This window comes from Trachurus trachurus, assembly GCF_905171665.1.
Source record: "Trachurus trachurus genome assembly, chromosome: 6".
NCBI classification, from domain to species: Eukaryota; Metazoa; Chordata; class Actinopteri; order Carangiformes; family Carangidae; genus Trachurus; species Trachurus trachurus.
This window is the reverse complement of record NC_139897.1, coordinates 21,479,790-21,534,412: the sequence shown is the minus strand read 5'-3', so window position 1 is coordinate 21,534,412 and position 54,623 is coordinate 21,479,790. Positions and strand designations below refer to the sequence as shown.

The 54,623-nt window shown below is 40.1% G+C and overlaps 1 protein-coding gene across 1 annotated transcript; it reads left to right on the top strand.

The window, feature by feature from the left end:
* The first annotated feature begins 25,084 nt into the window (after window positions 1–25,084).
* Window positions 25,085–54,021, top strand: sf3b3 (splicing factor 3b, subunit 3). Its single transcript, XM_083973735.1, has 27 exons — window positions 25,085–25,201; window positions 25,880–26,010; window positions 26,271–26,426; window positions 26,610–26,780; window positions 27,040–27,212; window positions 27,603–27,744; window positions 28,233–28,345; window positions 29,094–29,231; window positions 29,618–29,721; window positions 29,899–30,064; window positions 30,190–30,285; window positions 30,824–30,896; window positions 31,873–32,024; window positions 32,228–32,383; window positions 32,933–33,088; window positions 33,841–33,984; window positions 34,694–34,816; window positions 35,120–35,274; window positions 36,071–36,245; window positions 37,735–37,940; window positions 38,521–38,677; window positions 42,416–42,541; window positions 45,557–45,769; window positions 46,510–46,608; window positions 51,303–51,446; window positions 52,341–52,445; window positions 52,569–54,021. Exons 2-27 carry the CDS (start codon window positions 25,941–25,943, stop codon window positions 52,707–52,709), a joined length of 3,654 nt encoding a protein of 1,217 aa, XP_083829861.1. The 5' UTR covers window positions 25,085–25,201; window positions 25,880–25,940; the 3' UTR covers window positions 52,710–54,021.
* Window positions 54,022–54,623: the final 602 nt, after the last annotated feature.

The following is a 54,623-nucleotide window of genomic DNA, read 5'->3' as shown; positions in this document are numbered from 1 at the left end:
AGTGAGTGCAATGCAGCAGTGTAAAGGTGCCAACACAAGGGGCTCTGGTTAAAAGTTGATCCAGGCTCAACTTTTGCAATGTCATCTGGCGAGGCAGGCACATGAGCTGCTGGCTAATCAAATATGTAAAATTACACATTCCTGGTGGATTACTCTGTAATGTGAAAAGCGTGCCTCACAGTCACAACTGACACTAGGGGAAAATAAAAAATGTTGCTGTGACAACTCGATTTACATTGTCATTCACAATAACAGGGTTTGTAGAAGAAAACCTTAGCCAGGTTGGGGGATGTCATAAAATATTGATGGAATATGCACAATATACTTTTCATGCACACAGTGTACCCACTACAACACTGTGATTTTGCTACCAGGTTTAATTACACCCTTCAATAACTTTAATCACTCACTTTAACTGCTGCTTTTACTAAGCACATTGTTGCTAACCTGCCATTAAGCTGCCTGGATGAGTCAAACCTTGTCAGTCGAACTGCATCTTTTTTTTTTTTTCCTCTCATCATCAATTTTAAATTCACCATCAGCAAAACGCCGCTGTAGAAACATCTGTTAATCGCAGCTGTTATCACAGCACTGACCATGTTTAATGATATTTTTCAATTACCTCCCATAACCTCCTCCTCCTCCTCCTCCTCCACCACCACCACCACCACCCACCTTTTACACTTTCTGCTTTTCTGACACAAGCTGTCTGAGATCCACATCTGAGCTGGATTCAAGACTATGAAACATTGTTGACGTTATTACAGGTGCATAACACGTCACATCCCCCATCGTGCAACATTCTTGACCCCGTTTCCCCCTTTTCTGTGTCATTCACAGCAGAAGCAACAGTCAATAGCAGCTCATACATTGACCATTCAAGGTTCAAACAGGCCACTTCTCTTTGCTCTCTTCAAATGTATTCCCTAAACCTGTCGCACATTCCTGTCACCACATCCCATCCGCTTCTCCCTTTCTTTTGTTCTTTCCACTGTGGACTGTGCACTGTGCAAGTAAGAAACAAATATCTGCAGCCGTTTTGGTCGTTCCAGGTGCCTCATGCACTGCTGCTCTCTACGTCTCTCTCTCTCTCGCTGCCTATTTCCTTCACCTTCTTCTTGTGGCAACAGAAAGGCTTCAGTGAAATCTCATAAGAGAGGCCACAGACAAAGGTTTCAATGGACAGCGTTAGTTTAATGATCTATTTTTCTGTTATACAATCCACCAATCTTCTCCCTGCCTGCACTTATGCAAACCACTTTCTCCCCATTAGTTTCCCTTTTATCTGCACATTTCTGTCTTGAGAACATTAACTGTCGTCTCTCTCTCCCCTCTGTCAGTCATTATTGATTACAGTTGTGATCATAATGCACATAATTGCTTTGCAAGTCCAGCTCTGAACAGGTAAAGTTACACCATTTGAAATATTGCTGTCTGGTCTGGTTTTCTTTACCCCCACTGGGGCGTAACACCCAATTAATCACAAAGTTTACTACAAAACAAAACTTGCAATAAAATGCAAAAACGTTCATGTGTATATCAGAGATTAAGCAAAGGCTTGTAAAGACAAATGGATATGTTTGACCTCTGGAAAACTAAAAAGTATCAACACTTTACTTGCACATGCTGATGATTTCAAAGTTTTAAGGTGTCCTGCTGATATTTCAAAAGGAAGCGGATCACCGTCACCATTACCTCCTTCTAAAAGCCTCCTTTTCTGTCTTCCAGAAAACCACTCAAGGAAAATACTTCCGCAACAATTCGGTTCTTATGCCTGTGTCTCAATATATTTAAGGGAAACATCCTTGACTTTGATGGCACTCGCTGTGCTGAAACACGGAGAGAAAGCCTGGAGCGACACAGTAAAAGGGAGAAAATATGAAAATGAAATTAGAAAATAATCCCACACACAAAGAGGACCCAGTTTGAAAAAAGAAGATAATGGCTTATTTATCACCAGATTCACCAAACGAGTCTCCATTTTTATAAACTGCGAGCAGAAAGCCTCACTCTGCAACTGGGCTGTAGCCATGGAAACCCTCTATCTGTATCTTATAGAACCAGAATATCCTTTCTTTCTTTTCTGCTTTCTCTTAATTGTGTCATACAGCTGCTCTGATCACACAAATTTGCTGTAAAAATAGTTGTCACATTTTATCTTACTGTTTCCAACTAAAGCCGCTTTCCTACTAAAATTAGCGGGTTGCTGTTTCCAACTAAGCGTTGTGACCTCCTTTGGTGTTTTCACTATACTAACTGATGAGACCTGACCTGAAATTTCTTCCGTGTTGTAAACAACAATGAACTGAAATAATCATCTGAGAGCTCAAACCTGTGACACAACATGCAGTGTCTAAGAAAAAAAAAAAAAAATCTCTCTGCAATTTTCAGATTTCTGTCCTTTTCACTTCATCTAACTAAAAATAATCTGGCACTGTGAAGCTGCTGTGTGTGTTAATATAGAGGGCGAGATTTTTTTTAAACTTGTATTTATTCTAATATTAATCTTGTGGTTAAGGACAATTTATTGAAATGGTTTCAAAACAGAGAAGCTTGAGATCCTCTCTGATCTTGCACAGAAGATTGTCTAAAATTACAGATCAAAGTTTATGTTTTTGGCTTCTTTTCTTTTCTTTCTTTTTTTTTGAACGGCCACTATGAATAACCTAAAACACCTAAATATCACAAGTAAGATTTTGTTCAATTGCATATGACAGGATATGAATATAACAAATGTATCCATTCAAAGCTTTACTGGTAATTCAAAGCGCTTTCACATATATTAAAGCTGACAAAATAAGCCAGTGTAGGTTAAATAGGGTGTGTGTTGTTCGGCCTTTGCCAAGACCCCGGCAGCAGCATTTTAAATAATTCGAGGAAGCTCTGCGAGTTCCTGGTTTAGTACTGTCAGCATGACTATAATTAGAAGAGCCTGAGTCCTATGGCAAAAGATCACTTCAGAATAAAGTGTCCTGACCTGAAAAAATGTACATGGCACGGCTGAGACATGCAGAATCCTTTGAGAATAATGAGGGTTTCTATATGTCATATGTTCTTTCTGTGTTTGTATAGCTGTACATGTTAATGCAATCCAATGCAACAAATATCCCGTAAGCATGCCTTTAATGTTTATTTTACACATTCAACCAAACAAGAATCATTACAAGCTTCATGAGGACAGGCACATGCTGTAGCAGGGCTGTTGTATTAGACTGCATTAGCTTGGAGATGTTTACCTAATTAAGTGTTCACTGGCTGTATTTATCATATGCTGCATGTCCTGTAGCTACAGTCTTGTTGAGTTTAAATGCTAAATGGCCAAGAAACCATGATAATATCACATATTTATTACTGAAACACTAGATACTTGCTTCTTTGTAGCTGTGGGTAATCATATTTAATCTAATGATTATTCTTGGATAGTTTCTATAATTAGAATCTATAATTACGTTATTAATTTTAAAATGTAGAGTTTAATGGACTCTCGGGTTTTTAAAAGTTAACAAGGTAAGTGGAAACTTTTTTGTAGCAGAGATGAAAGCACCACCACCACCATCAGTTTTCCCAGAGGCCTCACAAACTGACAAAGAGTCATAGATTATCACAACAGATGGGAATTTGCATACAGGGGGAACAACTTGCAAGGTTCACAGGAGCAGTACGTTCCCTGCATGGGAAATTAAAAAGCGGAGAGGACGTACGGTAATGGTCTTATCAATGACATCCTCTCAGAGAGGTCAGGGCCACATTCAGCGGTTTTTAGTTGGCTAAAGTAGCACGGCTGCTGCTGCTGCTGAGTGCTGACATTAATACTTAAATTACTAGTGTTCCTTGGCTGAAGGGTATTATTTTCTTATTATGTGATTATCATCCATAAGGGCTCTGAAAGCATCTTAGCATCACCAACAGGGCATGTGGTTAGTGGTTGTTTTTGTTCTTTGCAGTGTTGTTGAGCAAAGCAGCAAAGTTAAATCCCTTTTCTAACATGAGTTAATGTTACAACAATAGCAGCCTATTCTGTTTATATGCAAATTGATGTCAAGTCTGGCACAGCTGGGACAACAACACTGATCTGCAGATAAAAGATGCCAGTGGTGAAAGGGGCATGTTTGAATACGAATCTGCACCCTGGAAATTAGTTTGAGGTGTCATGATAGTTTTTGAATTAGGTGACTGAAAACCATTTTTCCCCCCACTGAGCTGTACATAAAAGTATTTTCACAGGTGAATCTGCACACGCAATCTCTCAAGTCTAGACTTTAATCAGCAGTCAAGCAGTGGGGGGGAAAGGGGACGGAAGGAAGAGTGACTGTACGGGGGAAACTCAGAGAGACAGAAACACACACACACACACACACAGAAGGAGAGAGAGAGAGATCCATCCAATAGATCCCCAGTGGCCAATTAAACACGTCAGACATCTTTCTGCTGGTGGAATTCGAAAGCATAAAGCTTGACTCTGTTTGTGTGTACACGAGTGTCTAATACTGTGTGAGGGTGTTTGTGTGTCATATAAGCATGCGTTTGCTGTAATTCTGCCAGACGGAAACAGACGAGACAGAGACAAGCATGTGAGGATGAAATGTGTGATCCAACTACTGAAGAGCGATAAACACTCAGCCCCCCCCACCCCCCCTCCCCACCCCACACTGTGCTGCTGGGAGGTGGCAGAGAGGTCACAAACATGGCTTCTCTATATGGCAACAGCTCCCTGAATCCAACTCTGACCTGCTCTGAGCATCTTTACTGCGACGACACTCAGCTTTCTCCTGTGAGTCTTTTATTATAATCTGTTACATTAATGGTGGGGAGATGTTATCACCCCCTCAAGCTAAGGTGTGTGCCTGGATGTGTGTGGGTGGATATGGATTACAGCCAGGCTGTGCAATAATGAAATAAATCATTAACACGTTTAATATAAATTTATTAAAAAAGACCACAGAGTGCTAAAAAGTACAGTATATTCTCAAAAGTACTGCTGAACAGTGCACTATGAGAACGAGTTGGATTTTGTCTTGCAGACTCAGCAGCACCAGGACTCACAATAAGAGATGTCATGAGAACCAACACAGATCTACAACTAATACAAACAGTGTCTTAGAAATTCAAACACAAACTTTCCCAAGCACATCATCCAGATGTGTGCACAGAACTCCAGATGTGAATTTCAACTGTGAACTTTTACATCGAACTCAATAATGCCTGTGTTTGGGATAATGTGGCTTTTGAAGCCAACTAATAACAATTCCTGTCTTTGTCCATTGAAAAACATAGAAATATACTATAAAACCAGACTTCTATGTTAAACACAGTTTGTTTAAAGCTCACACACAAATCTATATTTTCTGTATAATGGGTCAAGTGGCTTTGTGTATCATTATTACGGTAACCCTGCAGTTCTGTCAGCTCTGCACAACATTTTAGCATCTTTCGGCTTCGGTTTATTGTCAATATTTTCAATCATTCTTATTTCCAGCAGCAGCAGGCAGCTCTTTCCAGAGAAATATACTGAACATTACCTGTCCACAAACACCTGAAAAAGCAAGACATAGCTGGTGAACATTGTGGAGGAGTTATCAGCCAATTAGTCGGCCCAGTTAGTCTTGGTAGAGACCAAAACAGAGGTATGATAACAGTAAATATTGAACTTACACTATGCATATTCATGTAATGGTGGCCGAAGCACAACTTCACAGGAATGGTATAGTGTTAATAATATAATTTAAGTGTTTTGTTTGCTTCTTATGGTGCCCCCAAGTAGCCAAAAAATAAAAGAATGAGAACTAATGTCTTATGCAGCTGCAACATTGTTTTCGACAAAAAATGTGTTAGCTGGTAGCTGTCTTCTTGAAACCAGACACACTAACACACAATAACCCACATTTCACACTTAAAAAAGACTTGAAAAACATAGGCCTTTAACTCTCTAAGCTATAATTTTGGCCACGACAGACAATGCCTCATGCTGACGAGGAGATGTTTAGTCTGAAGCAACGTCTCGTTTGCTGCACAATAATTTACACCTTGACGCCAGAACAGCGAGCTCTGAATGAATCATTATACCAGGGTAGCACATCAGAGGACACACTTTGCACACATCAATGTTTTGCTTGAAGCCTGATCTCTCTCCAATATTATACGACAAACCACTACATTATACTGCAATTACTGGACTTCCTATGTTATAGAGACACAGCAGAATCCTCCAACGTAGCATTGTGTGGGTCCTACAGCACCTACATATGCCTTTTGCAATTTTTATTCAATTAAATCCAGCTTTAATTGTATACTACTGATTAAAGACCCGTAATACAAATGCTGTACAAAGTGAAATTGTAATGATTTGTTGTCGGGGTATTATACATGGTTACATCATGACTCATCAAAGGTAACAGCACAACAAACAGTAAATGAACCTAACAAGAACCAAACAGTGCTATGCTAATGACCTTTCCTTGTACTTGCAATGCATTACCTCCTATTACTCAGGCAATAATGCAGTTTAATTACACTGTTATTAAAATGATAGCGAGCAGCTACAAGCAAGAATACTGTGAAGCTAATGTGGCGTCACAAGTTTTAGATCACGCGCCCACTGTACCAGTTGAAGTTGTGCAGCTGTCTCACAAATTCAGTTTGCTTATGTCCCAAATTATGACCTTCATTACAAAGGAACACGTATGTCCACAGTAGCCTATGTGTCGATTTGCACATGCACAACAAAATATATATATTCTGCTAAGTTCTGCTTCTGTACTGTTATTGAGTTATTGCATCAGTTTCCTTTTACTTAAGCCAATTAGCTCATTAGCGAGCAATGGTTTCCATAACATATCACATGATTAACTTTACTGCCCCCTTTGTCAACATGCAGTAAATTATCACACTTTAAGCAAGGATGCTGCAGGTCACTTAATCCACGCCCTCCTGCTGCTAATGCTAATGTATCTTCTATTCATTTATTGATTATTGATGCTGAACAGTGATGTTAGAATGCAAGATGTCCATATAGAAATTAAACCAAGCCGTGATGCATTGAATCTATAATCAAATATGAAACTATGGAAAGATTTGTTGCAGCATGTTTGTGCACTAAGTGCTTATAAAGGCTGCGGTCGGCTCTCTGACCACAGCATAGGCTACTGCTCTGCAACCTTACTTCAACTTTTAGTAATGAGCAGCGTCCGCAAGTTGACTGGCTAATGAAAGCCTGTGTGCTTTCATTGTAGAACTACTCCAGCCTCTGAATAGTGGGAGTGTTAAGGCAGAGGAGGTTGTAATGAAATAAAATGAAGAGAAGCAGAGAAACGTGGCAGCCAGAAAAACAGAGTGCAGCTCCAGCCAAATGAATGAAAATCCTATTATTTGTTAAATCCTTTGAGAGATAATAGTTAAGCATTTTAATCAATTATCATCCTGTGTTTGTCCTTTAATTCATTTCCAGCTTTCTCTGCTCACTCTCAATGCTTCACTGCTGTCTGATTGTGCAGATATACGTTTACCCACCAAGTCATTACTCTCAAATGAAAGCACATGCCTTTCTCTTTTCAGCTGTTAACTTTTTTTTTCCCCTTTTGGATTTATGAGTCGTTACAGCCTCTATCTGAACAGGATAGCATCGCATTTGTCCAATCACTGGAAAAAATGGGTGCACTTACAGAGCACTTTTAATATTTCTTCCTTGACAGCAGAATAAAAGGCACCAATGAAGTGGTCTGGGTTATTTTTGTAAAGCACACTAGGCAGCATAAATTATCATAAAAAAATCTATACTTCCCTTATCTACCTTTTCTTCTCTTCTGTTTTCTCTCCCATGCTAGCACCTCTTTCATGTTTCAAGTCTCTTCAGATTAAGTTGTTGCAGCATTGCTCACTATTGACACACTTCTGTCACACGTCCATCTCACACCATGTTTTTCTCTCCATACTGCTCTTCATGTAAGCCTTGATTACTTCCTGCATTTCAGAACCTCCACCTCTATCCTCACCTCTGTTATTTCCTTATCCGCACCACACACACACTCTCTTTCACACCCGCTCCCCGGCTGCTTTTTAATCTTCTCTCCGTGCTGAATTTCTCTCTTTAATATGCATTTAGGTGAGAGCTGCGTGACCTATATGCACCTTACAACAACACTGATCCTTTCTATTGCTTTGACACTGACCTGTTTACAGCTTTTTCACACCGTCAAGGACCGGTTCTGCTACACTGGCACAAAGTACAAATCAGTGAGTGTGAAATCCCTGAGGTAATATGATGTGATTGGTAAGCAACTGGTACATTTAGTGCTCAACAACCCTGATGTCCATCAAGAAAGATAAAAAACACCCTCATACACATGCTGTAAGTGAAACTGTGTAGGTGATGTAACAAAACGTAACCCATGGAGATGGACTGCTTCTGGTCAGTGTGTGAAATAGAGGATGTAGTTGTTGTCTGATCGCTCAAGGGAAATGGTAAAATTATAACAAAATTTGTATTTTTCTTTAACAATATTCACAAGGAGTGGGAATCACAAGAGGCCTATATACATTTGTATAGCCAAGTAGCCCACTCATTTTAATCAAAGATACCCTATTTACATATTTATAAAAGTCTTTGTTTTAATGTAACAATTGCAGATGAGAACTGGTGTCAAAAAGGAAAAAAGGAAAAAAAAATTGATCACAGACTTCATGATCGTTTGCCATGGCAACGAACGAAGCTTCGAAGCTTCGATTTTTTTTGGGTCAGCCCTATCCGATACCGAGAGTGCCTACAGAAACCAACCATTACTCATTCATACCACATTCACACCAGTGGTGGTAAACTACGTGTGTAGCCATATCATCATGATACTTGTGTCTCGAAACGATATTATTGCAATATTAAAAATATTACATTGGCTTTTTCCGACTTCAAATGATGTCTCCAAATGAAAACTTTGTTAATCAGTTTTTTTCTAATAAGATGAACTTCTTAGTCTGTACAGATTGATACTTGGTATCCGTATTTTGCCATGCAAAATATCGCAATACTGTGATGTATCGATTTCTTCCCCCCCACCCCTGATATTTACAGCCTCTGTCTGGTTTACACACTAACTTTACAGCAACAGCCGAAGGGAAAACTCAAGTTCAGTCAAGTGGCAATGGGCTGACAAATGGTGGAAGTATGATCACTCACTCAGTCACAGACATTTGAGATTAGTGGAGCTTTTTACTGACTAGCTAGCTCTATGGTAAATTCTAACAGCGTTGCTCTTTGTTTATTTACCCATCACCTAAATCACCATCTCAAGACTGCCTGAGTGTGCAGATGGCATGTCTGCACTCGCAAGTTTTTTAGCCACAACCAACCACACCTCTCTGTCTCTCTTATCGCTCTCTGTCTCTGTCTCTCTCTCGCTCTCTGTCTCTCTGCTACCCCTTCTTGTGTCTCTGGGGTTTTCCTCTGCTCCCCTCCCTTCCTTTCCTTTTCCTCCCGTTAGTTTTCAGTCCCAAAGAGAGAGAGAGGCGAGGGGAATACAGAGGGGAAGACCAGGAGAAGAGTCCTACATCCTGAGGCCCAGTGCCAGCTGCTACTGCTGCAGAGACGATCCATCCCAAACACAGGCAGGCGGGAATGACATTATATGAAGTTCAGCCCTTGATGCTGCAAACTCTGTGGTTAAGCCGTCCTCCATACCCCCCTGGACTGTCTGGATGCTATATGTGATGCCCTAGAGGAGATAACACAAGTCTACGCTCTGTAAACAATGTTATCATTACAAGTGTGTCCATCTCTTATCTGCCTTGTGCACAGATGTGGAGGACAGGAGGTCTGCTCATCTTCCCGCCACACGTATAGATTTCCAAGCACTGTGTAGATAATAAACACACATATTCCAACTATAGCGGCACATTCCTGTGGATTAGAGGCTATACTGTATGTAAAGTGACAAAAGAAGATGAGAGAAAAGTAAATACACATGACAGGTAACACGAAAGATTCCATACAGTTCAAGCTCAATGAATATACAGTATGTGTCATTTCTGTAGTAAAAAACACACTTTGATTTGATGTCATTACTTCCTATAGTTCTTCAGAGTCAATTAAAACATATCAGATCATCTGGTGGCCTTTATAATGTATAACATACACTATGCCCCCGGATGCAAATACACATTTATTTTTATCCCCTATAATAATCAAGCTCTTAAATGTTGGTTCATTCGATTCCCATGATGCATTTTCATTACACTCCTGTCACATATTGTCCCAGGTCATTCAGACTCCCTACCTGCAGCCTATCACAAAGTATAAACTTTTCAACTGAGTAAATAACAACACAATCATAGGATGCACCCCACATACATAAGCCGTCTAATTTAGAGTAAATGGATACACAAAGAGAAATGCCTCATATCAACAGCCTTCATTACAGAGAATGAGCTTTGAGAGCCGGAGGCGGCTTCAGCTTGGGAGACAGTGCGTTTCAACAAAAGTAGAAATAGTCAATATTTTGTGGTGCACGGAGACTGAGCAATGGGGGGAGGGTTCTTTCAAACACCAGTCGGTATGGATCCAGGCTTACAAAGCTACTTCAGCCCTGACAACAGTGAAATAATATACTGTACACCAAGTCATATTTGGGGGGAACACACCACTTCACATCCCAGAGGGCACATCCACTTAACTGTTTCTAGACAAACAATTAGGAGCACAAAAAGAAGGATTTCTTACACAACAGGGATTTAATATATGAAAGCAATATAACCTAATTGGTATAATAAAATCTCAAACAGTAGTGCAATCAGCATTAGTTGCTATTGCACAACAAAGTGCCTCATACCTTCTTTGCACAAAAAACAGCTATATGGAGTCATTTTGGAAACTTTATTGAATTTTCCAATCAGAAAATGTCAGTGTTGTTGCCATGACTGTAACTCATACTTGTTTTTGTTTCTTCTTCTTTTTTTAATTGGGACTGCAGTGAACCTGGTGAATAGTGGACAACTGGACACATGAGTGTTGTCATCACAAGTGACACACCTGGTTAAACAGACTAGAGAGGATGTCACTGTTTGCAAATAACAGCTTTTATGCCATGTCATTTTGTTTTAGGGGTAAATTGATGAATTAGGCCTCTGTATAGAGCTGGGGGAATTGTATTTTTTTCCCCTCCTCAATCTCTTCCTTGGATGCTCCTCAGAGAGATGAGATGGTGAAAGTGACAAAGGGAAAAGAGAGATGAGATGAAGTGAACGCTTGACAGACAGCAGCCCTGGGAACTGCTCCTTTCTTTTACACTTTGGAAACAGAGCCACGCACCATCTTATTCTTTGCAATCTGGATTATCGGGGGTAACACTGTATAGGAAGGTACGAAAATCAGTGACTTGAATATTTCCGATGATGATGTGTTCATGTTGAGTCATCTGGCCATGAGACTTAAGAGGATGAAAGCCGATCATGAGAGAAGGGAGAAGAGTTATGACTGTCTTCTGCACATTTTCTCCCAGGTGATTTAAAGAATATAATGTGTAGCTGAAGTTATGGATAAATCTGTCAACCTTTCCACCACCACCCATATGGACACTATAACAGGTGTGATATACAGAGAGACACTGGCTGACTTATGTTTCAAAGCTGTTATACTGACTAACACTTCAAAAACTGTGGATACATTAATGAGGAATCGATAATTATAATTTATTCATCAATTCCCACCCACACACTACTTAGAAAGACTCGCAAACAACTACACAACAAAGTGTGAAGTCACATTTTCACAAAGAGGTAACATTTCCAAGCAACTGCGAAGATTGTCTCTCACGTTGCACAGTGAACAGTGATCCCTCTGACAATTCATAATGACAGAATTGCCTCTTTTCTTTCAACCACAGTGACATACTGAACACACCTGCCTGATATTACACTGTATTACAAAAGGTAGATAGATTCTTTGCAGCAGGTAAACAACTGTTGTACATCTGGTAGTTATTGTTGATCATGGGGGACTTGGGGGAGGAGGGGGGGGGGGGTCTGAGACTGTCACCGCAGGTAATTTAAACAGCTACCTGCAGACAGCCATCATGTTGACAAGTGGCATTTTTCTCTTCCTATGACACCACACCAGCTGCTCAAACTCTACAGAGATACCATCAGAGGGAGAGGGGGAAAAATACACAACACGTCAGTGGGAAAAAAAAAAAAACTCATCATGAATCTGTGGCTATTAAAAGCCAAACCATCTGATACTGATACAACAATTTGAATTAAAGGCCATTTTAATAAAATTAATACACAAAAGTTATAGTCATTGAGATTTTGATTATTTTTATTTTATTACTTTCCACCTGATTTTTTTATTTCTGTTCCTGTGTAATTACATTAAATAACTTGCTGCTGTAGCTGTTCGAGCTTTTTACTGACAGAGAAGTCCATTCCTGAACTACATTGAAACATCATACAGACACAGGGATTTCCCAGGAAATGTCAGATACATGCACTCTGGTGCTACTGTTTAAAAATGTATCTTATATTTGTTCAAATGTGACAGTGTTTGGCTCCACTGTAAGCAGATACAGGAGCTGATCGTCCTCAGCTGCAGCTATACTGCCATCGGTAACAATAGCTGTTTCCAAATTATTTTTTCAGCCTTTATTGATTACAACAGTGCAGGAATTAGAGGAAAGGCAACGAGGTCAGACCTGGACTGGTGCTAAGAGGACTCAGCCTTAGCGGTGAACGCTTGACCGCGTAAGCTACTGATGGAACCCTGAGGATTATGACTTTAATGTAATAATGCCTACTGCTTTTGCAAAGTGCTACACCTACATTATTTAAGACATTTTGTTTTGACCTTGAAGGAAACCGACCTTCTGTCAAAATACAAGGATAAGACGAAGAAGAACAAGAAATGATTTCAATATAAATCCTGCCAACTCGAAATGACATGTCACCTTAAGAGAGTGGTGGCACCAAACACCTGTCAGTCCACACCCGTTTATTCATCCACAATTTTGCGTGTCTATTCCCATCTATGAAAATGTTATTCTTAATTGGGAGTGCACTCGTTCAAAACCTATCCATCTTATACAGTTTGACTGTCACCGGGGCTCTCCTTTCAGCAAAAAGAACAGCAGTTTGACACCTCGCTGCTGTGCCGCTGCTTATTTATTCTGGGAGTGTTGCCTGGGAGTGCATTGTGCAATTAAGCCATCTCCCATTATGAGTAATGCATGTGGAGAGAGGCTGACTGAGAAAGACTAAGCTTTGTGAAGCTGTATCAATAGGATGACCTGCGTGTTGACCCAGTTTCAAATCTCTCTGGACTAAAAAGTGACAGACTATGTCATCAAAAAAGAGGAAAGGTAACGAGAGAGGAGAGAGGAGAGAGGAGAGGAGAAGAGAAGAGAGAAGAGGAAAGGAGAAGAGAAGAGAAGAGAAGAGAAGAGAAGAGAAGAGAAGAGAAGAGAAGAGAAGAGAAGAGAAGAGAAGAGAAGAGAAGAGAAGAGAAGAGAAGAGAAGAGAAGAGAAGAGAAGAGAAGAGGGCTAACCCAGTTAGATTTGTGTGGCTCCATTAAAACTCTGTCTGCTCCCTAGGTATCAGATTAACCTAGTTGAGGCCTTTCCTGATGCGTTAATTAGACAAGATTGGAAAGGGCTTCCTAGTTCCATCACTGTAGGTTTCTAATGATAAGATATGAACGTCAGCGTCTCCACCTTCAGAGCTGGGCACATGAATGGCATGGTGATCTAAAATTGTGTTATTGATCTGCGTTTGAAGTCTCTGCAGAGAAAAACTGTGACCTCTGTGAAATGTAATCTGGTATTTGGGCATTGATTTGATCCACGGGGAAACGTTGGAATGTCCATAGTTTTTCGCTGAACGTTTCGACGCTGGCTGGTCTTTGTGGACAGCTGAAAACTAACTCAAGTGCTTCGGAAAAATGCAAACAAAAAGAGACAAAGGATGCAAGCAGAGAGAAGAAAAAAAACTCCTTAGTAAAGTTTAATTATAGCAATGCTTCCCAGAATCGACTGCACTTTAAAGGTCAGGTCGCGCCACCATTCAAAACGGATACATTTCACAGGGAAGTCAAGTAATTTAGTCAGTGGAAACGCTTGTGGAAGTAAAGTAAATCTGCCGAAATGTTTTTGCATTAAGTTCAAACTTGTGAATTTGCACCGCTGATCAATAGCGGGGTGTTGATCTTTTAAGGAAATTACTGTCCGTGTTGCACCTTCCACTTTTACTCAGACTCCTCCATCTGAATGCAAACTGATCCATGAAAGAAGAATGGTTTTCAGTCGGCTGTGCAAATGCCAACAACCTTTTAGGACCGAATATTTCATAAAGATGTGAAGGTATGACAGGACTGACAGAATCAAATTGGGCTGCGTGATACCCTGATAGTTCGAGCAAATCTTCTAAGACCAGAGAGGAGATGAACATTACGTCTTTCATGTCGGCCCTTTGGCCATAAAGGTTCAGCTAAGCTCATAGATTAGTATAAAAACTGAAAGCAGGGGAGAACCTGTGCCCCGCTCTGCACAATGGTTATAAAACCAGAGTCCACAAAAAAGGACATAACAGTGGGGCTCGGTGGTCAAGTGGTTAAGAGCACAATCCTGTCAATTAAAGGCAAAAAAAAAAAATTATATATATAAATATATATACACTGTGTATATGTCTTTTTTTTTGCTGGATGGATGGATGGATGGATGGATGGATGGATGGATGGATGGATGTCAAATTTTCTTTTAAGGTAACAAGACAGTGCTGTGCCGATATATAGATGCTTAATACATTATCACTTTGTCCACAATAGCATTTAAATGGTGTTTCCATCTTTCTGCTCCATGAGCACATGGTATTTTGCATCGATGACTGCGTTGGTAACAGAGGCCATTGATTTGCCACTAGACAAACCGAGTGGAAATAAATGGACTGGCATTGGCTGTGTTATTTCATCTGATGATTTGAGTGGCTATGTGATTTCTATTGGGAAAATAATTAGAGATGAACAATGAGACACGATTACCATCAATGATGTGGCAAACAATGGAGATTAACACAAATTAAAGTTACTTATATCAATATCAGTGCAGTACTCAGTACAGGGTTTTCTTGGCTCTACACCAAATGGTTTTACCTATTCAAACACCTGTGTGAGTAAAGGGGCTAAACAAGCAGGACAGTTAAGTAGTTTACAATGATAGGATTGAGTTTGTGCTTATATGTGTGTGTGAGAGAGTAAAATACTGTTCGTGTAAGTAGTTTAAAATGAGAGGATTACGTGAGATGTTTGTCCTTGTGGGTGTATGCGAGACTATGAGGAGAAGGAGAAGCAGCTTTCAGCAGAATACCTTGCATTCTTTCTTTGGTACCGCATTTGTTTGTTTTTTTCAGGATGGAGGAAATTGCTGGAAGGGTTTTCTATTAGGCTATATCCCTCCCTCCCTGCAAAAAAGTCTGGTGCCCTTTCATGAATAAACTTAACTTCACTAAAAGCCTTTTACCTCAAGGTAGTGTTTAAACTGGATGCACATCATACAACTTCTTTGGCTCATTAAGCACTAAATTTGCTGTCACTGCCAGATTTTGCACACATTTTGCCCTGGGAGAGTTTTCATGAAGAACTTCTGAAGTTTAAAATCTGGTGCACAACAGGGACTTTTTTATTTATTTCTTTTAGATGACCAGAGCGAACGAACAGAAATACCAGGAAGGAGAGACACATCAATGAGAGACGGAAAAAATTAACAAAAAGAAAATACCGAATATGTCAGTATGGCCCAATATCCAAATTACTATATACTGCAATAATCATTTGATATGCCACAACATGTCATTATAAATGAAGCATTGTTGCACAGCAAACATTCATTTAATTCTCCAGGCACGAGGGAACAATCATGATTTTCTACGTTCTTCTCAGGAAAACACAATTACCCTCTCAACTAAAATGTGCCTCACTGCAACATGTGTCCAAATTTGATTAATTCCTTCCTATATTGCAATAAACAGTGGCACAACAAAAACAAAACACAGTTGTAAATGTGTGAATTGGTGTTCAGAAAAAAAAAATATTTATTATAATTTCTCTATACACAATACATTAGCAGTTATTTTATCATCTGCTGCTGACTCTGTTGGTGCTGCTTTGTTTGGATTATATAGAGATAGACAGAGAGGGGGTGTGTGTGTGTGTGTGTGTGTGTGTGTGTGTGTGTGTGTGTGTGTGTGTGTGTGTGTGTGTGTGTGTGTGTGTGTGTGTGTAAGAAGGTAAGAATCCTATTAGCAACCTCTTGGCTGTGCTTAGTTTGTCAGCTGACACGTTGCTCCTGGAGCGTATCGACACTTGCGTCTTGACAATTTACAAGCCAAAAAGTGGAGGATGCTTATGTTGCTGACAAAATGTTATACATTAAGAAAGAGGAGCATTCATTGAAAAAGAAGGATGTGTACATCTGGTCCTAAAACATAAAAAAACTATTTTATTTAATGTGGAGTAGATAAACATTATTGTCCTACAGTTCTTTCATAACTCTGTTTGCGCTGATAAAATACATTGTGTCTGTGAAAAGTGGGACATTACATTGCAAATTATTCAACTGAACCATTTTGTGGTGAAGTGGTTCGGGCTCAGTCGAAAAGAACATGTCTGAAGCACATGGAGCAGGTTCTGACTTGAACATTTTTCCTTTAATGGTGCTGCTCTCTCGAGCATTCAAGGTCATAGTTGCTTTTTAGTGTTTTATGGTGAGACACATTTATGTGCAGGCCTTTTCAAATTTCACTGCCGATGATATATTAAACACCCTGGTGCCTTGTTGCTACCATGGCTGTACCTGTACCTGTGAGTTTGCTTGTCACAGGTTGTTCTAACTTAATTTTAATGACAAAACATGCCATGTCATAAAATATACATTTTTATCTAATATATTTTTTGTGCATGCCCATGCTGAGACAGGTGGTTCCCCACTATTGTGCCAGTGTGTATATGAAACATCCTAAAACATTAAATATTAAACATAAAGAATGCTGAATATGTGAATGGTCTTGGCAGTCTACATCTTGGAATCTGTGTGCAGATATTTTGCCTATTTATACAACTCTGTAAGCTTACATATATCTCATACTGCATCAAATTAATGCTTGGAAAGAATTAAGTTCAATAAATACAAGGGAACATCTTTTTTTAACAGCCAATTAGCTAAAAGCACTACTAGGTGGCGGTGTAACTAAACAAATTAAGCATTGCTTTACAGCTTTACTAATGAGAATATTAAAAAGAAACAGGAGGAGATGGGAACATGAGGTTAATGTTTCTGCTGCAAGTGGAGTAAAGCACAGACTATGAGCAGTATTTACCCCTAAATGAAATACAGTTTAGAAATTAAAGATTCATTTTGATAAACTGATGGGCCTGCTTTTTGTACAATTACTTACCACAAATGTAACATGAATTGATCTGGAAAATGAAGACTGCCTCAAACAGGACAGTGTTGTTTTGAGCAGACACCAAATCACAGCGTCAAAACAGGCATGAAATTAGAATAGGAGGGGGTTTAGGTGTTAAACTGGCCATGATTATAAAGCAATGCCTGCTTTGTCGAGGCCGCCTCTAAGCCTCTTCTAAAGCCAGGAAAAATCCAGAATGGGAATTTTGGTGTTGTGCTCAATACAGTTACGCACATGTGTGGCAACTTGTGCATTCACTACCACAGGGTTCATTCAATAAAAAAAAGAAAAACAATGAAAATGAAAAAAGATAGTTTAATAAATACTTGAAATGTTATGTGGCAACCCAACAGTTTGTGGGGCGTGCAACTTGTGACACAACACAATAAAATACAAAAGTGTTAGGGTGGTTGTTGTGGTGCTTTATTTCACTTGGGTGGCCGGCTATTTTTAACAGCTCCACGATTAAACCAGTGGGTCAGGGTGAAGGTTATGACACTTCTCTACATGGATTGCTAAGCTAGTGTCAGGATGTCCCTGTTTACATTTAAGCCCCTGGGGTTTTCGAAAACAAAATAACGTGTTGTTGTCTTCTTCTAAAAATACGTCCAGATGGGATAAGAAAAAATGGGGAGATAAAAGAGATACTCTGACTTGTATCAGTATACAAACTCTGACAACAGTTTTAAGTATCTGACAGGCTGTATTGCTGTATAATAGGCCTATATTTTTTCTTTCTCACACAGCTTAAAAAAAGACAATGTGTCATTTAGAAAGAAAAGGATTTTCCACCTGGACACCTGGTGGTTTTGTTTAGCTACTGTCAATCCAATCATTTCAAAGTGAACACATATGGGCCTAATGACTAATGAGGCAATAACAGCTGAGACATCATAATGAATGATATAACTGTAAAATATTTTTGTTAATGTCTGCATGACATGATGAGAGTACAGAGAAAATGTTAACTCAGGGCTGTCTAATTAAACATTGGTTTTGGTATGTTAAGCCTACAAAATGAAACAGAATTCATTAAATCAGTAAAATGATCAAAGAGGGGCTCTAATAGGAGTCCAGGTCCTACTGTGTTAAAGGCAAAAGACATGGCATGAATGCAAATTCTCTATTTTATCGTTCATCCTCGTGTTGGCCTAACCAATATTGTATTATGAGAAAAGTACACTTGAGCTGAGTCAACTGTTGTGATGAAGGAATAAAGTATTTTTTCAATAAATACTGGCAATAAATTCACATAATTTTGTGCCTCTTTCTATTACGCACTATTGTAAATACATGTTTCTGATTTTGTAATGATTGGCATACATTTAAAGACGACAGAGGAATTCACATTTACATGCTAAATTAATCGGATGATTAGTTTCGACTAATCAATACTAAAAGCAATTGTCATTTAGCAGGTCCATTGAACAATACTGAAAAACAGACTCAAAATGTTCGTGCAGCACTTTTTTGCTTCCTGCCTAGTCCCTGGCTGCCAGATAATATAGTCACTTATCTGCTAAACCAGACATGAAGAAGAAATCATTTTTACCAAAGCACCTGAACTGTGTCTGTTAGGCGCCATTTAGTGAAATGTCTCACATCTAGGCCTATTGTCCGTTTGTCACAAACAAAATCAACACACAGAAAGGAAAAGAGAAGCAGAAGATAATCTCCCCTTCACATCTTCAGCTTTTTCCCTGAGCTTCACCTCCTCTCTCGCTCGCTCTATCCCTCGCAGCACTAGTACGACTGCTGTTGTCTCTTGGCAACGCCAGCAGGCAAATCGATAGAGGGGGGGAAAAAGAGAGAGACACAAAGATGAATGAAGGGGGTGAGAGGACAAAGGGGAAAAGGAGGAAGTGGAGAGAAGTGGGGAGATGGGTTTCAAGTGCATAGCCTACAGGAAAATAAGGAGGAGGGGGGGGGGGGGGGGGCTGAAATAGAGATGGGGATTGAGAGGAAGGTGACTGGAAGAAGAAAAGGGACAGAAGAGAAGGAAGATGGAGGAGGAGAGGAGGGAGGAAAAAACTTAGGAAATGATATTTAAACCTGATCTGATCTAAATGTCATAACCATGAAGAGAGGGGAGATGGAGGAGGAGAGGAGGGAGGAAAAAACTAAGGAAATGATGTTTAAACCTATGATCTAAATGTAAAAAAAAAGACATGGTAGATAGAAACCATGAGCGGGGCTGCAACACATGCTGTCTCCTCACTGATAACATCTTTAGGAAAAATTATTAGAAGTTATTCCAACTTCAGCTGCACAATATGCAAAAATCCCCCAGTTGCTTCCAGGGCTCCCTTAACAACATCTGACTTCAAAGCACTTGAGCCCTCAATGAAATCAAATTTAGTATATCAGACACATGCAAATAAATTAAGACTTGGAGTATAGTAGACACTTAGCCAAAAAGTGCCTCACACTACACTGTGTCCAAGTCACTTTATCAACTGATGCTCAGGAGGATGTGGCAGGAAAGACACCCAAAAAAAAAACACAAGAGAAGAGGCCAGAGAGACAGACACTGTCCAGGCAGGTCAGCGGCTAACAGCTCTCCAGTCGCGGGGAGAAGGGGATGCAAAGAGCCGATGGCCTCCGACACCAGCAGCAGACACTGGAAGAGGAGGAGGATGATGATGATGCCTCCTCACCATCATTACCACCACAATAGTAGCGAGTCTGTGACCGTGTGTGTGTGTGCACCCCCCGGTCCAGCAGCAGATCTGCCTGCATGAATATCATATGTCCAAAGGCTCACTTCACCTACCTTGTTGTGGTGCCGGTTGTATTTCTGGGTGAAATCAGCTCCACATGCAGCCGGTGCTGTTCGGACTTGCTCCCTGCTCCCTTCCTGCTGCTTTTATTTCAGGCATAGCGGTTCTGGTCTCTCATGGTATGCAGTCACGTTGCCTGAATGTGAATGGGAGCGTTTTTTTCTTTTCTTTTCTTCCTCCACTCTCTTTCTGGATGCAAAGCCACAGCGAGCTACATTTACAAAATAAAATAAAAATAAGAATAAATAACAATTAGTGGCTTCAACCTTCCTAAAAGCAACAGCAACGGGCACCAGATGCTGAAGAGAAGGAGGAGGAGGAGAGGGTTAAAAAAGAAACCCTGCTATAACACCGCTCCGTGAATAAAAATGAGTGATGAGGCGATGTCCAATACGAGGAGAAGACCGTGGACTGTTCCCCGGGACGGCCCTCCACCACCGAGCAGGAGGAGCAGGAGGAGCAGGAGGCGGTGTCTGTCGGCTGGTGTCTTCCTGGGAGGGTCGGTCATGCTAACCAGCAGAAATCTACTACTTCCGGTCGCGCCTTTTCACAATCAAATAGGCTACTGGACTGTCTGCTCAAGTCACAAAATATGATGTCCTATAAAGAATGTCTTTTGTATTATTTCTTTTTCTTTCTTTCTTTTGTCTATTTCAATAAGAACATTCACAGGAAAATTTGATTTTTTTTTTTTTTTTAGACACAATAGGCCTACACAAAAAGAGTGACACTTGCTTAGTAGGACCTATTTCTGTCCAATGTCTCTCTTGACCTTAAAAGTTAAGAGGATAGAAAGCTATTTGAAAATAAGTGATTTGATTTGGTTCATTATATTATAACTATTGCATGACTTCATGCAATAATGAAATGCATGATGCATGAAATCAGTAGAGTATATTCTCAGATGCCAGACCAGTTTTGGGTGCATTTCTGTTCAATGCCTCTTGACCTTAAAAGTAAGGAGGATAGTTACCTGTTAAGGCTATTTGGAAAAAAAGGTGACTTGTTTGGTTTATTATATTAAATATGTATTGTTAACTGAAGTCGCAAAATGATGTCCCATAAAGAATGTCATTTGTTTTTTTGCCTTTTTGTCTATTACAATAAGAACATTTACAAGATTGTTTTTTTTTTTAGACATGTGCACACAAAAAAAAGTGACAGCCCTGCACATTTCTTTTCAATGCCTCATGACCTTTAAAGTTATGATTATGAAGATAGCTACCTATTTGAAAATAAGGTGATCTGATTGGTTTATTACATTACATTGCATGACTCCAATATGCAAATGATGCAAATATGTACCGTTAATTCAGCCTTTAGTCTTTAGTCAAGTCTTTTTTGTGTGTTCCCAGAGACGCTTCTGTTGTATTGTGAGTTTTTGCAGCTCATTTGTGTATTTGCAGGTGTTGTGAGTTTTTGCCGTGTGTTACTGTATTTGCAGATGTTTTTCAGTTATTCTCTGAATTTGTGGTGCATATGTGTCCTTAAGCCTATGGGTTTTGAGAGAGTCGCAGTGCAATGAGTGCCCTAAGTGAGTTGGACTTTAAAAAAAGAAGAAAAAAAAAGAAAATCCTCAAAACTTTGGAAGTGATCAATCACAGCAGAGCACATGTGTCGAAGTGATTTTTATTTATCAGTTTAATGTTTTTGAACTGCATTGGACAGTATTACTCACGGGGTTTCCTGCAAAAACAGTTTTCATTTTCTAGTTCACTCCGCACTAAATGGGCCATGAAAGTGAAAATCTGTTGCAATCCCACCCTTAAGCGACTGTTTTGAAGTACTGCTTTACTTTGAAATTACTTTCTTGTGTGCCTCTTGTCAGTTCCCTCTTCTGTGATTGCCTGGCCTATACTTAGTTGTGTTTCACCTGTTCCAGATTATCCTTGCCCTGTTCTTCTCTTCCCTGTATTCCCTTGCGGTTTCCAACAAGACCTGCATTTGGAGTTTCTGTTTTTGTTTCTAAGCATCTTCTCTTTTTTTTTTCCTTCTTTAAGATCAGCTGTGTTTAATTTCCTGCTTGCCAGCGTGTACGCCTTGGATGTTCTTACATTAAGTTAAGCATAATGTCATTAACCAAAGCCTTAAGATGCCTTTTGCTGCTCGCACATTTGTTGCTTGCACACTGGTAACATAGCTCATTCACCAGTACAATTTTCTATGTTCTCTTTCACCTTTTCAGAATAATGATGTTCAAGGACAAGTGGCCAACAGAGCTGATCTTCCTGTGTGTATAGCTAACTAAAAAAAAGGTTAACTTAAAGAATGAAAATTAAATTGCTATAAGTCTGTAGCATCATATCAGCACTGGAGCTGAATGTTTCTCGTGCTTTTTTTCAACACTCACTTTAGATTTCACACTAAAGGTCTACGTGGCTTAAGGCTGCTTTCAGTTCAGTGCTGGGAACCAGGTCCAGGAAGGAAGACTTTTATAAGTAATCACTTTCTCCTCTGGCTGTTCTTCCTCTCCACAGGTACTACCTCCTCTATGTTGTTATAGTATTTGTATTTAAAACGGCTATTCCTGTCAGACACGGTCCACTACATGAGATTACTGTACTGTACCTTATTAGGGCTTCAGGTGATCTGGTGCATTCGTGGAAAATGCAGGCTCACAAGGAATTCAGAGATTGTCTTTGTTTTGTTAACTCAGTGCAGGAATTTGTACCTCTTCCTTGTGCACCATTACTTGGTTAATATCCCCTGCATTGTACACTACATAATAAAAATTGTTGTAAAAAAATGTTTGGTACATCCTCATCTATAGGCCCAATCAGCACAACATCAGAATAATATCTCAATGTGATGCAACCCATTTCAGTGTTACACTTGTAGAATGAAGACTTGCATTTGAGAACTGCAACTACAGCAAAAGAACAGTGAGTACAGATATATTATCTGAACACATGCCCAATTTAGGTCATGTACTGAGAAACTTCAGGTGTCTGTGTATTTTTTGGAGAGATATAATTAGCAATAGCTGACTGGAGGATGACTCCTTGTTCCTTCTGCAGATTCAAAACAAGGTCATAAGGCATTGATAATCTATGAGACCAGAGTGATTTGATTATGTCCACCATTAGGATCAACTGTGAGACCAAACCAAATTGTTGTGAATTCCCATGCTGTCTATATCAGTCTCTGCTGCACCATATTAATCTCAGCCGTCATATTCAAGCAAATTCCCTTGTTTTATGACCATTTGCAGGCAGGTAGGGCTATATGTTAGTAGCTTTGTCTCAATATTAGGTGAACAGATTAGACATTTGTTGTCTAATCTAAATTAAATATATGAACTGTAAATATGAAACAACATCCAGAATTGTATTTACAAAACAGATCAACAACTGCACAAACAAATTCTTTCCGTCTGCAGCTAACCTGCCCCCAGAGGGTAGAGGAAATAGTGATGCTATCACTCCAGTAAAATGTAATATTCAGTTTGGAGGAAAAATGTGCCTGTGGTTACTCTCTTTTATCCTCTAAGATAAACACAATAAAAACCTGGCCTCTGTCTTTCAGGGGCACAGAGTGTCGTTTCATAGATATGGGTCAGGCCTTGAGCTGGCCTGATTGACTAACAGTGTCACCTCACAGGTTATAGGTGAGGGATGAATTTGTGCTTTTCTGGTATATTTAATGATATATAGCCTATAGGCTATATATATTTGAATAAGGGGATACCACGTACCCGACCAATCTGGGAAAGTGCACTATAGTCTATTTTGGATGTGTGTTATGGATTGTGGCATGGATTTTCTCTGGAGACTGTGGTTTCCTCCCACATTATTCAAGAACATCCAACAATCTATATAAATAAAATCCCTGTATTTCCCCCAACCATCTGTGTCCTCTATAGTTAGTTTGAGTGGCTGCTCTCTCATAATATCAAGAAACAGATGTTTAATATTGCAGTTAATGTTTTAAAAAGGTAACACTTCCACCTGCTGGACACATGGAGCAGGTGCAACAACAGTACTGTACCAACTGTACAAAATGCAACCAATCCTCCATTGTCTCCCTGCTCATAACAAAATACCAGTGTTTGTTAAAAATACCAAAACGTATTTAATTTTTACATTTTATATTGGTAATGAAAGGGCGTGTTATCATTAGTCTGCTAAACTGGAGCCTTATGAAAAGTTAGAAACTATAGCTACCATTTATTCAGCTGTACAAACTTGACATAATTCAGAAACTCTAACAGAATGGAGATCAAGATTATTTATCTGCAGAGTCTACATAGAAAAGGAGAATAAATTTGAGGTGATGGCAGGCATATGCAGCTAATATTACATGCATAACCCATTTTGGGGGACGTGGAAACGTGATCCATAAATGCCTATTTGAACCTTATGTCCTAAATGTTTGGAAGATATTCTTGAATGCTTAACATTTACATGTATATTTTCAAGAGAGTAATTTGTGTATTTTCAGATCCAGTCAATATTTGCAAGATATTTTGTGAATTTTGACATATGTAGGCTATTTTATTTACCTTTTTTCATATTTGTGGAGATTGTTTTATATTTATGGTGGATTATGCATCAACTCATTGATTGTCAATCTGCTCACACAAATAATCCTGGGCAAAACTTTATTATTAGCAGGCTACTGGACAGAAAATTAAACACTCAATTCAAATGAAACTCTTGTCATTCAAAAAAAAATTGGTTTGAATTAGAAAATAATAATGATATATAAAAAGTAAGTAGGCTTCATATAACGCAATAATGTTATTTTGATTTTTAAAAGTGGAGATATCGGCTGAATGTGTGTGGCGCCCTATGGTGTGGCGTCTGCAACACAGGTTGAATTTCTATCAGGCACGGCGTGGGCCACCTCTCATGACGTCATTTCGCGAGCGACGAAGGACCCACAAACGGCGGCCCTTCGTCGGCTTCCTGGAGTTTTGCTGCAAAAGTAAATGAGTAAATGGAAACTTTATCCATCTGAAATCTGAATCATCTTGATTAAACCTCCGGTAAATATTTTATTTTATAAAACTACATCTTGTCCGTAATGAATTGAACGCTGTATATTTGTGAGGTTTGCACCGAACAACCCGTTTCCATGCAAAATAAAACCAGAGGATGCGTCAGTCAAAAGTGGCGCTTCGTATGAATGGGATCCCGCTGAATACAACAAGTCTAACGTACACGTAACGTAACGTGGTTAAACGTGTGCACGGTTGTTCCCCCTAAATAATATGTTCAATTGCAAAGTATAGGTGATGCTAATCCTCCGAGGCTTACAATAAATTATATATTTTGTTGTAAACACAAGGTAACTGATGAAAGTTAGAGGTTAACTAGCTAGCTAACGTTAGCATTACTCTGCGGATTGCAGGCATGTAAACAAAACGTGTTTTATTTATCCTGTTTTTTTTATACTTACACTCTGCGAACTTCCTAGTGGTTTATTTTGAAGTGTTTATTAGTTTGTAGCTGTTTTTAATGGTACGGCTTTCTTACAAGTGTATAACATAGCTCAAGGTGAATATCCCTCCAAACAGTCAGGCACTTCATTTGTCAACAACAGTCCGCCGTAAATTTGCATTTATCGGATTGTCCAATTTCATATGGAGTTGACACTTTCCATTCATTGATATTATACATTCAATTTTTTAAAACTGTATTCGTTTTCCTTTCCTCCGGTACAGTTTTTCGAGCCGGGCCAAGTGCTCAGTCTGCTGCTCCTGAAGAAGCTACTGATAGGCAGCCATGTTTCTCTACAACATCACCCTGCAGCGTGCCACTGGCATCACCCATGCCATCCATGGAAACTTCTCAGGTGAGCTAACTCAGGATGCTTTTATGTTTATATAGTTGATGATTGCAATATCAGGGTGTATCACTGTTTATTTGAGATAGTTGTGGTGCTGAGCTACTGCATGCAATGTATGAAACTATCATTCAATCCATTGCATGCAGTAGCAAAAACATTCATGCATATTAATGTTCAATTATCCCTGAGTTTGAACCATAAACGATTCCTGTTGGACATGCTAAAGTATCTTTAAAAAATGAGTTGTTTTTCTTTTGTTTCTGTAGGAACCAAGATGCAGGAGATTGTTGTTTCCAGGGGGAAGATCTTGGAGTTATTGCGTCCAGATGCCAACACTGGAAAGGTGCACACTCTGCTCACAGTGGAGGTGTTCGGCATCGTTAGGTCCCTGATGGCGTTTAGGCTCACTGGAGGAACCAAAGGTACATAACCATGGTTATATGCGCTTGTGTGCATGAATCATTATTGGTTTCAATGACGACGTAGCTTGTTACATGCTAGCCACTGTTGTAGAATGTTTAAGTGATAAAACTTCTCTCTGTTTTGCTGCAAATGAAAATGAGATCATATGTTTGACCATGATTTTGTGTTTTTTGTATTTGTAGATTACATAGTTGTGGGAAGTGACAGTGGTCGTATTGTCATCCTGGAGTATCATCCATCGAAAAACATGTTTGAGAAGATCCACCAGGAAACATTTGGAAAGAGCGGCTGTCGGCGCATTGTCCCCGGACAGTTCCTGGCTGTTGACCCAAAAGGCAGAGCTGTTATGATAGGTACGAATGCAAAATTATTGCCACAAGATAAGAATTGCTTAGGTGGTAAAGCTTGTACCAAATGCTCACGCAGAAACAGGTTGGTTTTAGTGGTGGACATCTGGTAGAGCCTACATACAGAAAACTCTGAAAGAGTTGGTGCAGTTGACCCAGATGGGAAAACCCTGATGGCAGATAAAGCACAGATTATTAGATTTATTGTTAAATCCAGTTCACTGTAAGTTAAATGAAACTAATGTGTTGTCCTTCCTCTGTCCAGGAGCAATCGAGAAACAGAAGCTGGTTTATATTCTGAACAGAGACGCAGCTGCCAGACTGACCATCTCCTCTCCACTGGAAGCCCATAAAGCAAACACACTGGTGTACCATGTAGTTGGGGTCGATGTTGGTTTTGAAAACCCCATGTTTGCCTGCTTAGAGATGGACTATGAGGTGAGTTAATGAAAACACTTGCTATGATTTCAAAAAAAATAACAGAGGATTATCACATGCATGACACTGATGTAGATGCGTCGAGTTTTAAATGCGCTTCTCTATTGCTTGAGAACGAACACACAACACTGCTGGCTGTGAAAATGATGAGTTTTCATGTCTCTTCTCTGAATAAAAGCTGAAGAGAATTTAAATCTCTCTGATTCCAGCAGAAACAGAAAGAAAGCTATCCTCTCAGCATATTTTAATTTACTTCATGTAGTTTTTAAGAATCAAAAGTGAAGCACAACAAGAATTTGTGCAGATCAAAGTTGATGTCCCTACATTGTCTAATGATAACTATAATTTTACAGCTTTTGAGCCTGTCTGTTGATATTTCTTTGTTCCCAGGAAGCTGACAATGACCCAACAGGAGAAGCTGCTGCTAACACACAACAAACGCTCACCTTCTACGAACTGGACCTCGGCTTGAATCACGTGGTCCGAAAGTACAGTGAGGCTTTGGAAGAGCATGGAAACTTCCTCATCACTGGTAAGCATTTGAACACAGGTGGCTCTTCACTTCAGGGGGAAAAAAATAATTAAATTACTTGTCAGTGGCTGGAAAAAAAAAGTCTGCATGCATGCACAGTAGAGCTCAAGAAGAGTATGGTGTGCAAAACATACTGGGGGGAGGGTATTACATTAGGGGGATCTATTTAAAATACAAAAGTTTTTCATAAAGGATTATTATATAACTTGTGTGTGGGCATAGCTGTATGAATTAAAACACACATCAAAGTGTTGTAGATGTGATGAGTTTGTCATGTCTCTTCTCTGAATAACTCTGGAGAAAATTCAACATCTCTGATCTCAGCACAAGTTTGCATTCATGCATTAACAAGCAGCATATAGGAGCAAGATGGAAAAACATCTGAATGTAAAACAGGCCAAACTGCTTTTGTGCTCCAGCTGTTTTCACTCTTATAGTAAATGCTGAAAAAAGAAACATACCCCACTACATGCTTCTCTCTGTTTTAGTCCCCGGTGGTTCAGACGGGCCCAGTGGAGTTTTGATCTGCTCAGAAAATTACATCACTTACAAGAATTTTGGCGACCAGCCTGACATTCGCTGTCCGATCCCACGACGCAGGGTGAGTCTTTCTTTTCAAACAGAAATGCATGATGGAAAAAATGAAACTGCTGAATGTAAAATCTAGTTTAGCAATAAGTAATGATAAATATTATTTACAAGTGCTCAAAGATGGTTACATAAGCAAAATTATAATGCAGACCAATGTACACCGTCAAAAAGAAATGATGAGATGACGTTTTTTCCCCCACTTATTTTATTTTGAAAATTTGCCTCTATGCTCATGAATTCATTCTGCTCTGTCTGTTTCTTCCTTCCTTCCTCCTTTGTAGTACTTTGTAACTAACATGCAGGTAGACACACACTCTCTGCTGGCTGTGAAAATGATGAGTTTTCCATGTCTCTTCTCTGAATAAAAGCTGAAGAGAATTTTAAATCTCTCTGATTCCAGCACAAACAGAAACTGGTGTTTTGATATCAGGCTTTGTTGCCAGTGTTAATGTTAATGCTTATGACTTACTGCTTAGAAACTTTGTAGAAAACAATCGCTTGATTGTTGTCAGTAGGGGCGGCTGCTAAAACTGATCGCATGTGTGTTTTTACATACATACATTCCTCTCAGGAGAGGTTTCATTACATATACTTGTTTGTACTATAAAGATGTGTCAGTAAAATTGAAAATAGGGATAAACTGCCAAATCATCATCAGCTAGTAGATAAGAATGAATTCTTCAAGTCACCGATCAGCTGTGGTTAATACTCTGCTCTGTCTGTTTGTTTCTTCCTTCCTCCTTTGTCCAAACCTACAGAATGACCTGGATGACCCAGAGCGTGGCATGATATTTGTCTGCTCAGCCACGCACAAGACCAAGTCCATGTTCTTCTTCCTGGCCCAGACTGAGCAGGGAGACATATTTAAGGTTACCCTGGAGACAGATGAAGAAATGGTAAGCACAGTTTGAAAAAAAGGACGTTGAGTTCTCTGTTGCTGCTTGAATGAACTCCTGAAGGTTCAGCTCAGATGTTCTCAAGGATGAAGTGATTATTATATTTTTGGTGGTTAAAGGTCACATCACTAAATGCAGTTAAAATTTCTTCCCTTTCTTACGATGAGCTGTACTTTACACTTAGAGAAAAAAATAACTTTGATTATTCATTTCAAGTCTTTACTCCTGTATAATAATAGTTATGTGAAGTAAATCACAATAAATACATGGGAAACTATAGGTTACATTTCACTTGGTGTTACAATCTGTTTCGTATAACAGTCAATAATAATCAGCTATGATAAAGTACAATGTTTCTGGTTTTAAAAGTCTGTGTTTTGTCATAGGTCACAGAAATCAGGCTGAAGTATTTTGACACGATCCCTGTGGCAACAGCCATGTGCGTCCTGAAGACTGGATTCCTGTTTGTGTCCTCGGAGTTTGGGAACCAGTAAGTTAAAAGCCATACACCAAATTTCTTTATTGTCACTTTTACTCCTTCAGTTAATTTGTCTCACTTTGTTTAAAAGACTGAGTCGTTTTTCCATTTTGTGTCTTTCCTGAAGGTCAAAAAACTGTTTCTATAGGTTTAAAAAAATCTGTTTTGCTCTCTCTCTGATTTCTATAGTTACCTTTACCAGATTGCGCACTTGGGCGATGATGATGATGAACCCGAGTTCTCATCTGCGATGCCACTGGAAGAGGGAGACACCTTCTTTTTCCAGCCCCGCCCCCTCAAAAACCTGGTGCTGGTGGACGAACAGGAGAATCTGTCACCCATCATGTCCTGCCAGGTGAGTGTGCCAAAGAGTCAGCAAGAGGATAGAAAAATAGAGCGAGAGAGCAGCGACACTGTGCTCTTTGTGACACTTTGATTTTGCACAGTTGTTTACGTGTTTGCTTTATTTCTGTTTGACAGATCGCTGATTTGGCCAATGAAGACACACCTCAGCTGTATGTGGCCTGTGGCCGAGGACCGAGGTCTACTCTAAGGGTCCTTCGGCATGGACTGGAGGTACGCACGCACTAATGTACTTTGTAACTTACATGCAGGTAGACACACACACACACTGCTTGCTGTGAAAATGATGAGTTTTCCATGTCTCTTCTCTGAATAAAAGCTGAAGAGAATTTTAAATCTCTCTGATTCCAGCACAAACAGAAACTGGTGTTTTGATATCAGGCTTCGTTGCCAGTGTTAATGTTAATGCTTATGACTTACTGCTTAGAAACTTTGTTGAGCATTATGAAGCCGAAGAAGCTAAACCAGTAGTTCATACTAGTTTAGGTGTGCTCTTTGTTATGTAAACAAACTACATCCACATTTTAATTTGATGGTTAATGTTTTAATCGTTTGTTTGAGGGCAGTAAAAGTGAAACAAAATTCATCTGTGGTGGTGGAGGGACACAGAGATTTCCTGTGGCTGTGTTCGTTCAGTGGCACATGTGCAGTCAAACTAGATGTTTCCATTACAGTCCAACTAAAACATTGTTGAAATAAGTTGTTAGTGTCATGAAAAAATCTCAACTTTTGTCCTCTCGGTCCTGATCAGGTCTCAGAGATGGCTGTGTCGGAGCTGCCCGGTAACCCCAATGCTGTATGGACAGTACGCCGACATGTAGAAGGTACATTTTTTCACTTCCCACTTAAATCATTCTTCAAAATCATCTTTCTTCACTTTCATCTTTCTGTCTGTTGTCTTGTTTCACCTACTGACTCAAGGCCAGTGGCTGGCTGGCTGAGCAGTATCTCATGACTGCTGCCATAAAGGCGAGAAAAGCTGCATTCAAAAACAATTAAAACACTTGAAACACTTCATCAAATGTAATAGTTTTCAAAGATTTATGGTGCCTGGGTCTGGATGTGCCGATTAGTGACCTCTGGTCCATCACTTTGATTTACACATGGAAGCCTGGATGTGTGTGAGCAGATGTTCAATGTTGGCCTTCCTGTGTCTACATTTTGTTTTCCAACCACATCTGGTAGATATTATAATTCGTTTGTGTGTATGTTGGACATGGGAAAGGAATAGCTAATTTCACAATAATACTCACGATATTGACAAATATCTGCAGACATTTAATTATTTTGTTTATTCTGAATGTGATTATTTATCAGAAAAATGTTGATTATATCACTCTGCTATGTTTTATTTTAAAGGATTGTTAGATAAAAGTCAGGGGTTATGTCATCAGGGATTTTACATGTTTGAATGTATATGATAACTGTAATCTTGTTTGCTCTCAAAATGTCACTATAAATTGAAAACTGTGACACCCAGCTCAGAATAGTCTGTTGCAATTTCTTTATTTATATATATGCATACACTCTTTTCTTTCCCTTTTGTCCTTTTATTGGTCACATATTGTGCCGGTGCATATTCTCATTTGTCCAGGTCATAGTATTTCAAAGGAGGTTAAATCGAAAGCAACTGGACTTAGTTATTTGTCTAGGAAATAAACTAAGTCCAGTTGCTTTCGATTTAACCTCCTTTGAAAAAAAAAGAAAAGTCACATATTGTCTTAGCACAACTCCATCAGTGTTGTCTTTCTAATTATTACTTGTCTGACTCTGGGTTTTCTCTCTTCCGTTTACCATCAGATGAGTTTGACGCCTACATCATCGTGTCTTTCGTCAATGCCACTCTGGTTCTCTCCATCGGGGAGACCGTAGAGGAAGTGACTGATTCTGGCTTTCTGGGAACTACACCCACTCTCTCCTGCTCGCTGTTGGGTGAGGACGCCTTAGTGCAGGTGAGCTGACGACAAATCTCTTAACATTTCCTACAGTACGCAATCAAAACAAAAAGGTGACAGAACCTTTGCACTTGCTGCTTTATTGTTGACGAGGAGTTGCTGGTACTTTTCTCTCTGAAGTACACAAAGGTGATTGCGACCCAACTTTTTACACATCTTGTCCTTCTCTCTCCTGTGCCGCTCCGCGTCTCCACACACAGGTGTACCCAGATGGTATCCGCCACATTCGAGCAGACAAGCGTGTGAACGAGTGGAAGACTCCTGGTAAAAAAACGATTGTCCGCTGTGCTGTGAACCAGCGGCAGGTGGTCATCGCCCTCACTGGAGGAGAGCTGGTGTACTTCGAGATGGACCCAGTAAGAACATGACTGTGTTTTGTTTTCTGTTTTTGCGAGGCAATAAACATTAACTCGGTGGAAAACTAGTTTGTGTAAATGTCGACAACCTTGTAACCTGTTGGTTTCACATTTCACAAAAGGTTTGAAACATTAATCCTTTTTTAACCCACTAACTAGTTAGTTTTTATTTGAGGAAATAAAAATAGATTGATAATGTATAGATGGATAGTCAGACAGACAATCATTTTTTTGTTGGTTTGATTGATCACAAACTGGGAAATTCTTAAGTTACAGCAGTAAAAACTACACAGTTGAACAAATAAAAGAGAATACAATACATACAAAAGCATAATCTAAGAACTAATCAGAGTATAAAAAAGATAAAGTCATAACAATATACATGTATGTATATACTTTGTACACTATCCAATATGCATCTGCATACATACAAATGCATGTGTATGTATATGCATATTGGATATTACAATCAGCACAGCAGAAAAGTGAGATGGCCGAGTTGTTGTGTCATAGTTGTTCTCTTTGTGGTGTTCCCTGTCCTTTCTCTAGTCGGGTCAGCTAAATGAATACACAGAGCGGAAGGAAATGTCTGCAGATGTCGTTTGCATGAGCTTGGCGAACGTCCCACCTGGTGAGCAGCGCTCCAGATTCCTGGCTGTTGGACTGGTTGACAACACTGTCCGAATCATCTCCCTGGACCCCTCGGTATGAAAGTTTGTCAATTGACTTTTTGTAGTTTGGAAAAAAAATTTCAATTCTTACCAGTTGATTTAATTGTTTGTTTGTTTTTTTTACCAATAGCTCCTTATCTAAACACACCTGTTTCAGTGATTGACATGAATCTTCCTCAAGTCACATATAAGTTCTTTAGTTTCTTCTCGGGTCAGTAACAAGTAATATCCATGCTTGTTCAGATAAGTTACATTTGCCCACAGGGTAAAACTTGATGCCACAAGAAATTAGACTCCTGTTTTCCAAAGGTGACCAGTCAAAAACCCTCGGGGGAGGGAAATATGTATTTTTGGGGTTAATTAGAGAGGTCTGCCACAGCCAAAATGATATTTGGCTTCAGCTCTTTATATGCCCATGCCCATGAACAAATAAATCTTTCAAATTATGCAGTGCAATTTGCTTATGTTGTAAACTGTCAGTCAGAAACTAAAAAAACTGAATGCAGTCCTGATAGATTTTATTTGATAACCTAATTTATTTTGAGAATGTGATGTTACACAAACTGAAAATTTCAATTTTGGCACGAGAGGCGCAGCAAGACGCTTTTTAACTCAATTTAATCACTGATTATTTAATATTATTAAAAGCTCCAATTATTATTGATGAAGCAACTGAACAATTAATGTTTAAAGGGAAGTAATCTCTTGGTTTTTGATTGTTTCATATGTCTAGGGCTGTCTGTATGTTGAAATGGTTTTAACCCTCTGGATCTTTGTCACATTCAGGACTGTCTACAGCCGCTGAGTATGCAGGCCCTGCCAGCCCAGCCCGAGAGTCTGTGCATCGTAGAGATGGGCGGCGTCGAGAAACAAGATGAACTTGGAGAAAAGGGAACCATCGGATTCCTCTACCTGAACATAGGACTTCAGGTATTTTTCCTCATTCAGTGACTTGATTCTGAGAGATGGAGATTTTTGTCTTCTCTGATGGACATGGATACTTTTTGCTGAAACTTGCAAAAAGCCTCTTGCATTGGCCAAATCAAGTTATAAATCTTCTTAGATGCTGCTAATGTGTTGTGGTGTGAACCGTACATTATGCATGCATATATGGTTAGGGGACAGGAACATCAACACAGCTTATGTTATTTTTAAATTATTTTATGTTTGTGGTTACTCAAATTAGTGCAAACAATTAATACATAGAATGTGGTAATGAATAAAGAAATCAATATCAGTGCTGATTCCTACAATCAAAACTGCAATGTCAGATACATGATAAAGGATCACCTGCAGTGCTTTCTTGGTCCACTAGAGGGCTGTGCACCACTGGTTGAAACCCCTGTCTTGCAGATCGTTGTACAGGAAGAACTGTGCAATAAACTGTCCTGATTACTTAACAACCTGTAATATTTTACCAGATGTTCAACCCATCCAATGCCAAAGTCAGGAGGCTTTGGCATTGGATACTGTCAGTTCAACTAACTTAATGGCATCATGCATTTGATAAGTGATGGTAACATATAGTTATTGCCGATTAATGTTTGTGATAAAGTACTGTGGTATACATTTTAGAGTACCATATAATCTGGTAATGGTTAAATGTTATTGTATGTGTGTGTTTGGTATCCTCTCTCAGAATGGCGTGCTGCTGAGGACCGTTTTGGACCCAGTCACCGGTGACCTGTCAGACACAAGAACACGATATCTGGGGTCACGACCTGTGAAACTCTTCAGAGTCAGGATGCAGGGACAAGAAGCTGTACGTGACTGATATTGATATGTATACGTTGTCAATGCTTGGGGTGGGAATCCAAGTTACTCAGTAAAAGAGGAAAAGCCTGATGTAACCTCACCTTTATTACAAAATGTGATTTATTTGCATATTGGTTTGGCTGCTGATCAAACTGAATGAGAATCGTGACATAAAATGTTTATTTCTAAGGGCATGGTTGGATTTGTAGTTGTTGTCAATCACATGATTAATTATAAACTAAGGATGACTTGTAAATAATGCTTTGGAAAAAAAATTACCCGCTTTAAAGTATGATGTTCTTATTGACAGGTATTGGCGATGTCCAGTCGTTCCTGGCTCAGCTACTCGTACCAGTCTCGCTTCCATCTGACTCCTCTGTCCTATGAGACTCTGGAGTACGCCTCTGGCTTTGCCTCTGAGCAGTGCCCAGAAGGTATCGTTGCCATCTCTACAAACACACTGAGGTATGGATGCACACTTCAGCAATTTGATGTATTTTAAAGCAGCCTAAGCTACGTTTTCACTTTTTAAACTGCAAAGAAGATATTCTGCTTCCTGTTGACACTGACTCATGCAATGCCCAGTGTATGTGATTGGTCAGCTATTTGCACAATTTTAGGTGTGGTTGTATGGACAGAAATTGTTTTTCATACAGAGCTTTAATGGTCATCTGTGTGGATGTAGACATAGCCATTCAGATGAACCAAACATTGCTGCCTGGGAAGTTTCTGTTGGGGCAGACAGCCGGGTGCCATGCAGTTGGGCCGGCACATATGGGGTTGACATCCACCCAGCTTTGATTTTAGACGGCTTTACGACCACTTTGTGGAATGTTTTTATTGCACTTAAGGTAATGAGTTGTCAACGTGTCTCTCCTCTGCTCTGGTTTGTGTGTATTGCGATGGATGAAGACGAATGGCAAAACAGAAAGCCCAGGAGGGCATTGACATAAGGCAGAAAATTACATTAAAATGCAATTATAGACTAACACTGAGCTTAACAAAAATGAAGTGAAAAGACTGAAATTTAAAAAGCGAGTATTTAATTTTTCTTTGGGTTCAACACATGAGGCGGGTGCTCTACCAACTGAGCTAAGCACCGCCCCGAGCAGGGCATTTTTAGGTGAAACACTGACCAGAGCAGCTCAGAAAGGAAACTTTAATCTATCATCAGAGATTTGCTGTGCCCCTTTTTAAAAGTGATTTGCGACTGTCTGTCAGCACCTCCTCCTCATTTCTCTTCTTCTTATCTGTCTGGCAGAATCTTGGCCTTGGAGAAGTTGGGGGCCGTCTTCAACCAGGTGGCCTTTCCTCTGCAGTACACCCCCAGAAAATTTGTCATCCACCCAGAGACCAACAACCTCATACTGATCGAGACTGACCACAACGCCTACACCGAGGCGACCAAAGCTCAGCGAAAGCAGCAGATGGCCGAGGTACAAAGTCCGCCGTCAATAAGATGATGGTGTAATAATGATTCTGCTGGCCCGTGATGGTGATGCATTCATTGATGAGGAGATCATACATCATGTGCTTAAACACACACCTTCAGCAGGGCCAGATGACACAAGTTGCATCATGAGAAATAACTTGGTGTCTCTGACAGGTAGCGATTGCTGTAGTTTTGATGCTTTGTGTGAGCCACACAGTTTAGAGCGCAGAGAGAGACCACCCAGCGCGAGCATCTGTTTTGACATTACATATTTTAAGCCAATGTCTGAGTGTGACCTAGTGTTTCTGTTTTGGTGATTGATTGTATTCAGAGTGGGGGTCAGCACAGCAGTCTGAGCAGTTTCCCGGTTTTGTCAACATAGTTTATTACAGTGTTAAGGCACAAGTTTATAGAAGCAGTGAAGAGGTGAAATATTTTTGGGATTTATTTGGGGTATTTACCAGTTGAAGTGTTGCAGTTTTTTTGAAAGAACAGACAGTATCAATGATGTTCCTCTGGAAGAAACAATAAGCCTGTGAATATTCTCATTTGTCCAGGTCATAGTTATCTCATTTGAGATAACTCTGGAAGAAACCAAAACATTTGAAGTTGCTGTGTATCTGTTTCTTGACTTGCGTGTGTCTCCGTGTCCCCAACACCTCCACTACAACAGCAGGTCACCTGAGTTGACCTCAGGACTGCAACTAATCTAATCTTTTTCATGATCCATTAATGTGCCAATATTTTCTCACGCAGTTAGCTGTGCAATCTGTGAGATGTCAAAAAGTGTTGTGGTGGCCCAAAATTAAAGGGGAACTATGCAGGTCTGGTCACTTTTCTGCTGTTTTGCTAACCCTCCTCCTGTCCATGTGCATTTGTTTATAGACCTTTTCAGAGAGTATAAACAAATACAGGTGTTACCAAGGATACTAATTAAGGCTCCATTCCATTTAGTGTACCAGAGCGTTTTCTAATGAGCCACACCTGTCTTTGTTTATACTCTCTGAAAAGGTCTATAAGGAAGCTGGCGAGAAATCAATCCATAGAGCGGTACATAACTTTATATATCATATACGATGTTATGACATGTATATTTGTGTAGTCTTATCTGTCATAAACAAGAGATTATGGTTTACGAGGCGCGTTTGTGTCGCTGTGCCGCAGAGACGAGAGCTGGGACACTGGGGCGGCAGCACTGATCTTGCAAAGTTGTTTTTCAGCCAAGAGACACTAGGTAGAAGGCAGAGAGCCTCCATTCTCCCCGTAACAAGTTACATGTCATTTATTAAACCATCACAATTACTCCAAAACTGTACAATTAAGGTAAAAATCCAGCATAGTTCCTCTTTAATACCCCCCACACGTTGTACCAGTCTAGTGTGTAATTTACAGAGTGCAGCAGTATCATCATGCAAAAAGCTGCTGCTGCCACAATTGGATTGAACCATTCAGCTGACCTCTCCTGTTCTGTGCTGCTGCTGATGCTCTTGCAGGAAATGGTGGAGGCTGCTGGCGAGGATGAAAGAGAACTGGCCGCTGAAATGGCAGCGGCCTTCCTCAACGAGAATCTCTCAGAAGCCATCTTTGGTGCACCTAAAGCTGGAGCAGGGCAGTGGGCCTCGCTTGTGCGGCTGGTCAACCCCATACAGGGTTCAACCTTGGACCAGGTGCAACTGGAACAGAACGAAGCTGCGTTCAGGTGAGCAAGATGCAGCTCAGGTAGAAGAAGAATGTGTCTCTTAGTTTCTTTAATTTGAGGGATAGTAAAATTCACTACTTTGCTAGTACCATCATATCCAACTGTAATATTGTTTATTGTCTCAATTGAAAGTAAGAGGTCAAGGTCCCATGTGAATTCCCTGATTGACATGTGACAAACCTGGTAAGAATCAATAGGATTCTGGCCATAGGGGTTTTTGGGGAGGATGTTGGACCTCAGTAGATCTCTTAAATAAGATCTTTATTAGCCAGATGCAAGTGGATACTATGGGGAGCACAGCATCTGAGGTCATGGGAAAGTTCATTTTCTGAAGTGTTACATTGATTTACACACTTATGCTCAACAGTAAGATTTCTCAAACTAAACAAATCACAGCGGTACAGTTGGCAGCTAACTACTTACATATTATAGTAGTATATAATTTTGCTGACCTTGTAGGTGATGTTGCATGTCTTCCATCACCTGTTTTTGATTTTCTGTTTTGTTTAATTCTTTGTTTAAAAGTCACAGAAGAGCACATTCCTCACTTGTCCCTTTTCATGTGTTTAATATTTTCCAGTGTGGCAGTGTGTCGTTTCCCCAACACGGGTGATGATTGGTATGTTCTGGTTGGGGTTGCCAGAGACATGATTCTCAACCCCCGATCGGTGGCCGGAGGGTTTATCTACACCTACAGGCTGATAGGTGGAGGAGAGAAGCTGGAGTTTGTGCATAAGGTGGGTTTGACTGACACCTGGTCTAAAATGAAATCCATCCTTTCCCTCTCTCTTTCTTCTTTCCCTTTCCTTCCCTAGGTCGATGATTTTTTTCCTATTTCTTTTTACATGCAGTGCACCAACCTGGAGTGGGATTAGATCATACTCAGAAACCAATTCACACAGAAGTAGAAATAGAAAAGGAAAAAACTGCAGCATTTCAGTGCAGATGGCAGGAATTGAAAAAAAAATCAGCGTTTCTTGCTTTTGCTTAAAGTGGCAAACTTTGTGCAGTCTAAACAGGTAGCCCTGGACTTGCAGATCCAGAGTCTGCATATCTGCAGCCAAAAGTTGAATTCCCTGTCACCAGAGATCAGTCTTAAGTATTTCTGTCCACATCTGGCTTAAAAATAAAATCCCACGTGCGTCTTGATTCACCATTTGTAACTTCCCATCGTCTTACACAGTCTTACAATTAGTTTTATCTACTTCAAATAGTAGAATATTTCACAATATTTTCCGTCCATAATGAAACTGTTAATGGGACCAATTACACTGTGGCACAGGATGTGGAGAAGGCAGCACCTCAATGTGGTCAAGACTTGTTGACTGTACGAAAGGAATGTAGACACACGTGGCCCAAGACCACTTCCGAATGTGGTCTGAATTACCGGATCTCAAACACCTGTATTAGCTGCAGCACTGGCCACTTGAGATCGGGCAAGCCTGATGTTAATCCCAAATCTGAACAAAACCTAAGCTACAAAGGAATAAAAATGGAACATGGCCAATATGTCACCCATGTCACACTCGCCTAATACATTTCTTTCTTCAGAGGAGCTGAGATAATATCACATTACCTCAAAATGTAAGGTAGAGGTCGCTGATTGTCCGGAGAAACTGTTCTGCTAATAAAATACATCTGAGTAGGTCAGGTTGAGAGTGGGTGTGAGGGAGGCACAGCCCTAAGTAAAGTTCCAGTGACACGAAAAACACACATGTTATTGCCCGTCCGGCCTTGCACCTCTCCCCGGGCAATTCCCCGGTAACTTGAGCGGGGTGGAGGCCATCAGAGTGAGTCAGCCCACATGCAATTGTTACCTGATGTGGATTAACAGGGGAAATTAGTCATAAGTGTTGTGTTGCACAGTGGTGTCAGACACTATTTTTTCACACCGGAGGAAATTCCCATCCTCTAAAATAGATATGATATTGAATTTTTCTGGTCTTTCTTTTTTTTACTCATGCATATGGTTACCCAGATTATGCATACACTTCCAACTCACAACTACCAGTTATTTTATCATGGCAGACTATGAATTATGCTTTACGAGTTAATTATTTACTGAGTTGAGTTCTAAAGGAAGTGAAATGTTAAATCAGCAACATAAAATGACAAAGGTCATGCCTAAAAAAACAAACAGAGATGGGTTAGGGTGCAGATAGCTTACGTATTATCCAATTATCCTGCTCTACTCATAATGAGACACTACAACTTCTCTTGACACAGCTTCTTGACCTGTGCAGTCCGTCCCACCTGTGCCAAGTTATAGGATAACTGTTTTGATAATGTCTAGTGACTCTGCACAGACTGGTGGTCCAGTTGCCTTTAATCTGTAAAACAACAACTCTTCCTTTCTCGGTGGCCTTCATTCTTGTTCAAGTTATCAGACAACACATTAATCATGAAATGTTGATCTTATTTTCAAGCTAGGGGTTCAGAGCCCTTTACTGTTTTGACGACATGTTGCAGCTTTATTCTAACATGCAAAAAAATCCCCCCATATCAATCTGGACCTGCAAAAATCAGAGACAGGTTTTAATCAGTTGTCCACAAAAATCTTAAGGTGGATGTTTGCAGTAACAGACTTTCTGTATCAGACTTGCATCCACAGCAGAAAGTATCTGCATCAGTCATATAGTGTTTTAACGTGTCACTGTAACAAACAGTCCTGCAGAGGTAATGGGTGAATGTATTTGCATGCAGACGCAAACAGGATCTGTCTTCATGGTTGAATCAAAATGTGAACTTTGATTGTTTTCACTTTAAGAGCTAAATGATAGTAGTTGGTCTACAAACCCTCCAGTCATGTCTAGAGGTGGTAGTTGTAAAGGAAAGAAATCAAAGCACCGACAGGCAAAAGGAAAGTGCTTACGAGAACGGTTAACCGAAGTGTCATGAACATGGGAAAACATTCTATAACATCACAAGATGCTGTAATTCTCCAGTAAGGAAATGTAATAATTTTGACTGTCAAACTGTGTCGTATTGTGATCATGGCGCATATTGGACAAGTATTGAAAATGTTTCACTTGTGACCAGTTTAATCTTGTTTAAGAAATGTAATTTAGAAAAATATTTTCAGTTTCTTGATAGGGCAGTTTTTAGATCACCAAGAATAAGTTACCGGTACTGCTTTTGTTTAAATCTATAGCTACGCTAAAGCCATGATATCAGATCTTTCTATAGATCTCTCAACAGAAGACACAATTCACAGTAGTAGTTTTGAGTTGAGTTTTTACTTAAACTTTTATTTCAATGGCAGAAACATGGGAAAAGGGATATTTCAAAATAATCAGATTGGAAGATTTAAGATCATCATCTTGGTTTCCTGTCACAAGATTTGCTAAAGTTATTATCTTTTGCAGGAGGCCTTTAAAGGACAGAGTGTTACTATGCAGCCAGATACATGATGTTTTTAAAGAAGTTAGATGCATTTCATTATCTGCTATATACTATATTAAAACTAGAATTGCAAGGTTCAGTGCAGGATAGTTACAATTTATAGTTACATATAAGTGCAGCTGCTTTAAATTTACATGGGTTAATACTATTCACAACAAAAATTAACCTTGCAGAACCGTGCATCCCCTAATGCATTAATACCATTCGCAGCCCTCTTTGAACGTGCCATTGTGTTGCTGTAATATCTGCACATTTTGGTGTGGCAAAAAAAAAAAAAACACTGGACCTTGTGGACTGCAATGTCCATGTGATCAATTCATGAATAAAACAATTTGTTTGCACAAGGTGGTACCCACAAAATAGAAGTTTTGAGGGATTAAATTTTCACCGTATGCAGTGAATTCCTCCACAAATGAGCCTTTGAACTTTTATTTCCAAAGCCCAGGATAAATTGAATGCTACTGAATCAACTTAGGGTATTTCGTTTAATGTTGGGGCATGGGACACAGAAACAGTAGTGTGAATGGGAAGTGCATGCTTTCTAAGTATTTAATTAAGTGTTTCTGTTCAAGATAAAGTGTGGAAGTAATTATTTTATGTGTTCATTCTTTGACATTAATCACTGCGGCCTCCAGAGCCCCTCAAGTGTCAAATAACCCAGTAAATTCACACACTCCTCAAACCCAATGAATGTTTCTAACTAACTGCGCCTTAAGCTGATATCCACATGAAAAACATGTCTGGTATTCATATCCCTGACCCTGCTTCCAACAAAAGTCTTCAGCAAACTCTGATTACCATGTTAAATCCTCCTACAAAGAGTCTTAGCCAGTGTTTTCCTTCACACCTTCTTGGATCTTCCTTACAACCCAAGGGCCCTCTGCAGCTTATGTCCAAATTGGTCTTAAAATGAGACATTGGACCCTTCTTCAAACAGGAGCTTTTAGGTTTTAGAGAATTTGAGCTACTTCTGTTTCATAAAACTTACATGTAAACATCAACTTTGCTGAGAGACCTTCCTAAAAATAATTGGATTAGTTGTGGTTTATCAATTCTCTGTTTTTGATTGGCAGACCCCGGTAGAGGACGTGCCTTTGGCCATTGCTCCATTCCAGGGACGAGTCCTAGTTGGAGTTGGGAAACTTCTCAGGATCTACGACCTGGGCAAAAAGAAGCTGCTGCGCAAATGTGAAAACAAGGTAAGACGGGACAGAGCAGCTAAAAAGCTTGATGAGTTATTTTGCTGTGTGATTGGTCATGTGCCTGCAGAGTTATACCCCAAATTTAGAAATAAATGTGTAGTAATTGCTGGTCCTCTGGCCAGAAAGTTTTTTTTTTATTTTCCTCAAACACATCTGTAGATCTGTTGTTGGGAGTTAGGTTTGTTTTAAAAGTTTGTTTTAAAAATACTGCAGTTGACATTCAACAACTTCTGCTCTATCCACACCAACACGGAAGAAATGCAACATTTTCCCTTTGCTTTGGTCTTGCATGCAAACTGTTTGTTTTCCATCTTCAAAGGGCAAATTTAAATGGAAGCTCATCGAAGGTGTCAAATGTGACCGGAGCACTTCAGAAAAAGCATATGCAGGACTGTCAGTCTTAAGAAACACACTTCTGCTTTCACATACCCCTGACTAATTCATTAGTCAGGGAAAACATTCATATCCTGGTACATAATAAGCTTAGTCTTCGTCTTCCTTGTAAATTGAATAATTTGTCACTGCAGCTGCCACACAATCGGTCTACAATGCGCGTAATAGAACTAAATGTATTCACTGTCATCCATACAAGTTTTTTAAGTAATGCAATGGACAGTTGGGTGATTCCTAGTTCGTCATGTCTCAGACCTAATTTGATAAATGTCGCCTCCGTTTCTCAATTGGGTTATTGTACAAATATATTTACATGCACAACAGCATCCAGACAAACTGAGTTCAAGAATTTACATGGGCTATAATAGTCCAAATACTGTTAAAGTCTAACGTGACGCGCCAGATGGTTTGTAAGCAAAGAGAAACATCTAGGGAAGTTTCATGGAAACTGGGAAATGGCACGGCTATTCATGATTGAATGATTGGATAGACCGTCTGCCCATCACTGTCCATCACAGCCCAAATCCGACCAATCACTTCCTGCATTTTCCTTCCCATTTCCTCACCTGTAGAGCCAGATGGTAAATGAAAACAGTCAGAAGTGAAATAGAAAAAACGCTATGCTAACGGTTGTTCTTCCCTCATATGACATTGATACTCAACTGGATTTCCAAAAAAAACTTTACATTGAGTGTTATTGTTGTGCAAACAAAACCCCACTTGTATTTACCAAGTTTATCTGATAAGAAACAGGAGTGCAGGTGAATTTCTTTCTTCAATGGTTTAGTTTAACAGTAAATTTAAGGTGAACTGTCTGAAGGTAATTCCACCTTATTTGCTTGTAAATGTCAAAGGGAATTACATAAAACATAAAACACTTTCTTCTTCCCGCAAAGACAAAGATGCTGTTTTTTTTTATCTGAGTGGATGACGGCACTGGTTTAAATGAGTTCAGTGTTAAATTCAATAATAACACAGTCTCCTGCTTTTCCACCTCCTCCTCCCTTCTAGATTAAATAATTCTGAAGCACATCCAATTTATGTTGAGCAGCAAAGATTAAGGTTTCTAAGGACAGCGGTAATCTTGTCAGTAAATATGCTTTCTTTTCACAAAGAATAAACAACTTTGATCTGTCCGCTTATGAATGGGATAAAGTGGCCAGTGTGTTCAAGGTCATTCTCTTGTATACAAGGGTGTCCCCCTTTTGTTTACAGAGGCTTTTGGATGCTGTTATATGCAGTCGAGTGCAAAAGTAACACATTTTATCTATCTATACTATAGACAGTTATGATACCATATTAAAGTACTAACTCTAAACTTCATATAACCAATTTTGGCTACAGCTCACACGTAGCTTAGGATTGATTGACAGCTGAGAGTTTCCATTTAGACTGTCCATTTCAGGGGTAAATAGATGACTGGATGCTGTAGTTAATTTGCCAAATTCAACAGTAATTAAAGCAGCTGAGAGCAGGGAAAGAAGCTGCTAGATTGAGAAGCAGAAAATTATTTTCATGCTCAAGAAAACCCGCACAGAAGGTTAAGAATGCTCTTCAGGGCATGTTTTCTTGTCAGAGAGATGAAGAGATGGTTTCATGCCCAGAACCTCAGAGGCAAATCCAATACTGATGATTTCACTGCTGCTGGGAGCACCAGGTGTAAACACAGAAGTAAACAGAAGCACTTTAGCAGGACAGTGATCACAAAAGTGAAAGCAAACATAAAGGTGGGATATCCTCCTCCCCCAAGTGCAATGTAGTTCAGTCTTATTGATCAAGTAGCAGCCAAACTTAAGACAGAGGTAGGTTGCTGCAGTGTTCATCTGAGAGAGTGTCTGATGTCTGGTTGGAAGTAGATACACGTTGTGCGTAACTTCTCAATTATTTTTGTGATTAAGGGTTTAATCTCCTACACAGCTCTTTCTATACGGATATAAACCTACCCATTAAGGCCGAGACATGGCCCCTTAATACTGTACACATGACTCTATTTTAAAACTCAATGTCCTGAAACAGAAATACACAAAAAAATGTGCGACTGCTCAAGCAAGCCCCTTCTGCCTGGACTGTATGCGTCTATATTATGTACACACATTTTCCAATTGCAGAGTAATGTAGTAAAAATGTACAGTAAAAAGATGGTTAATGGTGAAATCATTGGTTTTATAGACAATGTAATAGTCCATTAAAAATAGGAGATGGGAAATGTACTCGCCCAGTCTGTGAGTTTTCAAATAAAACAGTGACAACTTCACAAAGTGCCTGCGAAACCCCTGTTGAAGCCCAGTTGGGGGTATACTAAACCATCTCTGCCTATTTTATCACAGCCAGGATACACAACGCTTGATTAAAGACCACAATAGAAGGAGGTGTATGTGCTGCAGCTGGGACACAAATCATGTTGAACGGTGGAATGTATTTCTAACAATTCTTTCCTACCGTGACTGTTTGGGTCCTCCCTCCATTGATTATATTCTTCTGGATGCATCCTAGTTTTTATGAAAAACAACCTGCAACAGTGAACTTCAACGTTGCAGCTGCACATCAGGCAGCTTGTTTACCCTCACAGTATGCATGTGCAGTTTGTTTATCAGCTTTCCTATGTGTTCTTCTCTCTAGCACGTTCCCAACCTGGTCACTGGCATCCACACCATCGGTCAACGCGTAATGGTCACTGACGTTCAGGAGAGTCTGTTCTGGGTCCGTTACCGACGCAACGAGAACCAGCTCATCATCTTCGCCGACGACACGTATCCCCGCTGGGTGACGTCAGCCTGTCTGCTCGACTACGACACGATGGCCTCCGCCGACAAGTTCGGGAACATCAGCATTGTAAGTGCAGTGCAGCGAGGAGGATTGCTCGGTTTGTTCTTATTGGTATAAAAATAAACCCTCTGTCCCTTCTACTTTGTTGGACTGAGAGGGTTTATTCTTTACGGCCCTTTTCCATTAGCACGACTCGACTCAACCTTTTTCTTTTTTCTTTACCACTTGCACTCAAGCACGACATCCGACATGAGAATCAAACATGCTAATTTAAAAAACACACCGGCAACAGCAACCACTGATCTGTACATACACGAGTTAATTGGCTACTGTGTGGAAAACAACGCCGTGGTCCGTAATCGAGGTGCACTGCATGACGAGTGAGTTTGGAGCTGACGAGAGGAGAGAAAAAAGAGAGCGAGACAACACGGCCGTAGCCGCAGTGATATGACAACCCCGCCCCCACTGAGGAGGAACTATGAAGAACTCAGCTCTGTGATGGAAAAGGCTTAAACCGAGTCGAGCCCAGTAGAGCTGTAACTGTGTAGTGGAAAATGATGCAAAGTAATAGTAACTGGTAGATTACTATTGTGCGTCTGCCCCAATACTGAAGCAGTGGCGGCAATAATTTAGACATGGCGGCCTGCCACGAAAAAATGCATGTAGCGGAAACCCTGGTGCAGTATGTAAAATGGCAGGAGAATAAAACACAAAGAAAAGCCCCAATCAGCCCTAGTAAAAGCAGTCTGAAAATAGATGGAGTCCTCTAGGACTGACGATATACATTTTCCATGTGGTTTGTCCAGGTGCGTCTTCCTCCCAACACCAGCGATGACGTTGATGAAGACCCCACAGGGAACAAAGCCTTATGGGACAGAGGCCTCCTTAATGGAGCATCACAGAAGGTAAGGTGTCTGAAAGTTCACCGCCGCACTACTGTCATATTTTTCACATTTTTGTGTCATGAGGTTTAGTTTGCCTTTCATCTTTTTGCTAGTTTGTCATGTGTGGTATGTACTGTAGGACCCGGGGTGTCTCCTCAACATAATTCATATGTTTGTAGTCCATTATTTCCCTGGTTGTATCAGCTGATGTAGTTGAAATGTAGAGGTCTTAGATTCTGCACCAAACATAACGGAAAATGTTGTAAATTATCATATTGGTTAAGAGTGTCTGTATTGCAAAACTTTAGTTAAATGTTTTCATTTGTTAGTGTAAATAGTCTTTTCTGCAGCCTTGACAGGTAGAGTGCCTTCAATCATTTGCGCTACTTTTTGTATTGGATATAATTTAAAATTGACATTTTGCCTATTATTATAACATACTATGCTACACTCAGCCACCTGTTTGTGATAACAGATACAGACAAACTGAATTTAGAAAATGTAGTAAAACCAAAACTCAGCACTCAAACCCATTTAGTATTTTGTGGAAGCCCCTTTGGCATCACTTACGTTTTTGAGTCATCTTGGTAATAGCCCACTCTCGGGACAGTACACTGCTGAGGGTTAACTGTTGCCCCAGTCTCAGGTTGCAAACTCTTTAGTGCACGTTTTATTGAGTCGTCATTCCCTCAAATCTGACCCAGATCTGAGTCTCCCTGTCCTTGGGGCTTTAGCCCCGTGCTGCCACCACCATATTTTTTTTCATGTCTGGTTGGTGTTTGCCAGAGTAAGAGCTGAGCCTTATACTCACCTGATGAAGCGCTCTCAGATGACCCGAGACGTCAGACAGTCTTTGCGTACATGCCGTCGGTCTCCTTTACATGCATTTCAGCAAACTCAAAGCAAGTTGTCTTCGGCCTTTTACTCAAAGGCCTTTCTCCTAGACACTCTGCCGTTAAAAACATGACTGATGTGGTGATGAGGAGATGGACCTGCTTCTTCCAGGTTCTACCATTTCAGTTGAATTAAAGTGAGGGCTGGAGCCTCGGTCAAGCACACAGAACAAACGTCTTAAGTACTTCCAGTATGTGAGAATGGGTCCCTGATGGAAAACCTCCAGCTGAGTGCTACATGCGTAAAAAAAAAAAAAAGGGCAGCAAGTTCATATGAAAAAACTGCTTATTTCTGATGACTTCACTCTGCCCCTGGTTGTCTGATATTCCTGCCAATTTCAGACATGTCTCAAGGATAAGTGAAGCAAACAGGGTGTACTGTACCTAACCATAATTTGGAGTGCACGGCGAATGGTTTGAATACCACGGTTTATGTTTGTAATTGGCAAAGCTCCTGAAGCGAGTGTATAGACAGAGCAAGTGTTCTCAAAGGGGAAAATAAGTCACTTAAGGTCTCCAGGTGTTTCAGAAATAATCACTGTGTGAAGCCCAGGCCGGCTGTTCGACAGGGCCGGCTTCTGCTTGGATGTCGGTGCAGTGCTGCTGGATTCTTCTGGCCCGGGGGGCTGATCTGCCTCCTCCACCGCTCAGACCTCCAACCGCCAACATGCAGACACAACACACACGCGTCACACAAACAGCACATCACCGTCGACCACAAGTTTAACCTACTCACAACTCGCACACACAGCATCACTCATCCCATATTTAAATCCTGGTCAGAAACTGTTTAGGTAGCAGATCGACCGGGAAAGTCCCTCCAATTTAGAAATTATGACTTGGTCCCAGTTGTCTTTGTGACACAGTGTTTGTCCGCTATTTTCTGCTGCAGCGCACACTGATCGACAATTTTGTTTGAATGTGGAAATGTACTGTGTCTGTTTATAGATGTGGTGTGGATGCCTGTATTTCTCTGTATCCAGAGTGTTGCTCACTTGTGTGTGTGTGTGCACGTACGTGTCCACATCTGGCCGGTTTAACGTAATTACACATACATGGCTTGGCTAAATGCTGTCTTACATTAAATTACATGCATTCCACCGTGATTTGATTAATGTATCTCAAAAGATCAAGGTCAGCGAGGTACAGCTGTCTGTTTTGCCAAAATGAAAGGACCCACTGTCCTAACCCCAAATGTCATACAGTGTGTGAGGGTGATTTCTGTCGTGTTGTTCCTAATTGTCCCTCTCAATTTTATTCAATGTAGGAAGTTCATTCGCCAAAATCATTACACACTTTTATTGTGAAAATACAACTGTTGTGATTATGAAATGAAAATACAAACTCAGGGTTGAGGTCAAACGTTGACAATGAATGACACAAGGGTCCGCGCCAGGAACACAATTTGCATTTAAATTAAATTTTAATCAGTGTGTTCATATGACTGAATGAAGAGAACTTCTTTGTCACAAAAATATTCACCAATTTAGCTTCTTATGAGGTTAATGCGAATTTTCATAAAACTAGGAGCAAACGCGTTTATCACTCTCATCATTGCGGACTTCTCAGGGTTGAATTCCTCACCCTCTCCCCTGCAGACATAACCCCCAGTCATTCAGGCCAAAACATCTATTTTGGTGTTCGTCAGTCACGCGCCCTCCAGGCAGAAGTGTTTGAGCAGGACCTGGGGAGACCCTCCCGTCCTCGAGGCTGTCAGTCTGTCGCTTTCCTTTCAGCAAGCTCGTCGATACTCTTTACTAGACGACCGAAACAAATGTGTGAATTGCGTCGTGCAAAACAAAAGCTTTGCTTCCAACGTGTCGGAGTTCCCCGCAACAACAGCATGTAAACGAAAAACTCTTCGTCTTGTGTATTCTCAACCTGATGACAAGTGCTGCAGTTTGTGCCCAGATGAAACAACATATCACATTTATTCAGCGGGGAAAGAAAATATTACGGCAGTTTGAGTCATGCATGCACCCACACCACTGCAGATGTTTTTACTGTGGCCAGTAAATGAGGAAAAGCTTTCTCATGTTTTCGATCGTTCTTAAAAGGATAAAGCTGAGTGCTAATAAAACAGTCACAAATGAATGAACCGTTTTCCTGCACAGTAAATAAAAGCTTTGATCAACTTGAAGCTCAAATTTAATTAAAATAAACCTTTTTTTAAGTTCCTTGTTTTGCCCATGCGTCATCTGGCTCATTTGTTACTGAGGCGAACACATTACAGCTGTATTGTGATGAATGCAAACCACTAACACAAGATAGAAATTATGTTTCACTACAGAGTGACAATGAGAAGTGGTATTAAGAGCCATCTGAGCAGCAGCATGGCATTTTGGACAATGTTGCCTGATGCCCAGTCTACGAGGGCAGTCAAGAATTAAATAATTCAATAACTATCAGATAGATTGGCACCGGCTTTTGTTTCTTTTGTACTACTGTCTACGTCCAACGTGTGGTTGCCATTTACGGTTTTAAGTGAAATGTTGTGACAATAGTTGGATGGGTTGCCAAGATATTTGTGCAAAGTTATGACCCTCTTAGGTGAACCACAATAACATCCTCAATTCTGTTTTCTCCAATGCTCCTGTTTATGTCTGATGCCCACAAACCTAACGATTTATCCATCAGACTATCATTTCTTACTGGCAAATGTTGGCATGCTAACAAACCATCTTAAGGTGGTGACCCTGGTTACCTTTACACCTGGAAAACATCATACCATGGCTTCACTTAGCCACTAATGTTGCTGCAGACTGTTTGAGTAGTTCAGGACAGTAGGTGTGGAGGATGCAGAAGGCTGATGCTTTTCACGTGGCCAGGTTCTTCGTTAGAGAAAGGATGTTGGCAGTTACGGCTCGTGAAGACGGTGTTGGAGTAGTGAATGGCCACAAGAAAATTAAAAACATACTGTAGATGGCTTTATCTCTCTGTTTGTGTTGCGCGGTTTCTGTTGGTTTATCCCCTGTCAGAAGATGACATTGCTGTTATCATTCAGACCCGTTCTGCATCAGAGGGAAGCTGTGTTCTCTCTGTGCGCCTAGCTCAGTGCTGTCTGGGGCACAGAATTAATTTTAACAAACCTTAATTTGTGCTTTTTTTGGTCTCATGGCGTCACTGTCATGTATGTCCTATATACAGTTTACTCACACTAATACTGAGGGCTAAATGCAACCCAATGGCGCCTTTGTATACAAGGTACATCCCGATTATTACATCAAATTACGGGGTAAAGCAGCTTTTTTGATGGTTATTGGGTTAAATCTGACCATTCAGATCAATTTCCTTTTTAGTAGAAGACGGTTGTTTGACTTCTTTGTGACCTTGGCACAGAGTCAACTGTTCATCTACTTTTATATACATACAGCTGTCAGTAGGGATGACCTTGGGACCAGAAATGGCTTCAAGTGATATTTCTGATGCCTCTAATTATATTATCTGATTTCTCTTACCATAGCTGAGCTCAGTAATTTTCCATTTAAATGACTGAATAGATAGTTAACACTTAAATATCAGTCTAGACTTTCCACATCAGGTGTAATTCATTTATTAGTTTATGTTTAATTATAGAACAGATGGTGCAATACTGTCAAGACAATGACCACAAAAACTCCAACGACATATCTGACCTCATTTTTGAAGCTCCCAAGTGTTTTTTATTGATCAGTATTTAAAAAAAACCTGTAGCACAAGGGATGTCTTTGAACATGAAAGAAATGTGTCACATTAGGTGGTGTTAAGCTATGAGCGCTCACAGGGGTGGTCAGTCTTAACTAACACATGACTGTTTTCTCTCCCTCCACTGTCTCCCTTCAGGCTGAGGTCATAGTAAACTACCACGTAGGAGAGACAGTGTTATCTCTCCAGAAAACCACTCTGATCCCCGGAGGTTCAGAGTCCTTGGTCTACACCACGCTGTCCGGAGGCATCGGCATACTGGTCCCATTCACATCACATGAGGTAAAATGCGCACATCCACACACCCAAGTTGTTACATGCCACATTTAATTACTAACACAATAGGAAATAGGAAAATACTGATTTTTGCCGTAATATTGCAGACGTCATATGTTAAAGGTCTCACATACTTTGTAAACGTTCCATGCAGCTGACACATTTTGTTTTAGTGGCCTCTCATGTTCTTTCACATCGATCAAGATGGGAAATATTAACCAGAGGTGATCGATCTGCGTTTTTATGAAAAACAGCCAATAATCCACAGCAGAAGCAGAATCAGAGCATCCCTACAACTTGATATTTTTTTGATAGATACAGGGTTCTTACGGATCCTTAAAAAGTCTTAAAAGGAATTGAATTCATTAATCTAAAAACAAGGCCTTAATTGGCATTAAAATGTCTTAAATCAATTTTTCAAAAGTCTTAAAAATGTTAACACTTGGTAAGTGGGATTTTATGGTTGTAATTAGTCTCAAATCTCAAAATAATTGGTAACATTCCGACATAGAGAAGTTAGTGGCGGCCGTCAACGCTAAATTTCTCACCGCCAACAGCCCCCGAGTCAGTGTTTTTTTTTGGGGGGGGACTTTTTATGCATTTATTTTGAAAGGACAGCTGGAAAGAGACACAATCCAATGTTCATGTAGCAGTCACTTTACCTTGGATCACATAGGAAAGTGGGTAAAATTGTCCCTATAACCCTATGTAATTGATGTGGTGTTTCTTTTTTTTTTTTTTTCTGCATTTGTGTTTATTATGAAGTCGGTCTTAAATTTCATTTCAAGTGGCTTTAAAAAAGTCTTAAAAAGTCTTACATTTAACTTGGCTTAAGCTGTAGGAACCCTGTAGATACCTTATTGCTCCTTATTTTCCTTTTTTCTCCTTCATTTTCTCCAGGATCACGACTTTTTCCAGCATTTAGAGATGCACATGCGCTCTGAGTTCCCTCCACTGTGCGGCAGAGACCATCTCAGCTTCAGATCTTACTACTTCCCCGTTAAGGTTGGTATCTTGTGGTTTTTTGGTTGTTTGTTTTTACGACACCTAATGTGATCTGAAATGTTCACCACGTCTGTCAACTCTGCAAACCTACCTCTACAAATACTTCTCTGTCCTGTTGTCCAGAATGTGATTGACGGAGATCTGTGCGAGCAGTTTAACAGCATGGACCCTCACAAGCAGAAGAGTGTGGCAGAAGAGCTGGACAGAACGCCACCAGAGGTCTCTAAGAAACTTGAGGATATTCGCACTCGCTACGCCTTCTAATCATCATACACAGACACAGCCTCCCCCTTGAGAGAGAAAGGAATGGACAGATACACCTTTTTATAAGACTTTTTACACCTGCTCCTGTGCCACAGTATGCCCCTGCAAGGACACAGACTGATGGAGGCCCACAGATGACTACGATGCACTCACTCCTTACTACATACAAAAACCTTTAAGATGTCCCACATGTTTCCCTTCCCACACATGGCCATTTCTGCAATCAAATGCATCTTTCCCCTTCCAACACATACAACTTTTTCAGAACTAAAACTACTAGTGTGTGAAGTCACCCACATGATGGTGTGAACAGTTTTCCCATCATTCTTCCACATACATACTTACCGACTCGATTACTGAGAATTTTAGTCATTCTTTCCACACCTCCCCTGTTGTCGTGTCAGCGCAAACTCTACACACATGCAGTTTAACCGTACTGTTAACATTACAAGGAAGCATGACAGGAAGTCTTGATCATTGACTGTCTGTTAACAGTTGCGGTGTCACAATTGACTGTATTGCACAAATCAGACGTGTGAACAACTGTCACACAAACCCAGACGTGTGAATGCTATTCACAGAATTACGTGTGCAGGTCTTGCACCGTCATCCGTGCATTTCGAACACATACATACTGATCCCAAATCATCTAATCATCTGTAAGCAAGTGAATGCATATTATTTAAAGGTGTTTTAACTTAAGCCATGTAGAAAAGTCTAGTTATTCCTGAATAGACACTTCATGTAGAGATTGGACTCTACGCCGCTCGGACAGAAAACCCTTGAAAGCGAGAAATATTTCTAGTGTCTGTAACAGGTTATTTAGCAAGAAGGTGATTATCAATTTGTGTGTCCCTCATCTTTGATTTCAGCAAAACATGTTTTTGTATGGTCTGATTTTTTTTTTTAAGTGTATTGATTGGAATGATGTGTTACGATTTACCGTAGTCTCGGGCGGTATTATTATTGTTAAATCTCTCTTAGCCCCTGGCCCTACCTGTGTCGACTTAATACCATTGGCCCCAGGCTCATTAAAAGTGCAGCAGCTGGGAACCAAGCAAAACCCAACCTTAAACCAAGTCCAAGCCTCTGGCCACGGAAGAAGTGTTGCCATACTGCGGCATTAGACAACGGGTGAACTCAGACTAAATAAGTGGGTGGAAGAATACTGAAGGTTTGCACTGGGTGTTGTTCTGCTCAGTCCTGTAAATTCCCAACCTCAGCCACAGACACAGACATAGCATTCCACAGAAGTCATTGAATTTAGGGGTTTGTGGGACAGGGGCAGTGGTCTGTTTTGTAAATAAAGATGTTTTTTGTACTTTATAATGCCATGGGTTTGTGTATCATTTCACGCCACTGTGTGGAGGACTATCACTCAGCCAAAGGCTCATGACTACATTTGTCTCAGTCATTAACACATTAGAGGTCCAATATTAAGTTTTGTAATTTTGTTTTCAACACATGGCTTAGGATAAGAACAACAGTTGTGTTTTTCATTTAAGACAGTAAGTTGAGCCAGTTAAGTTGTAATGCATTAATATGTGATGATGAAGATGGTTTAATTGCAGTGCCAGTAGCCAGAGTTTACATACCAGAGGTGGCCCAGTTGGTTCAACATATTAAAGGGCAAATTTTATTTTTTTCAGTTATTTTTCTAGTTAAGATGTAGATATAAGGACAATTGGCCATGCAATTTGTCTTGTGAACAAGAGTAAAGAAACATATTTATGACTACAACAGACAGGAACCGTCTCAGAGCTTCCTGAAATGGAGCAACCAAGGATGCTGAGCATCCTTACAACACAGAAGCAAAATCATGACTTGTAAAGAGTTGCATTACAAGATCTGTAACACTGTCCAAAGGCTCAAAACCCTCATACCAGTTTCTAAAGCTCAATAATTTATCACATT

Bases quoted from the DNA above. Each gene is read 5' to 3' on its own strand.
- sf3b3 (XM_083973735.1), top strand. From the start codon at position 25,941: ATGTTTCTCTACAACATCACCCTGCAGCGTGCCACTGGCATCACCCAT. The intron at 29,232-29,617 runs GTAAGCACAGTT...GTTTTGTCATAG, and splicing joins TGGAGACAGATGAAGAAATG to GTCACAGAAATCAGGCTGAA. The intron at 36,246-37,734 runs GTACAAAGTCCG...ATGCTCTTGCAG, and splicing joins GAAAGCAGCAGATGGCCGAG to GAAATGGTGGAGGCTGCTGG.